Source organism: Hermetia illucens, chromosome 3 (assembly GCF_905115235.1).
Source record: "Hermetia illucens chromosome 3, iHerIll2.2.curated.20191125, whole genome shotgun sequence".
NCBI classification, from domain to species: domain Eukaryota; kingdom Metazoa; phylum Arthropoda; class Insecta; order Diptera; family Stratiomyidae; genus Hermetia; species Hermetia illucens.
Window position 1 is genome coordinate 5,680,875 of NC_051851.1, and position 60,948 is coordinate 5,741,822.

The 60,948-nt window shown below is 45.8% G+C and overlaps 1 protein-coding gene and 1 non-coding gene across 2 annotated transcripts; both read right to left on the minus strand.

Moving 5' to 3' along the window:
• Window positions 1-5,949: 5,949 nt before the first annotated feature.
• Window positions 5,950-6,021, minus strand: Trnap-agg. Its single transcript has one exon. It is a non-coding gene; the product is annotated as a tRNA-Pro (tRNA).
• Window positions 6,022-28,770: 22,749 nt separating this feature from the next.
• LOC119650765 (trypsin-1-like) lies at window positions 28,771-57,144 on the minus strand. Its single transcript, XM_038053866.1, has 7 exons — window positions 56,811-57,144; window positions 56,600-56,744; window positions 34,543-34,784; window positions 29,408-29,557; window positions 29,170-29,346; window positions 29,052-29,106; window positions 28,771-28,985 (listed from the first exon to the last, which is right to left on the minus strand). Exons 1-7 carry the CDS (start codon window positions 56,871-56,873, stop codon window positions 28,870-28,872), a joined length of 948 nt encoding a protein of 315 aa, XP_037909794.1. The 5' UTR covers window positions 56,874-57,144; the 3' UTR covers window positions 28,771-28,869.
• Window positions 57,145-60,948: the final 3,804 nt, after the last annotated feature.

The window sequence follows — 60,948 nt, forward strand, 5'->3', positions numbered from 1 at the left end:
CCTATCCCCAGTAATTACCGATTTGATAGTCTCGCACAGCTGGGGTTGCCGCAAACCCTCCAAGCGAGGTTCTGACTCACAGTCCTCCTCGCTGGAGGGAAAGAGCGTTTGCACCAGCAGCTCCAAGGTTTCGCTAGAAAATTCCGTCCAGGAGCCTTCCGACTTTTTAAGGAAGGATGGGCTCTTATGTTCCTTGGACAGAATCTTACTGAGCCTCGCGGATTCACTAGTGCTTTCAATGTTCTGACAATAGTCTAGCCATAGCACATATAGTGTATTTACGAAAACTGATTCATTCTTGGCAAATCATGAAAAAAAATTGTGCAAACACAGAAGCACCTTAGGGAACATAGGAACATCTACACACGAAGCCTTTAAACCTAAATGAATGCAGGCAATCTTAATTAATAGGAAGACCATTTCAGATGGTTGTGACAACATGCATTTCGAAAAAGAAATTAGATGAAAAAGGGCTAATGGTTGTTTCCCCAAACGCGTTACGTCCTAGACCTGTTGATATCAAGATTAAGCTACCCATGAAGTCAAAGAAGGTTATTTCATGACATAAAAGCCGAAATTCCGGAGTAGCATATACGGTTCTAAGATGATTCCAGAACAAGCAACCCATAAGGATCATCAGGATGAATGACCGAGATATACCCATGTCACTTAGGTGGCAAGCGACAGAAAAACTAATGGTTTTTTCAGATGAAATTAGGAATGGCCAACATAGTTTGCGTAGTGTTCACTGATCTCGTGGTTCACGCAGGATCTCTGCTATTCCATTGATGTACTAGGGAGACGCATAAGAAATTTATCTCATTGTGGCGGTCTAATTATGCTTCGGGTTAATATTGCATAATTCGGGAAGTCTTCACGCGACTTCCCCGCTGGAAACCGGCTTGGAACTGTTCAACTGTTTCAATTGAGACCAGACTCAGTTTCAATTAAGGCAGCCGGACTAGCCAGGGCGAATACTCCCGGACTGGAAATAAGATTTGGACTCAAACTTAATAAACGAAAAACAAACGACAATAGAAGAAGAAGAGGAATTGATTGATAGCCATCGAGGACAATATACCCGGGGAAGTCGTAACTCCGCTACGCTGTAACCAATAGCAGAGACCTTCGTAACGAAGCAGTAGCTGAACTAACAGACTAAACTATTGTAGCCGAATGTCACGTACCGAGTATCATTCATTGTACTTCATCTCCGAAATCATCGACATGGGAGAACCCCCAGCAAAAAACGGCCCCCGAAAGCCAGCGAATAATCTAAGGGTCGATGGAGTCTTACTCTAGAATCAGTAATATTTCGAGCAAGAGGAGATTATTGATGAAATAACAAACATTTGGAAAACCAGTAGAAAGAGGAACCTAACCCTAACTGTGTGGGATCGAATCATAAATTAAGAGGAGCCGAGTATACAAGGATGCAGACGCCAAGCAATTTCTGCAAACAGTGAAACAACAACGGCAGGCACCGTTCAGTGACGTGGCCAGAGTTCACTTACATTTGGCGGGTGGTAATACCGAAAGCGGGGAGGTGCGACCATCAGTTCGCTAACGACTTTCTGCCAATTAGTCTCAACTCTTTCGTGTTGAAGACCCTCAAGTGCGCCCTGGACATCTTCTTAAAGGCGTCCTCTTAGGGGCCGTCAGTGACCTTTAACGGGTTACTTACGATACGGGGTACGACGTCCTCGAGGTGCCCGAGTAAGTAGTTCTGACTCCCTAGCTGGCAGTATACCAGCATCCTAGGTAGTAGGTTTGAGAAAGCCTCTCCGTGAAGAGCGAATCGCGAATTGCCGATATACGTCGGGACACACTGGGAGTCCCCGGAGTCGTCGACATCTCTCTGTCCACATCGATAGAGTGATGTGAGCCTAGTTCTGCCAAGGTGGTAGTTGTGACATGTACGCGTTGCCCCGGGCGAGCGCTAATTTGTCTGTGAATTCCAAGATCAGCTTAAGTCAGGCCTGAGAGAACCGGGCTAGGGGCTGTGTCCCTGAGAGTACACCCGTTCCTGACTATTGCGGCCCGCTCCCTTGCCCACGATGCGTGGTAAATTTTCCAACGAGAATCAACCTAAACAAGCAAACAAAATCAGCAAAATAGCAGGAAAGGAGGAAGAGCCGAGTGCGTTTGGGCGCAGCAGAAAAATACGTCATTCACCGCAGCGATCTCCGAAAGAGGCGGCGAGTGCTGACATACTCGATTTGGCAACGGGACGCCCAAATAAAAAGGAAGCCTTACCACGTGGAGCAACTGACAGTGCAGGGACGGCGACTCAAATACCCCGTGGTGGCCCTGTTCCGAAAAAAAAACTCTAGTCAGAATCGATATTCCTAAGCAGGTGGATTCGGGCACAGACAGAGTGCAAGTGCAGTCGACCGTCCTAGTCCCACTGAGAACGCTGCTTGTCAAACGGGCCGCAGAGAGCCCATCGCAAAGAGGACGTCGTGCCTGAAGGAGACTTTATCAAAGTAGTTTCCAAGGCCGAAAAAAGGCGAAGAAGGATAAAAGGAAGCAACTAACTACGCCGCCAGAGACCCGCCTGTTCAAAGACAAAGAGGCTGCAAACCAAAAGCCCGTAACACAAAAGATGAGGAAACCAAGAAGGACTAGACCGTCGGCTCCGCTTATTAAGCCACCGGAAGACAAAACATTTGCGGAAGTCCTCAGTAAAATCCGCTACAGGATGAAACCCGGAAACAACGGAGCAGAAGGGTCTTCCATACGGTAAACGAGGGGTAACGAAGTCCTCGTCGAACTAGGTCCGAAGAAGACCAAGACTACGTTCTACGAAGCGGTTAAGGAAGCGGAAGCGGTTGGAGGAGAAGGCTCTTGTTTCTAGCCTTCAGTTTATGTGCTCTCGAAAAATCTGGGATCTTGACTGCCTCACAGAAAAGGTCGAAGTGGAGGAGGCCATAAAGCGTGAATATCCAGAGGTAGCCCATACCCGGAAAAAAACTCGGCTTGGTGGAAGTCATCGAGCAATATGCGAGGAAACTCCTTAGAAGCGGGGGAATCAAAATTGGTTGGGTAGTATGCAGGGTACGAATGCGGATAGTGCCCACCAAGTGCTACTGGTATTTGGACGATAGACACACCTCAGCAACTTGCAGGGACCGGACAGGAGGACAGTATGCCGGAGATGCGGCCAGATAGGTCATCAAGCAAAGACCTGCAATGAAGGCGAAAGTTGTGTTCTATGCAGGGATCGTGGCGCGTCTGGTGAAACGTTCACGCCCATTGCGGGCCCGGCACGGTATCCAATTTTTAGGGCGCAACTGGAAAGGACTGAGGCGCGAATGGCATGATCTCCATTTTACAAATTAACTTTGACTTCGTATTTTTGCGGAAGGCCAAGGAAATGAGTTTATCTGGATTGGGTGTTTAGGGATAACGTTTTTTAGCGTTTACCAGACGCCGAATGAGATGATACTGGACTTTCGGCTCCGACTTGATGCTCCAGAGGATGCCATTTCGGGGACCGCGGGGCAAATTCTGGTAGGTGGTGATTTTAACGCTAAGGCCCTTGAATGGGGCATGCCTCATCCAAAATCCGAAGAGAAACGGATTCTGGAAATGGAGCTCGTAGTTTTAAACACCGGATTCACACCAACGTTTCGGCGCTCAGGCTGCGAAGGAAGCATCCCTGACATTACTTTCGCGTCGGAATCAATCGTATTATCGGTGGACAGGTTGCAGAAGGCTTCTCGGCAAGTGATCACCAGTACATCGCCTTCGAAGTAGTTGACGCTACCTACCGGCGAGCAGTAACCCGACGCTTGTCCTGCCTATGGAATGTCGCGAGGGTGAATATCGGGAAGTTCGTCGAATCTCTTGTAGCAAGCAGAGCCGGGCTTGAGGGCGCTCCGAGGGGTGGTATTGTCGCAACTGACACCGTCGTAAATTCAGTGATGAACCTGATAACGACGGCATGCGAAGCTCCCATACCCCGGAGGGGACTCAGCCGCGACAATTCTTCTATGTACTAGTGGACGGCAGAAATTGTTAACCAACGGAGGGAGTGTCATAAGCTCCGGCGTTTGTCACAACCTTTACTCGCCAACGAGGAGGCATGCGTCATAGAGGCAAAGTATAGATCAGCAAAAAGGTGACCCCGCAGTGCGATAAACAAAAGCAAATCTCGCGGCTGGCAGAACCTGGTCAATGAGGTGAATGAGGATCTGTGGGGGCTTGGCTATAAGCTTGTCACTCGGAAAATTAGGGCTCTGTGAAAGCCCCGCATACTAAGTACCGATCAGATGTACCGCATTGTACGGACATTATTTCCCAGACATCCTGTACGAATTGATGTCAATAGTGTGGAAAACGTCGAGGATTGCCCCCTTTTCACAATGTGAGAGTTCGAAGAAGCGGTTCTCTCTATGAAAGACAAGAAGGCGGAAGTTTACAAACTGGTGTTCCGACAACGGCCATACCTGCTGCTTGGGGCGTTCAACGCTTGCTTGAAGGGAGGTATTTTTCCTTGTCGGTGGAAGGTGACCAGACTCGCGCTTATCAGTAAGGATAAAGGAGACCCGGAGCTTCCGTCCGAATACCGCCCGCTGTATATACTTAACATGGCCGGGAGAATGCTCGAGAAGCTCATCCCCAAGGCAGTTCGAGTTCAGAACAGGGAGATCCACAGTGGATGCTATTATGGAGGTCATAGATGTGATTCAATCAAGTCGAAAAACGCCGAGTTTCAAACAGAATAATTGACATCAGAATGGAAGTACGTTTGTTTTGCTAATCTAAATAAAATCCTTAAAACAGGGTTGACCATGATTGTAACAAAGAATTAGAAATATTGGAGCTACAACGGGAAAACAGGCACCTCAAAGCTCACAATAAAAAATACTTAGACGTCTACAAACAGCAGAACGAATTATTTCTTCGCTGAAGGGTATTCTTAAGGAACGGCAAATTCAGAAAATGGTAAATCCGAATAAAAAGTTGCGTTGGGTAGTGAGATGCTACCTGCAAATCTTAATTCATAACTTCCCTTTAGCCATGATAGTTCCAGAGATACAAGATGTTCATTAAATTTCACTACCCATTATATCGTTCCAAGAGACGGCATCAGACGTATTGACATTACCTTGTCTAGTTTGTGTCGACAGCGATTTTTTCTCAGGAACTGGCGGGCCAGTGCGCTTACAGTTGCATTTTTTAATTTGATTAACGCATTTTACTTTTGTTAATTTTAATTAATTTAAACTATAACTATAAAACTAACTTTAAAGGATCTTAAGAGAGGAATTTTTCGTTCCTCGAATTTTGACTTTTCACTCCCCGTTCAATTATTTTCAGAACTTTTTTAAAAATCAATTGAGTAGGCAAGGCCTACTTCAAATTCCTTCAAATCGGCCTCGTAGCAGGTTGCGCCCTCTTCCGATTCTTCCGGTATCGCTCCGTACACGCTCTTCACTTTATGTCAACAGGAGCTCGATTCGGAAGACAGCAATCAACCGTCGATGTTAAGCTGCAATTGTCTCATATAGAACGTTTTTACTGTCAATGCCGGTGAGAAAATCGCGACATCTTATGAGGATATACAGCCGATTTGCATTTTATTGTTCCCCCTCTGATGTATGGCAAGATGAGACAACCGTTTAATAAATCATGTATTCGCAAGGACAAAGTCGTAAGTCGTGAATTAGGTCAAAATAGATATATAGCTGTCACAAAAAACCTGTGACAAGATGTGACAAGAACCAAATATTTGTAGTTAGGGTTCACAAATACAAACTAAATCTATCACAAAGTTCTTCTAAGAAAACCAGCGTTTGAACTTACGACTGTATTTCACCAAGACCATCCGTAATTAGGTTGGATAATTCAAAATTCGGCTCATGGACGAAAATATAATGCTAAATTTTGCGTGCATAGCATTCATTCTTTTTCATAAATGCCAATAAAAAATGAACACATCTTGGGCTCGTCCGGGATTTGAACCCGGGACCTCCCGCACCCTAAGCGGAAATCATACCCCTAGACCAACGAGCCAGTTGGGAAGTTGGTTGAAAATATACTTCTTCATACCAGGGCTCCATTCTTTTCAAGAATACAAACGTATCTTAACCATAAAACTAGTCATGAGACTTTTGTAAGAAAGCAAAGATAAGGAAGTAATACAAGATAGATGCGAAATTTTAAAAATAGATTGATGTGTGTTGTGTTCTGCTTAGAGCTTTGTAGTAGTTCATGCTTGCGACTTTTGTATTTAATTTTCGAATATTGATTCATCTTCGATTTATAGGATTAACTACTTTACTTATTATACTCATTATTTTCGCTACACACATAAATTAATATTTGAGAATATTGTCTCCATGCAGTCGTAAAACCGGAAAACCACTGAGATCTTTTGAGGAACATCTAAAATTCCAAGTAAAATGAGAAATTATTTGCGGTACCATAAGGCCCATAAAACTAGAACTTGACATTGCTATGCAGGTGCCACTGTTGCTGAGCTAATGCATCATACCCCCATGCCCATAAAATAGTGTTTGTAATATGCTCAAATGTTATTAACAATAAATATGGACGAAGTTTCAATGGAAACCTTTTGTGTGATATGAAATTTGCATGACAATGGCTCTCCCATTAAAATGCAATTCCGATGCAACTATGCATCCCCATATGCAGCTAATGAGCCGATTCACTACTTCGTGTCAAACCACATTGGAATTGGATTTCAATGTTAGCGTTTGCAGAGCAATCAGATGCACTATTATTAGTTAATTGGATAAGAAGTAGGTCAGATCATAGAATCAGACTGTAGGTAAGTTGCCGGCATATGAGAAATTTTAATATGTATCTACATTGGTAGTATTAGGAGATAGTAGATAATGTAGCAGAAGGGAATAAAAGAGAGCAGAAAGGTAGAAAAGGCATCAAAATGAGTAGCATCCGCAGGATACCGCGCTGCGAGAATTCTAACAGTTGATGACATACTCGTACTTCTTGTGAAGAGGACATTGAGTTGACTTCAAGCAGTCAAGCGTTTTTAGTAGCTATCTATTACTTAGTAAGTTTCGATAAGTTCTCTGTATTGGGGTAGGTTGCCTTAGACTAATGGTATCTTTGTAATATCCGTATTAGTTGCATGAGCTTTGAAACATACTGCAGTATTTGGACCATTTCACTTTAGTTACTCTTCTACTCTGCCGCACTATACAACCTCAACTTGCCGTTTCAGCTGTGATGCTGTCAATCAATCAGCCGGTCCCGTTCCCGCTAATTTTCGTTCCTGGTCCATGGCCTTGCACTTAAAAGTCCATGCCGCCTCAGCGTCAATAGTAACGTACATTGTTGTGTTGAAGTGTGCAGCAGGTCATACTACTCATCCAATAATGTGCAATATGGACAAGTTTGTGAGAGTCAACGAACGGTTGGCCCGGTCAGTTTCGCCTTGCTCCATTGGAAAATTATGAAAAATAGAATTTGTAATTGTTTAAGTGGAATTGGACTATGAAATTTAAGGGAGAGGAACAATTTGATGGATTGTCATAAAAATAAGAAATAAGAAAAATTAATTTGTTTAAGTATTAAGAATTGTATTTAAATGAAGGATGTGATTTGTGAAGTTGAGAGAGATAATTTCGAAAACTTCTTCTAAAAATGTGAGGATAGAGGGACTATTACACATCATTGAATGCATTATTTAGTCAAATCGACCCCGAACTCCGCCATGCTATTAACATGGTATGCTGGTCCCAAGCCCAGGTAAAGGAGGAGGGTTTGAGGCAACGTACTCTGTACTATCCTCAGTAAAACAAAAATTAAATGCTGAGATCAGGGAAAGAGATAAATAGAGTATAGTTGGAGTTATTCTACTATGCTAAATCCTACCTGATCTCTCTTGGTGACAGGCCCCGCGACAGGTCGACCAAGAAAATGCATAGAATGTCGTTACAAACATGATGATCGGATTAAGGACCAGGCCTCGGAGAAATGCTAGGGTGTCCACCTCAGTCGACGCGGCAGGACGGGCCCCGGTCCTGTCGAGAAATGGGCAAGGGTTCTTGACGCATGGACGGCGTCAGGAAGTAAGCAAGTTAGTCCGCACACAACGAACAAAACAAATACGTGTCTGCACGCTAAATGTTGGTACCCTAACTGGAAAGACCGAAGAACTTGTAAGAGCCCTTTGGAAAAGGCGCATTGATATCTGCGCTCTGCAAGAAACCCGATGGTCTGGTGCCAAAAGTTGCGACATTAAACGCGAGCGTCTTAAAAATGACTATAAACTTCTCTATTTTGGTAACCCACACACTCAATATGGTGTTGGCATTGCCATCTCAGAGGGTTTCCGTGATGCCATTAAAGAAGTCGAACGATTTGATGATCGGCTGATGAAGGTCACCATTATATCAGCTGATTGCACTATTCACTTCTTCACCGCGTATGCACCACAGACAGGCCGACCAGATGCCGAGAAAGATGCCTTCTGGCAACTTCTCGATGAAAAGACTTGTCACGTGCTTGCTGACGATTACATAATCATTGCCGGCGACCTTAATGGTCATGTGGGTGAAAAGGCAGACGATAACAGGTGCCATGGGGGAAAGGGGTTCGGAGCGCGCAATGAAGGTGGCGAGCGTATAATCGATTTTGCGGACACCCATGACCTTGTACTTATGAATACATGGTTCATCAAACGATTGTCTCATCTTCCCATATTTTATAGTGGAAACAATAAAACGCAAATCGACTATATTCTCATAAGACGCCAACATTTTACCACTGTCACTGATTGCAAAGTCGATCCCTATGAGACCATCGCACCTCAACATCGGTCGTTGATTGCCGTCCTGCGAATTAAGCCACCGATAAAACAGTGTGAGGAACGCACTGGCCCGCCGCGCATTAAATGGTGGCGATTTGGTGAGAAGAAACAAGAAACGGTCTCACTCACACGATTGCCGACCATTACGAATGTGGAAGAATCATGGAACCAACTGAAAGACACGATCCACAAAGCAGCCTCTGCAACCCTCGGGGTCACCAAGCCGGGTAAGCGGTACATAAAACCGAGATACTTGGCTTTGGAATGATGATGTTGAAATGAAGGTCCGTGAAAAGAAACGCCTCTACCACAAATTTCTCGACGATAAAACGCCTGCTAATTGGCAAATTTATAAGAATGCCAACCGGGAAGCAAAGAAAGCGGTCGCTGTCACCCGAGCGAACCATTTCAAAAATCTTTACGATAAACTGGACACTCGGGATGGCGAGAGAGATCTGTTTCGACTTGCTAAAAGCCGTGATAAACGCACACAGGATATCAAACACTTCTGTTGTGTTAATGACAAGAACGGTACTTTGCTTACCAACCATCGAGCCGCAACGGATAGATGGCGAGAATACTTCGAACAGATTTCAACTGAAGAATTTGCTCATCCTCCACTTCCACAATCATTGCCGACATTTGGAGCAGTTCCACCTGTCAGCGCAACTGGTGCTCAGAGGTGGCGGCGAGGAAGATGGGGCGGCAACCCTATCGGCCAAACCAAAACCAAGTGGTTGAGGAGAACCTCCATGTGGTGGCACCGGGATACGCTGTAATTACTTTGGCTTGCCGGCCGTGATTCAGTAGGCGAATGCTCCAAAGACCTAATTAGGGCGATCAGACCCGAGTCTGCACGGGGACTCATCTGAAGTGATAAATTGGTCACGAAACCTTACCAGGGGTATACTGGTACCATGGGAACCGGGAAAGCCCCTGGACTCACATACTTCGGGTGAACTCCTGTTGTATGTGAGGACAGCTCGGTTATTTGCGGTTGGCCCCCCTAGTGGGAGTTTCATGGTGGTTGTGGTTGTGCTCAAGCGAGAAGAGACCTTCGGGTCTCGACGTGGTGTTGCGTATCAACACGGGTGCCGTACTCCATAGTTCGGTAGAGATTTAGGTAATTCTTGCATCCACCAGTATGAATTCTAAGCCATGCACTTGGTATAGACTGGTACCGTTGTGACTTGTCTCAGCGGGGCTCTGATTGTGGTCACAAAATCAATCCGTGTCTGAAGAGGACCGTAGGATTAAGTCTCACGACAGGTGCCTACGTAAAACACTATGGGCTTCACTGTCAGCGCAACTGAAGTCGAGGAGGCAATAAAACAAATGAAATCGGGGAAAGCAACAGGACCTGACGACATCGCATCTGAGCTCTGGAAAGCGAAGAGCTGGGACCCAACACTGTGGCTCAGTGAATTCTTTAACCGGGTTATTCAGGAAGGAAGAACACCATCTGACTGGCAAGAAAGTACCACTGTTCCAATATGGAAAAAGAAAGGTAGTCCAGCAGAATGTTCAAATTACCGTCCGATCCGGTTACTTTCCCATACCATGAAGATTTTTGAACGCATTCTTGACAACCGTATTCGCGAAATCGTTGAAATAACCGTGAATCAAGCCGGATTTGTCAAGAACTGCGGAACTACTGACGCAATACACGCTGCGCGGTTACTCATGGAGAAACACCGTGAGAAGCATCGCCCTCTTTACATTGCCTTTCTGGATCTAGAGAAAGCGTTTGACCGTGTACCACACGAACTCATCTGGTATGCTTTACGACAACACTTCGTGCCAGAAGAACTCGTGCGCTGGGTTCAATTGCTCTACCACGATCCGAAAAGTAAAGTTCGAAGTATGGCGGGTGTATCAAAACCGCTTCGTGTCTCTGTTGGAGTTCATCAAGGAAGTGCCCTCTCACCACTCTTTTTGTCCTTGTTATGGACACCGTCACACAGGGTATCCAACGTCCAGCGCCCTACATACTGCTTTATGCAGATGGTGTTTTCCTAGCATCTGATAGCAGTGATCTGCCCAGAACTGAGCGATTTAAATAACTCGGGTCAACGCTATCAGCCAATGGAGAGCTGCATTATGAAATTGCTTCACGCATTAACGCAACCTGGATGAAGTGGCGTTCCACAACTGGTGTCCTTTGTGATCGACGTATCAACGAACGTCTCAAATCTAAAATTTACCGCAATGTCGTCCGTCCAGTCGCTCTCTATGGTTCTGAGTGTTGGCCGACCACAAAAGACAATGAACGGCGTCTTGCGGTAATGGAAACGAAGATGCTACGTTGGACTAGTGGCGTCACACGTTTAGATCACATCCGAAATGAGGATATCCGCGATCGTTATGGGGTTGCACCGATCGTGGAAAAGTTGCGAGAGAGGCGTCTTCGATGGTATGGTCACGCAATTCGTGCAAACGAGAATTCACTTGCCAAGATTGGTCTGAACATGGAAGTCGATGGTAAACGACCAAAAGGCAGACCTAAGCAACGGTGGCTTGATACGCTGGATGGGGATTTGAAAGCCTCGAGAGTGCACCCAGATCAGGCATTCGATAGAGCCAAATGGCGAAGCCGATCACGACGAGCCGACCCCGCTTGTGAACCGGACGAAGGCTGAAGAAAAAGAAGTCAAATCGACCCCGGAAAAGGCGAATTAAATACCGCTCCTCTCGCTAAGCAGCTAAGTCGCTACAGATCTCAAAACATGTTAATAACAGCATGTTACTATATTTTAGAAATTTACCTTAAATTTTTTTTAAGGTTACAGGGAGGCCTGAGTCCGCATCCACTTGATGATGAACCGAACCACTTGGGAAGCGTGATGTCTACCAGTAAGTGAATGCGGACTCAGGGCTCCCTGCATCCTCAACAAAAAAATCCAGTTTAGGCCAGAACATACGACGGATTCCACTTTAATATAATTCGCATATCTCGCCTCCGGAAAGTATTTGCGCCGTCAGCGAATTCCACTTACCTTAGCTCGTGTGAATCCATCTTTTGAGCTACTGCTCGTGCTTTCAGTTGTTCGGTTACCGCACGTCCAGATTGTCACTTTGGCGCTTCTGTCTGATATAAAAACACCACCGTGGAAATCCTTGTAATATTTGCATATGATGGCAACTTTCCCATTGCCCTCTTTGGGAATATGCTCATAATCTCAAAATGTGTTCAAATTCCAGGTATTTGACCCACATCCTTGGTGATATCTGTACTCGTAATCGCCAGTTGACCCAGCTGACGCCAATTTTGCCAAAAACAATAGTTATTTTCGCCGCCGTCTTCCATTCAGCTCAACTTTAGTACAAGTATGCGTTTCTCTAGATGAATCAGTACACTTTCACTCGTGTTTTGCCCTTTTTGACCTTCACCCTGGGGATTTTCGAAGGCGATCCACTGCTGAGCTATCACTTTTAGTTCCGTCTGTCTCTCTGTCACACGGACTTTTCTCAAAAACGGTTGAATCGATTGACACCAAATGTGTGGGGTATCAATAAAAGGGTCTTGATTAGTACTTTAAAATGCTGGCGTCAGTTCTGACATTGAATGCAAAAAGGGGGAGTACTGGGATTAGAAATTGGTTATTCCGTTCATGGGGCCATTCTCCATCCGAACGCTTAGGCTCCAAAATACATTTCATATTGATATCCCTTCAAATAAAGTCAGTAATTGCATACTACCATAATTTTTAGCAGTTGAATGTATAACCGCCCTTAAGCTCATCACCATCATGATCATCTGGTATAAGATTTTGATTAAATCCCTTGACGAGGTCAAAACAAACGAGACGAGTTCAAACAATTTGACAGTAGTTGGGAGTGTCAATATTGGTCAATAACATTTGATTTTACTTGGCTCCTCCCCTGAGTTTAGGGACCATTATAACTTTGACCACTTTCCCTTGTCAAGGAACGTATTCTAATCTGAAAGTTGTATTGGTTGTTTGTGACAACTTGGTTATGCCCTTTTCTGAAAATTATCCCTATAATAAATGCATAACCACCTTATTAAGAAGCACATTTGTTTTAATTTCTGACCTCCGTTCATTCATTTTATAGGTAATGGTCAACTTGTATATCTAGAGGCTGGAAAATGCTACTGTTCTACTACTCTTCGCGAAGTGTCCTGCCTTACCACTCATATCCTAGTTCCTGTTTTCACGTTTAGAATGTGGGATTTCTTGTCTAGGCCTTTTTAGGTCTTTGGCAGCATTCCATATTGAGCAGCCTGTGCTGTTAGGTTTGAAACATATCTGCACGAAAGTCCTGGGTTTTAACGTGAGTACCTGCCGTGAAGGCTTAATCCCACGGTCCTCTACGGACACGGATTGATTTTAGGACTACAATCAGAGCCCCGCCATGCAAGCACAGCGGTTCTGATTTATACTGAGTGCAGGGTCAGCATTCATACCAGTGGATGCGAGGCCTATCTAATACCTCTGCCGCAACTAAGGAGTACGGCACCCGAGTTGTACAGCGCAACTCCACGCTTGAGCTCCGAGGAGCTCTGCCCGCGATATAGGCATAACCACAACCACCATGAAACTCCCACTAGGGGGCCAACCGCAAATAACCGGGCCGAGAGCACATCCTCCTGGAGCATATGCTCTCAGAGGGCCATCCTGGTTTCCATGGTACCAGATAACCTCGGGTGAGGCTTCGTGGCAGAGCCACTTCAGATGAGTTCCTTGCAGACTCGGGTCTGATCGCCCTCTTCGAGTACGTGGGGACGGAACTCCCCAACGGGTTAACTGGAATCAGCCCGAGGCGGAGAACCGCAACGGAACCTTTAACCAGCTAACTACCATTCTGCGTACAACACAACACAAAGGACATCACAAGACAACACTAACACCAAACACACAAAACTGGTGGCTGACCACCACAGCCACTAGGCCATTCGCCCATCAACTGCAAGCGAAGCGGCGTCGAGGAGCTCCCTCCTTCATCGGAAGGCAGCCCTCGCGAATGCATTAGCGCGTTTAAGCGTCCCACTGCTAGCAAGGCACTGGCTAACATCGTAGATACCGTTCAATACGTGAAAGCCCATGTCGTCTAGACTGCGGATGTCACTGTTCGCTGGACAGACACAGAGAACATGTAACCAGTCCTCCGAGCCAGCCCCACACAAAACACAGCCCTGACTGGAGGCAAGGTTGCGCTTGAAGAGGAACTCATTCAAGCTACCATGCCCAGTCAGCAGGAAGCCCGAAGTCCACAACGGAACTTCCTCTGGCAGACACATTCCTAACGTACTTATACGTGACCCGACCTTTCCCACATTCGTTCCATCTAAGCAGCCACTTAGATGTTACATTCTCGTCTAACAACTTCTTGACCGCAAGCGGTCCTAACCCCTCCACCTGATCACCAGCTACTAAATCTGTTTGCAGCAAAGGTACGCCTCTCCTGATCCTGTAGGCCGTGGCACGCCGGACTACCTCCAAATCAAGAGGAGGAACACCCAACAAGACCTGCATGGCGTCGGTCGAGTGGGTACGACATACAAGAAGACATGCTGACAAAGCCACTCGCTGACAAGAGAGAGCAGCTGCCTGCCCTTCACCGTCAGTGCCAAGTCATACAACATAGGGGACCCATATGTGGAACATGCAAGGAAGAGCTCCACATAAATGGATCTAGCAGCTCCCCTGCTTAGACCACACCTCATCACTCGTCTCATCATACACACCAATTTAGTTAAGCGTAGCCTGAGCTCGCGCAGGTGCGCGACTAAAGACATGCGTTCCGCGATCGTGACTCCCAAGTAGGTCACTTTCTGCCGAATCTTTAAGGACCCTCCGATCAACTTTACGCAAGGCGGACGATGCAGGATGCCTTTAAGCATCATCCCGACAGTCTTCTCCGTTGAGATCGCGACACCGACTTTACTGGACCACGCGTTACTGATGCGCATGTATTCGGCAGCCTGCTGCTCGAGCTCACGGCGAGTGCTCCCCTCAACAAGAATGAGGAGATCATCCGCGTAGGCAACACATTCAGCCACGAAAGAAAGGTCACCCAACAGTGCGTCCATCATCAGATTCCATGTAAATGGACCTGCGATAGATCCCTGCGGGCAGCCGCGCTCAACATTCACCCACACACGCTCATTGGCACCTTGGAGGAATACCTTTCTACCGTGAAAGTAGCTCTTCCACAGAGCCAATTCCCGGCAATCACACTCACGAATTTTGGACAACACAAAGGACCGACTTAGGTAGTCAAATGCGCCTTTGAAATCAACAAATATTCCAAGGACGTATTTGTGAGGACAACGGACAACAAAGTTCCTAACATGCATCAAGGCGTCGTCGGTGGACCTCCCAGTGCGGAAGCCATACTGCCTGTCAGACGCCAGATGGGATGATTTCACCGCCAGTCGCTGGACCATAATCCTCTCCAGGAACTTGCCAACGGCCGGGAGAAGAGATATCGCCCTATACGACCGAGGACTACTCTTATCCTTCTCTGGCGACTTCAGGAGCACAACCACCCTGGTAGTCTTCCAGAATGCAGGGAAATAGCCCTCTCGAAAACAACACTCAAACAAACACTGCACATGAGATGGGATGGCCTGCCAGATAGCTTTCCACATCTCACCTGTCATCCCATCCCAGCCAGGTGACTTCCGAGACCTGAGCCTCGCCATACTCTTCCCGATCTCACAACTCGCCAGGGAAGGAATTTCTTCCCCTCCCTGAGCGTGACCGTCCGGAGACACCGAAGGCTCGGATCTCGGAAAAAGTTCACCTAGCAGAGCACAAACACTGTCACGCCAAGTCAGCATCGGTTCTTCGTTCACCATGATGCCAGCTACGTCGTGACTACGCTTCCCTCTGCAAATCCGGTAGACCCTACCCCAAGGGTCATCAGAGTGCTCACCGACGAATCGCCTCCAGTCGTCTTCTTTCGACTCTCTTAACATCAACTTATAAGACGAGACACCTCGCCTATAGGCGAGCCCAAGCTGGTCAACATCAACAACAGAAACATCACTTAGACAACGCGCCCTTTGGAATCTATTCCTCAGGCGACGGACCTCCCTCCGTTTATTACGAAGAAACATATCTGCAGAAGGAGTCCTTTCTATATTTGTTACCTTGCTTTTCACTCGTTAGACAGGACATCTTGTTTTTTTTTTCCTTTCTTCTTTCTTCTCTCCGCCCTATACCTAAGACCTATTTTAGTGGTCAAGCTCAACTAAGTCCATGGTGGTAAATGGAATGAACTAGACCGTAGGTCCCACCCCCTAAAAAAAAAACAAACTGATACCCCATAAAGTGAAGTAATTATTTAACAAACAATAAGAATTTGCGCAGTATCTGACCCATCCATTGACGACCATGAACCCCAATGAAAACATTCATTAAGCCATTTTCCACCCACTTTTGGGATAGTTGAAACAATGCAGTGAACAGTGCCTCCATTACTAGTTTCAACTAGTTTCGCGGCTTATCGCCAAAGAAAACTATGAAATTCAAAATGAATTATTAATCGGGCGACCCATGTGAAACTGTGACGGCCGCGAGATGACTATTATTAATAACCAAGCGTAGGAAAGTTTCACGCCTTATCAAATTGTGTCAGTGCGATTTTGAGGAGACGCCGCCGCCACGCCGTTCTAATTACAAAGAGGTGCAATGTAAAGTGCGGGGAAAAGGCCTCCAGAACTGCCTTTCGAGGGGTAGCATGTGCAGTGCATTTGCATTTTAATAGTTGGCATAATTAAGCACTTTTCAGTTTTCGTTTTCATTTTCCCCGCGTTTTGCATTTCATTATCTAATGGTTTGTTGTCACTCGACATTCGTAATATTCACTTTGTTTTGTTTACATTGGAAGTGAGGCATGTTGGACGATTTCCGTACACAAATGTTGGTATGTACTCAATTTTTAGGTCCTCTGTTTACTCGCATAAATTCATCATGAAAAGTTTCTGCTTCGCAAAGTACTAATCGAAACCATTCATTTGATACTCCATATGGCTATATTCGTTCGATTATTTTGCGATTATCGAGGTTTCTGTCAATTCAGTTGTTACTTTACTGTTTTTATGTCTTTTACTGGTCGGCGGACAGGACTCGAGTGTTTTAATGAGAATGTTGACAAATGTCTCAAGTCAGTCCGTCAGCTGTTACTGCGGCGATTGAATGCGGCGGCGAATTCATACTGGTGCCTAGGTTCGCGCCTCCGATATGCCGCCACAGATTCATAAAAATTCTGAACAGAAAGGAAGATCCACGAATAGCGATATCATTCGCAAGAGTCGGAATGAGGAGTCGACTGTTCACTTCCTTGAGTGGACTATCAAAAATTTTCCGATCACTAGCACGTCCTTTCATGTTACGATATGGGGTTTTGTAATCGTTACTATTAACAGCAGATTTTACTTTACTGACCAGGGTAATCATAAATTGGCCTTTGTGACGACGAACATTGTTAAGCAGTGATGCATTGTCTTAATAAGAATCTACCCAGCTCTTTCGGGGTTTTCCTACCATAATGCACTATCATCCTTTGTAATGACTCTGTTTTTCTTGGGCGCCTGTACCCTTTTTATCATGTAATCGTTCGGCATGATCTCACATCGACGATTCGGGATTACCATCTTTTGATAATAAGAATGTATTGTCTCTGGTTGAAGGTAAGGCCATCTGGAGACGCCCAAGTCCTTCTGTGAATGCACCTGTGTGGGAAGCATGCCGGTTTTATAATTAAATTGCTTTTGCTTGCAAAGCCAATCAGACCTTGGTCGTTGTCAATTGATGTGTCAGGGAGGCTGTATCTTCTGGTCAACCCTTCATGTGACTCCTGGTTCTTCACCTTGGCTTTGGAATCCCCTGTCATTCAGAGGCAATGAGTCCTATTGTCTTTCTAGGCTACTGTTAAAATTGCTTTGCTTTGATACCAAGCGCACACAATCTTTTCTGTATGGGTTTGAAGTCGATAGCATTTGCTCTGAAGTCTCTATCCACGATGAAAGCGACTCCAAACTCATGTTTCCCTGATAACTTTCCACCTTTGAAGGTTGTGTGAGACCACACCATCTCGCAACAATTCCAATTTGCTTCCTGAACTGCTAAAATCCTGAACTTGTACTTGCTGGACTGCTGAAGTAAGTCCATAACTTGGTCTTGTAAACCCCTTTCAGGAAGTGCCCGGCAACCTTCGTTTGTTGGCAGCATTTTTCTTTTGAGTTTCTCGGTCATCACCCTTTGAAGTTCCTAATTCTCATCCCCAAATGACATGACACAGTAGCGTGTGAAACCAAATCTTATTAAAATCGATTGTCTATCTGTTTTCAGTCCTCTGGTCTGTCTGCTGGACCCCATTTATTCAGAAAGGGCTGAACCCGATCGCAATGTCGACCTGATTGTCCGTATGTTGTCTTTCAGTTGAAACCCATATGGCCTTATGAGAGGCCTTATGCCCAACCAGGCATCGCAAGCATCAGAAATGCACAAACTTTAGGCCATTTCCAAAGTGTTATCAAAGACCATCTTGGCATTTTGATGACCCACAAGGATCACAATGTCGAATCGGAATGTCGCATTAAGTATCCAATCCGAAACCGGCTCCCAGCTAATGAGACCACACCTTGAGGTTATCGTAAGCATTAGTCCGATACCGGATTCTCGAATATCAGCAGGCTTTCTGCAATAAAATAGCATAGTGCGCACAAAGGATAAGAGTCCAACCTACAATACCTCGCTTAACTACAAAATGTCCAACTTATGACGCTGAAGCTGAGACTCAAGTTAGCAAGAGAGAGCATACTGGAGACTTTCCATACTATTACTGATGACTGAAAACCAATTCGGATACCAAGTTTTGCATCTAGCAAAATATAAGGGCCATGATTCGAAGTACCAAGTTGGCGTATGGCAAGGCCCAGGATGAAAGGAGGAGGAGTGAAGGCATCGGACGAAAAAGTAAGCCAGGCAACACAGCGTCCACTGAAACCTCGGGAGAGGAGAAACCGGAGAAGAGGCTACGCGAACGGTTGATCGAGTCAACTGGCCACCAACCCCCTAAGAGAGAAAGGACTCAACTCTCAAAAAAAGCGGAACAAGTAAGGAGGACTGCTCGAACTACTGGCGAATATCATGTAGCCACAACACCGGGGAGATGACCAAAGAAGGCGTAGGAGCCTGGAAAAAGGTGGCACTTCGGAAAAAGAGAGATAGGAGGAGGATACAACAGGAGACTATCATCATCTTGAAGGGTGGCGAATATTCATACGCTACCATTCTCAAAAAGGTGTAGGCAGACGCCGAACTTACCAATTTGGGATATAATGTTAGTGGCATTAGACCAGCTCAGACAGAAGACCTTAAGCTGGAGCTCAAGAAGTCCAATGATATAACGGCGGATAAATTCTTGAGTCAGATTGAAAAGTTCTTGGGACAGGAACTCGAAATCAGAGCTAGCAGGTCGGAGATCTCTATAGTCTGCTAGGATATAGATGAAATCACCACGAAGGAGGAGGTTCGCGAGGTTTTGGAAAAAGAGTTCGACCTCATTGGACTGGAAGGGTCAGCATTAAAGACGCTACACAAAGCCTACGGTAGGATACAAACTCCCATCATCATTCTACCAACGGAGGCAGCACTGTTGACAGCGTATTATCACGTAAGTAAAAATAGGCTGGATTATATGTCGCCTTAGAGAGCAGGTGTGTCCTTTAAATGCCTTGGCTTCGGTCACATCGCGAAGGCACGTTTCAGTGCCGATGAGAGAAATTCGAAGTTATGGAGCAGACCGAAATTCCCTTTTGTACAAATGGAAAGAAGGGCTGGATCATCGGCACATTGCAGACAGCAGCAGATGCCCGGAATACAGGATAGCTGTCAACAAAAGTCCCAGATGAGGTTAATACACTGCCAGGGGGCGCAGAATCTACTCTCGCAAACCATCGGGGAAAACAATATCGACATGGTCATAAGTAGTTCGCCATATCGATGGTGGCTTTTGGGGGAAGGATCACATGGGCCAAGCAGCTTTATGAACTTGCGGAGAAATAATGGAACACACTGAAGGAAGGTGAAAGGAGTACATATATGCAGCTGCTATGCACCACCTAGCGCTACACTTGGCGAATACAAGCAAATGCTGAGCGCTTTGGTTCTCGATGCCAGTGGACTTTGGCCGACCATAATAGCAGGTGATTTTAATGCATGAGCTATTGAATGGGGCAGCCGGAGCATGAATGTGAGAGGACGAGTGGGGTCTATAGTTGACATTCGTGCGCGCCGCTTTAGTCTGAAGAGTTGCTTGGTAAGTTAGTGAGGACTACACTCACATTGACCACTAGGTAATCTATATTTAGATCAAGGGTGAATTGAGCTCAAAAAAGAGCTCCCACAGATTGCCAGGTGGGTTGCCGAATTGGATGACGAAAGCTTTGAAAGAGGACACGTTCTCTGCGGCACTTGAGTCTGATATATTTCTGATTGGTGCGGCTATAGAAAAGGCCACGGAGATCATCCAATGGGTGACGAAACCATGCGATCCCACTATGTCCAGAAGGCGGCTGTTCCTCAATAGACAGCCCAACTACTGGTGAAATGACGAAACAACAAGTTTTCGAACCGTATGTTTCCGAGCAAGGACGCTCTACCAGAGGCTCAGAGAAAAACCCGGCCAAGCCAAGAGGGAGCGGGGACACTTAGACACCCACGTGGTGTAAAAGTAAAAGGAACTGTGCCGCTTTCACACTTAAATTACGACTAACGCATCGAGGAAATTTAAATAATTTATGAATTATGAAAACTCAATTACAAAACAATGTCGTTTATATTTTTTTTTAAATTCGATTCAAAATAAACTGTGTTCATCTCTTTTTCACTGACCACCTTCTACATTTTTACTTCTTACTTCCACGATTGCTTCGCCAGCTTCGCGACTCTATACCCCCCGCTAGCCAAAGGCAAGCCATTCAGGCGGGTGACCTTCACAACGTGATAAATTGCATCATTCTCGTATGCAGCTCGGACGAATCCTCGCTAATCAGCTTGCGCCCTTCAACTACTTCAAAAAGTTGTGCGTAGATGCCGACATAAACCCTTGCGGCGGGACCTACAGGGTAGTAATGAAAAGGATACTGGGATCACCCAAGGTGATCTGTCCGCGTCTCCTGAAATAGATTGTTATCACTCTGCTTCCTCACCACCAGGACAGAGCCTGATACCTCCAGTTACCGAGTAGGAGTTCCCGGAAATATATGTTAGGGTCGGCGACAATAAGGCCCCAAGTTTGGGTGGCATCCCCAGCCGAGCTTCGAAGCTGGTAGTGAAGAGTAGGCCCGACGTTTCCGCTAACACCTTTGTCCAGTGGAAAAAGCAAAAGTTGGTGTTGCTTCCCAAACCCGGTAAGCAACTTGAAGGTCGTGCATCATATCGTCCAATTTACTCCCTAGATACAATGGTCAAGATGATGGAGAATGTTATATACAACAGACTCCTACCTATCGTTGCAGCACCAATACGGGTTTCGATGCGCCCACTCTACAGTGGATTCAATGGTGATGAGCCTGGTGAAGGACGCACTGAATGCCAGGGTTCGGTGCTGGGTCTCTTGCTGTAGAATGTCATGTATAATGGGGTAGTTGTGCTTCCCGTCCCAGAGGAAGCTGTCGTGTTTGACCTGGCTGTAGTTGTTACAGCAAAATACCCAGAGGATGTGGAAATTTACGCGATGGAGACGGTAAGAGCGGTCAAGGAGGGAGGGTGGGATAGGCTGGATTGACCCTGGCGGATGAGAAAACGGAAGTGGCCTTAATAACAAACCGTAGGAAAAAAACCGTGGAAGTGGAAGTTGGTGGGTATATGGTCGTCTCTGAGCTGGCTATCAAGTACCTGGGGGTGACAATTGACGCCAAACCGAGCTTTAGGAACCACCTGGAGTATTTATGTCACTGCAAGAATGTGTGTGGGCCGAAACAATACAGAAGATTATTTAGCTGGCGTGGTGCGGTCCATTCTACTCGCAAACTCTCAAAGACGGAAGCAGCCCAATTCGGTTGGCCGGCTGATGGCCTTGAGGGTTTGCAGTGCCTTTGGAACCATATCAGATGAGGCAGCATTGATGATGGCTCATTCCAGTCAAAATTCTGGTAAACGAAATGAGTGTGTTATACCATGCAAGGAATCCTACGCAACGCACTTGAGCAACAACATTGCCCACCTTCAAGGGGGCGGTGACATTAGGAGCGAACTGGAATTAGAGACCTCAACACAATCGTCATTGACGCGTATGAGGCCAGCGGTCCGGCTAAGACAGTCAAGTCATCAAGGAATGTACCATGGTGGAACAAGAACCTGGCCAGAACAGAACAGAGGCACGGAAACTCTTTAACCGGGCAAAACAAACCGGGGACTGGCAGAGGTATAAAAATGCACTGACTGCGTATAGCAACGCGATCAAGGAAGCAAAACAGCTTTAGGGAATTCTGTGAAGGGATCGAGCAGATCGCAGGAGCAACCAGGCTGTACAAGGCTATAGCCAAAAATGGGGGTATATCCATTGTCTGCTTAAAAATGGAAGATGGGACATTTACCGAGAATAAGGAGGACAGGGTACACCTGCTTCTCAGAGCTCATTTCCCGGGGTCCTACCCAACGGTGGTAAGCGACAACATTCTGCCTGACACCCCAACAACGAATAAAAGGGGAAGGAAAGAGAGCTGGAAACTAGCAAAAGAGGTATGCTCAGAAGCTAGGCTAAGATGGGCAGTGGGAACTTTTAAACCACTGAAATCTGCCGGAGTAGATGACATTTTCCCAGCACTTATCCAGAGAGGCCTAGGAATTATCTTAGAGTCTCTTCTGAGGGTGGTAAGGGGGAGCATAGCACTGGGATACATACCAAGGGCGTGGAGACGGGCGGAGACGAGCGGGTAAAAAGGATCCTTTTCACCCTAAATCTTTCAGACCAATTTGCCTAACATCGTTCGTACTCAAAACGGTGGAGAAGGTCATAGACAACTATATTAGAGCTAACGTTTTAAGGCGTAATCCCCTACATCACTGTCAACACGCTTACCGGGCAGGACGGTCAACTGAAACTGCTCTGTATTAGCTGACAAAGGTACTACGGGACGCCATAGAAACAAAAGAAATTGCACTGGGCACCTTTTTGGATATCGAAGGAGCACTCGACGACACATCGCACACAGAGATACAAGATGCCCTGAGCCGCAAAGGAGTGGGAAACACCCTGGCATTCTGGATGGGCAAAATGCTAGAAAGCAGGCAAATAGAGCTACCGACAAGTACATATTCTATTATCATGAACACCACTCAAGGGTGTCCACAGGGTGGGGTACTATCGCCGCTGATGTAGAGTATGGTAGAGGATGAAGTCCTGGACGTGTTAACAAATACTGGAATGCAAGTCCAGGGTTACGCGGACGACATTGTTTTAATCTGTAGGGGCAAATATGAAGATACCCTATGTGATAGAATCCAAACGGGACAAAGGGTTACTAGTGCCTGGTGCAGGAAGGTGGGACTGCGGATCAACCCAGCCAAAAACCACCATAGTACCATTCACTAGAAGGCGTAAGCTTGATCACCTAATAGTCATAACATTACATGATATGGAGGTGAAAGGAGAAACAGAGGTCAAATATTTGGGAATCACGCTAGACCAAAAATTACTCTGGAAGACATATGTCGGAAACACTTGTCGGAAAGCCACGAGGACTCTAATGATTTGAAGATCCATAGCAGGAAAAAAATGGGGTTGCAGCCCGAAGATACTACTTTGGATATGGAGCGGTAATCTGGGCAGAAAGAACCCAACTCAACACACAAGCCAGGGAATTACATAAGCTCCAAAGGCTGGCTTGCGTGTGTATCAGTGGGGCAATGAGGACATGCCCAACGGCATCCCTGGAGGTCCTTCTGGGATTATCCCCTCTCCATCTGCACATACAATACAGGCAAGGAGATCAATATTCAGGATGGCCGGTAGTATGAGTGAGGCGGGGAGCTGCCTAAATCGAAGGAAGATTGACATTCTTTCTAGGCGGTATCCCGAATTACTGATACCAAGGGATAACATGACAACGAGGTTTCACTTCGATAAGAAGTTTAAAACACGTTGGAGTAACAAGGCAAACTGAGAGAGCGTAGCTGCGACATACGACTTAAACCAGCAACTGATTACTTGGTACACTGACAGATCCCTCACAGCAGAGGGAGCGGGTGCCGATGTCATTGATCCAAGGAAAATGTACTTTGAGCCATTGGGCAGGTACACTAGCATATTCCAGGCGGAAATTTACGCCATAGACAAATGTGCCTCCTTTAATCTGCCAAGGAACTAAAGGGGGCAGAACATAGCTATTCTCACCGATAGCCACCCCACATCCAAGTACCGATCAAGGCACTTAGGTCCAACCAAGGGAAACCTAAACTGGTATGGGAATACCTTGAGAGACTGAAAACGCTCGGCTCGTCCAACAAGGTCTGGATATTCTGGATTCCAGGCCATGTTGCGTTGGAAGGCAATGAGGCAGCGGACGAACTGGCTAAGAAGGGACCATGGACTCATTTACACGGGCGGAATCGGAAAAGGATTCATGGCTATGACATTATAACATGAAGTGGAACGGTTGAGGAAACTATACTAAGCGGATCTACCAGGACACTCAGTCAAAAACCCAGATTTAATCGTAGATCGCGCTGCATGAGATGATCATTCCACTGAAAATTGAAAGCAAGCAAAGACACTTCCGACCAACGCTTAGCCGGAGCTAGACTAAGAAGTCACTTGATGTCGGGCCGGAGCTTCCTCTCTTTTCGATTATTGATAGATATTCAGCTTGAAAAAAGGCTCCGTGGACGAAAAAAAAGTGAGAGTAAGACTCGTCGGGCCGGAGTTTCGTCTCTTTTCAATTATTGGTAGATGTTCAGCCCGATCAAAGGAGTTCGTAGACCAGAAAAGTGAGAGTAAGACTCGTCAATACCTAAACAAAAAGGTTATTCCAAAAGGAGTTTCCACTTTTCCCCTTTGCTCGGGTTCCTTTTGTTGGAGACACTAGGAAGATATCATCTCCGTTGAACGATAGTGAGTGCTGAACTTGGGATTTCCTGGTCAATAGTGTCCATAACAAGAATCGAATCGGAGTGACCAGAGATTGCTTCTTTGATGAACACTCACATATCCACAGTCGGGACCTAATATACCTGCTACACTTCGAACCTGATGTTCTTTGGTACTAGAAGCTGTCGCGAAGTACACCGGATGACTTTGCACGGCTTGCTATGAAACGCCTTCTCTAGATTCAGAAATGTAGTCTACAGAGGACGATGCTTCTACCTTTCGTCGGGTTTGAACGCCAAATGGAAACTCTGCGTTGGTAGATTTGTTCTGTTTGGAATTCATGAACTTCACCCTTTAGTTCTTCCTTTTCTTCAGCGTTTGTCCCGTTCACAACGAGGTGGGCTCGGAACTTCACCTTTTAGTGCCCGGGATTCATCCCGGGATCTGCCCATGAAGCATGCGAATGATGTCTAGTGCCATCATTCAATGTCCAAGTATCCAAGATTTGACATTTTTTGACCAATACAGCTTGGTGTTTGGTGAGCCTAGGCCGACTCCCAAAACTTTGGATTACCTGTTAGAGCCACTTCAAGGCAGCCTCCAAGTGGTCAAACTCATCGCTAACACCTTGATTATCGAACCTTGGCCTCGGTTCAGGCTTCAAAATCTTTTCCCTTAGGCATTCCTGGAGGATGGTAAATAGCCGCTCTCATATTTTGTCATCTTTAGAGGATATTTTCACGGCAATGGCCAAGAATTAGGCGCATGCGTCCTATTCTTTTCCGCTTTCGCATTAGTATGCCTATGGTGGGGTTAAGCTTCGTTGAGATTTTACTGATTTGATGATCTAAAGTGATACCGGTCCTAGTCCGCTGAAGAATCTACTGCATCCGGCATAGGTTCCATCGGGGTTATCGGTTTGCCACCACCTTGCGTCAAAGATTCCGCTGCCTTGCATCCAATTTCTCTAATCATTATTACACCTGGAGGTCCAGTCCTGTACATATCCTCATTCTCAAGAAGTTTCACCTTCCACTTTGACTCTGGTGTCGCCTGCGAACCTTCTCAGTCTCACGGTGTCCCGTCAGCTTGGCTAATTATCCAAAAACCGGCATAATATTAGTTGTGTCCACATCAGGTTTTTCCCTTTATTCCGGTCTTCCTGGCGAGGATGGAGGGGAGGCTTTTGATATGCAGGATTTGGCCTGTAGCCTCTCTTCCTAGTGGCTGTCGTTTACTTCTGCTGACTCTCCCGATGAATCAAAGATGATTAGTGGAGTACGCGCGGATTTTTTTTTTGAATACACACGGTATATCCGAGTCGTATGGTCTCCCAGGTTTCGCCAGTGTATTCCAAGTGGAAAGACTTGCGATACTGGAAATCTATCGATAGCTGGAACGTGATCCGTGACCCAACCGTAACATAGCCATTCTGACCGACAGCCAAGCGACCATCGAGGTCTTGCACTCAGCGATGACATCCCCCAGGCTAGTGACGCGCTGAACAGTCTGGGCGGCACGCTCAAGGTCACCCTCTTCTGGGTTCCCGGTCATAGGCATATAGAGGAGTATGGGGGTGCTGATGGATTGGCCAGGCGGGCTCCACTCTTGGCAGGCCTTCGGCGGGTAGAGTCGGTGTCTCGCTCGAGGCTGCCAGAGGCGGAATCTACTCGCACTATTTAGCAGCCGCGGGTCTCAGATGGCGGAGGCTTACCAGCTGTACAAAGTCAAGGAGAATTTGGCCCGCTTGTAACATAGCCCAATCACGAGAACTCCTGTGCCATACGCATGGAAATGATTTTAAGATTACGGCGATCAAGGCACTTAGGTCCAACCAGGTGAACTCTAAACTGGTATGGGAATGCCTTGAGAGACTGAATACACTCGGCTCGTCCAACAAGGTCTGGATACTTTGGGTGGGAAGGCGAGGCAGCGGACGAACTAGCCAAGAAGGCAGCAGGGACGCCTTTGCACGAGCCAGAACCCTTCTGTGGAATCGGAAACCGTTTCATGGCTATGAATCTAAGAAATGAAGAAGAACGGTTGAGTGAAGTATACTGGGCGGGCCTACCAGGGATGCAGCAGTCCAGGGTGCTTATTGGAGGATACGAACCCATACGCACAAAGGATTGCTTAAACCTCACCAAAAAGAACCTCCCAATCATAGTGGGAATTCTCACTGGTCATTGTCGGCTGAACTATCACCTAGCGAAGCAAGGGATATCTACGGACACTACCTGCAGGTTTTGTGAGGAGGAGGACGAAACCTCTATACACGTCCTGGAACAGTGTCCGACACTTGTGCAAAGTAGATCGAGGCATCTGGGAGAACACTTAATACCGGATGCAAAGCTGAAAGATCTGGAAGTGAGGAACATACTAAAGTTCCTAACGGTTATAGGTCTGCTTGAGATACTATGAACAATAGGTACACTATAACCAGTAAAAAGGGGTACAATAGTTCTTCAAGGACGCGGTGCGACTTTCCCTTAACAGAATAATAATATACCATGGCGTTAGGCGGGTCACACAGAACGTAGGAATGAGCCAAAGTCAGGATCGTATGATCTTTGGTTACGCGAATGGGACGAGTCTTCGAAGAGGCGGTGGGCGCACAGGCTTATCCCTTAGCTTAGCCGGTAATGGAGGAGAGAGAGGAGGCAATCTCAAAGGACGAGAATCGCAAGTGCTAAAAGGTAAATCCACCCCACGAAGTAATACCTAAGTGGTAGTCCCGCGGTAGTGATTTTTAGGGGATGCAAATCTGAATCTTTTTTCCGTCTCAATTGCAAAGATGGATTCAATTTAAACGTGCAATAATTACTCAATATAAAACAATATAATATTATCGTCACTCGTAAACGCAATGCGTCAACTTACTTTCGCATTTGTTGCACGTGAACAGTGTCATTCTCTCAAAGTTAAGGCCACCAAAACCCAAAGTTCAACGAACATTTCTATGACTAACATCGCTCATAAATGGTGAAACCTTCGAATTTCGACTGTATTTTTTTCGCAAATTCATAATTGTTTAATGTTTGAGAATAAAATCCATTACCAGCCGGCGTCGGTACCGGCTCAACGCCCTCACAAGGTCTGTAAATATTTGGTCGCTTTCACCGACTACACATCATTGTGCTATCAATCAATGGCTGATATCGAAAACTCGGCAAAAACCTAGCATAACACCCACAACGGCATGCATTCACGCTGTTTATTTATTTATCTGAAAACACCTTGAATTCAGCAGCTTCTGATCCATGTACTTCCTCAAGGCATAGCCCCCATAAAATGGAAACTTGAAAATCAGAAAATGTGGGCCAAGTTCAGCCTTCGTTCTAATGATGATCGCTGCATTGGGAGGAGGAAACCCCAACTGTGGTTAGAGCTTTCGGAAAATTTATGGTTTTTCTTACACGTGGACCTGACTAAGGACTGCAGTTTTTCCCTGGTAGTCGCATGATAGTTCGCGGATGATGGAAAAGGTCAAGTTCCACGGATTATTGTTATTGCTTCGGTATTATTGGAAAAATGTAAATTTGGCAAATAAGGTTCGTTTCCTATTGAAAATAAATGCAAAGTTTCCACAACCTTTAATTGGAATATCGCTGACATATAAAGGTTGCGCAAAATGGAACTTTTTGAAGTAAAAGGTTAAACTGGCACGAGTGCGTCTGAGAATTATTTGTGGAAATTGCATGCTGGTTGCATCCATGTGATGACTGGTTTAATGGATTCGTGGTAAAATGCATATTTTGCTGCTGAAGGACTAAAAACTGTGTCATTCCATAAATTAAATAATAACCAGTGTTTGCTTTTTACGAACCCAACAACAACGTAAAAAGAAAACATGCAATTTAGATTGGAGTATCTTTTGTTCGGAAATATTTTAGATAAATGCATTCATTGACTTTATTTTTGCAAGGAGCAAGCAATCTTTAGTATCGTGAGACTGAAAGGACATAACACATTATTACATGGTTCGGTGGGTTCCTTTAACAATAGCAAGCGTCTGTAGTGTAGGATTTAATCCATGGCAGAAAATTGTTAACTTTGGTGTACACTCCTGGTTTGTTCGGTCTTGCGCAGCCATCACCCCATGACACCAAGCCTGAAATCGAAAAGGATAATGTAACTAACCCTGTCTTCAAAACACTTGCACAGAAAGGATGCTCACCTGCAATCTGATACTGTCCGTTGTTAACCACATGCAATGGGCCACCACTATCTCCCTGCAAAAACGTACCACAGATTCAAAATCTCTTCATCTCGAAAAAGGATCTGACTATACAAACCTGGCATGCATCCTTGAGGCCCATCTTATAACCGGCGCAAAACATATTCGAACTGATCACTTCGAATGGGAAATATCGTTTGCATTGGGCGTTATCTATGATTGGCACTAGGACTTCCTGCAGCGTGTTTGCAACCGGGCCGATTTCCGATAAGGCTCCCCATCCCATTACTATCCCCTGTTTTCGAGGTGCAAATTTAAAGATTTTTAAAAATTCCGTTTAAAGGATTCCAACTTACATTTTGTCCAATGAAAGATTCATTCGCCTCTGGCAGGCAAACAGGATGGATCAACTCGTTGAATATGATGGGGGAGCTTAGACGCAAAAGAGCAATGTCACTTTCGAAGGTCCTGGCAACGTAGCTTGGATGCTGAATCACCTTGGAAACCTAATTTCAATTAAAAATAGATAATCTGAATGCATGATTTTCAATTTAGGTATAATTTTTAATAAAATAAACTAAAAGCAGAAATAGTCATCAAACAGCCTCTCCCAAGGACGCCGGTAAAAGTCAGATGCTGTACAATTTGACACATCCAAATCAAAAAGTAAAAAAAAAAAATACAAGAAGTTACTTAAGAATTTTTGGATTCTTGTTGAACATTCCGTTTGGTCAGATTCGAAACTAACAATGTATATAGTATGACAACAGAAACAATCCTTCAGGGTCATGGACTGTCGTGGTACCATCTTTTCTTGGCCTTAGGGGATTTTCATCTAACCTTACCAGAGAAAAAAAGCACACACGAGGTTTTCTTGCAATCCGCCTAGCTCGGTAAATGAATGGTTCATTAGTCAACCAGGCTGTTACGGTTTAGTTTTTCTGCCCTGCCGTACCTACACCACATCATCTGTATTGGATGGATTATAAGATTTTCGATTCTGAGCTCCTCGAAGGCTATTCGGTGTTCAACTGTGACAGACAACGTGAGACAACTGGGAACACGACTTAATCTTAATGGCATGTCGAACCCATTTTTCTAACTCGTCTTCCCCTTACAATGGAAAGTGGAAAAGCTGCGAGAGAGGAGTCTTCGATGGTATGCTCACGTAATTCGCGCTGACAAGAATTCACTTGCCGAGATTGGTGTGAACACCAAAGTCGATGGCCAGCCAAAACAACGGTGGCTTGATACGCTGGATGGGGATTTAAAAGCCTCTATATTGTTTCCAGATCAGGCATTTGATAGGGTCAAAATACGGAACCGATAACGACGAGCCGACCCCGCTTGTGTACGGAACAAAGGCTAAAAAAAAAGAAGAAGAAAGCTACGAAAATTGCAGTGGATCGGTCACGTAGAACGGACGGACGACAAGCGAATACCTAACAGGGTATTCAAAGGCACACCCGAAGGACGCCGGGACAGCCATGCAAACGGTAGGAGGACTCAGTGGACGAGTCCAGTAAAAAGCTGATGAAATTTTGAAATCATTGCGCATATTCAACCTCCTTCGGTACATGCGCGAGAAAAATGCCGCGCATTCGCTCTGGTGTTAGTGCTGTGTGTATGATGCGGACGTGGTTGCAAGCGCATGGTTACGAGCAGGTGGCAGTATGTGTCATAATAGTTCAAGCAAGCTAGGTGTGACACATTGCACTACTATTTATGGCTTGCCACTTGGAATGGGGAAACACACACTAGAGAACCATCTTGGCGACATCGGCACAACGACACGCCAATACTAACCACAGAGGCCACAGGTCAGTTACCTACCTCGTCCCTACTCCTCGAATACGCAATGACATTCCGCGCCTTCTAGACACTGCTCCTCCTGTGTTTAGTCCTTTTGCTGGTGTCCCAAATTCCGCTCACGAATTCGATGCGCAAATCACTTTTCTCAGCTACCAGGCTCGAGAGGGGTCGGCAGGATAGAGGTATAGGTCATCAAACAAGATTGACGTTGAGATTCGCGGTGATTGTGGCCAAGTCTCCAAAATAGATTTTAAAATGTGGTTGAGGCTGGAGGTGGGACTACTGAGAGGAAGCTGAGTTGCAGAAAAGAAATTGGGTGGTCTAAAATCTGGAGACCAAAACGTGCAAGGAGATGACGTTAAGAACGGCTTATCCGCCAGCCGCAAACAGCATATCAGTGTCTTACTAAAAGGTGATGCAAACAAGGTGATTCTAGAGTACAGCAATGCACTGACGAGGATGACGGAGAAAGTGGTCCTGTACAAGGGCACAACTGAGTTGTTAATGGTTGTTTAAGGTAATTAATTGACCCTGGTAGCAGCAATGCCATCGGCTTTCCTCCGATACTAAAACCGGCCGAAATATGAGTCCCCAATAAGAAGCTGTCGCTTAAAGTCGTTGTGCAAGTAGTGATGCGTGCTGCTGGAACAAAAGAAGGTTGTGAAGAACGTGATGGCAATGGTCTAAAAAATGCGGTATCAGCGCGGTTTCACAAGAACCATCTCGCCGGGAGCATGTCATTTGAGAGGTCCCGCAAAGAGATGAAGATTTTCAGCCGCCCACTACGGTCGGATTCAGAGGTAGTCAACAATGCTGTCACTGAAGTCACACTTGCTGTGATAGACAAGCTGACATACACCGAAAGGGACAACTTGAAGTGGTTCAACTATTGGGTTAGATCGCAAGACACCCTGCATACTTTAGGTTAAGTAGTGGACGAGTGTTGTTTGCAATAAGCAACGGGTGTAGTACCCGCCTGGGGAGGATATTCCAGAGGGCGCGCTAATTCCCTTATTGATATTGACCAACTTAAGTTCGCTTACAGGCGTCTTACAAGGCTTGGTGTTGAAGGAGTCTTAAAAGATGACTGGAAACATTTTGTTGATGAGCATAGCGACGACCCTTGTTTACCAAATATACAAAGGCAAACGAGGTCATAACATTTCCGGTATTAAGATGAACGGAGAGTCAATGCTGCATGACTTGATAGTGGTTATGCCCTTGCTGGGAGAACTGTTTCCGAGGTGTGAGCCTTCGGCGTATCTTGGCTATCGCACTGGAAGAGGGAGCGGTGGAAAAAAATCCTCCTCTGCAGTATTGCGAGATCGATTAGAGTGAGGCGGTGGTGAGGTCTCGGAAGTCACCTGGCTCAGATGGAATGACTGGTGAGATACACAAAGTCGTCTGGGCGCCCCGCCATTTCATATTCAGTGTCGGTAAGATTTTTATTTACGTCAGGGCTATTCCGCTGCTTTCTAGAAGGTTACCAGGATTGTTTTGATCCCGACGTTGCCGGAGAAAGATAAGAGTAATACTCGGTGAAACAAGACCATATCTCTACTTTCGGCCTTTGACAATGATTTTCCAGCGATTGGGGGTGAAAACATCCCACTTTAGTTCGGTGTTTAAATGTGTTGCTTAAGCGGATCATTTCTTAATTTTTGTTGAAGGGAACAGCCGACTTGAATTCAATCAGCGGGGTAATGAATTAAGAGAATTTAAAACACCAGAAGGGTATACTTGGAAGTCATAATCGCGGAATGTAGGAACTTATACTCGCACCTGATCGATAAACTGTTATGAAGTGTGGATGGTGTCTAAGCGGGAGAGCTCCAAAATCTATATATGTTGCATTGGTATTTGCATAATATACCAGGAAGTCCCATCTGTTGTATTACTTAGTGATAACGAGGCAAGAGGGTAAACTGCCTTACACATGTCAACGAGTGGCGTTGACGTTTCTTCCTGCATGTTGCACGATTTCAACCAATGCCATGCAGGTATTATTGGATGTTCCTCCTCTTGATGTGGAAGTAGTCCGGTTTACTACGACCTGCTATATCAGGAAAGGCATACCTTTGCTACAAATGAATTTAGTTAGTAGAGATCTTGTGGCTGATTGGATGGAATGGAATTATTAAAGGTCGAGTCACATATGAGCACGTGAATTGTGGGCCTGCCTGACGGAGCTCAATCATGTGATTATGTCATTTTATTCACAGGACCTCTTTGGCTCAGCTACTATGTTATGCGTCTTAATGGTTTTCCGAATCTTTTTAAAAACCAAATAATACATTGTCCTTCCTCCCTGCATGATTTTTAAGAAAAATTTTGAACTATATTAGTTCCCTAGCTTATGGAAAGAGGTCCTTGTTATCTCTATATACAAAAATGGTGATCATGCACTTGCCGAGAATTGACACCCTTCTTCTCTCCTCTTCTTTCTCTGAAATATATGTGAACAGCTGATTGACCGCTCAATCTGCCAACCTGGTAATTAAAGAGCAACACGGCTTTGTGAAACGTCGATCCACTGCTTCCGATTTACTAGGCTTCACCAACTTTGTAATCAAAGGTATAAATTCTCTGCAGGTAGTTCAAGCTTCACCGTTAATCACACACCGGTCAGATGGACTGCTCCAACTCTACTGCCATTTCCATAACATGGGTTCAAATAGCGCATGTAGCCCAGATGTTTTTGGAGTTTCCACTCCCCAATTCTGATAGACTAAGCCAAACTCCCTATTTTTCTTCTTTCTGGTCGCAAGTGCTACTTCACGTTACACGCTAAATCCTGCTTTTTGGAGCTTTTTCTTATCATTGTTATTTCCATGCTCTAATTTGTTTCTGTTGTCAGCATTTCTGCTACGCTATAAGGTAACTACTTTCATTCATGAACCTCCGAAAATAGATAATAATGTGCTCGGGTCCTCGAGTGCTAGGGATGCACTAACTTTCGCTACTTTCCCTCGCGCCGTGTCCAAATGCCCCTTGATGCTTAGCCCGGAGTAAATAATCGGGTTGAGACGGCCTCCTGACCAACAACAAGAGAAAATTTGATTTTCCTTCGAATAGGAAGAAAGGACCGCTCCTCCTCAGTGCAGAGAAATTCACAGTGGAAACCAGTCTGTACCCCCTGTTAATCAAGCTTTCGAGGTGTTTTTTGATGCATCCAAGGGTTATTTTGACTACTATCGAGTCAATCTAAGGAAGAGATCTTGGATTCTTAGGCAGGCTAAGAGCTCTGCAGAAACTGGAGACGTCGTTTGACATGATAACTCTCGCGCTGTCAAACGACAGCTAGATCATATAATGGTCTGTATTGAAAATACAGGGTCGAAATTCCTCAATCCAGCGAGAAGCAACGGATACAATAGGCATGCGTGAACAAGCGACCGTCAGATGATTGTCACTTTCGAAGTGGATGTCAATATACTGCTGGTTGATCTAGTGTTACGTTCGTTGGCAATCAAATAGTGAAATACCTCCTAATGACAGGCTCTGTAGCTTATAGCGAAATAAACTGTCGAAAAAGTCTAGGAACATGAAGGATTCAATTGCCTGTCGTGAAATATATACATGTAAATCAGAAAGTTTGAAAAAAAGTTAAAAAATTATATAATCATAATAAACGGAGGAGTCAATACTCCCTTCAAATGTGTATGGATATTATTCTTACCAGTCTTTCAATTATCTCCGAATCCTTAATGTTTCGGTTATGCTGAAGGAACCGCACAGTCATTGATTCTCGTCTGAATCCATTAACACAATGGCACGCAGTTAATGCATATCGATCGTTGATTAGACTCAGTCCGCAGTAGTACCGATTCGAATGGTAAAGCATCCCCACCCATGGATACTGATTCTTTTGGGTTTCCTGTCCACCAACAATACGCCGATTTATGTTAGGTTTTCCACATGCTGCAGAAGAAAGATAAGACCTTTAATGGGAAAAATGTTGTGATAACCATTTAAGAATACGGAATAGTATAAATTGTTCAAAAATATCTTAATTGGCTTTAGCTTTCCTAATACCACGTACTTTCGAAACTTTAGATAAGCCTCGATTTAGTATTTTCCTTCATAGTTCATTCTATTTATTGAATAGAACGAGGTTCTGATTATCCTTCCAGCAAGAATTTCTTCGCAGTGTATATGCGCTTTTAGTCAACTATTATCCTTTATGTAATACTAAGAATCTCCAATTCTCTAAAATGCAATAAATTTGTACAAAACCACAACTGCCACCTCCTCGCAACCCTAAATCCTATCTAATAAATAAACGTTTTTATTAAAATAAAAACGATTATTGATTTTTTTGCATTTTATCATTGCAATGCTATGTATGTTTTGCATGCTAGCGAACAATCAGGTGCATTTTCCTTACGCTGAACGGCGCATACAGTAAAGAGATATGTATTTGCTTTACTTATCGAATACTTCAACAGCACCTGTAATTATTGCAGCAAAGGTCGATCACTGGTTTGATAGAGGAATAGCAAGTTCTTTGTTCATGCGGTCTGAATGTTTCAACAGTTGAAGAGAAGAAACAGTGAACCAAAAATGTCATCGTAATTAATTCACGAGAGTGCCAATGATGTAATTTCCTAAAGAAAATTATGTTAGTGGATGAATTCAGGACCGCCAAACACGCCTGTGACGAGTTGGTCCTAAAACGCATATAGGTAGAGCGCCACTTTGGCGACTTGTTGGACTCGAGACATTATTTTGCAAGCACAGAAATTCTTCTTTTCTGAGAAGTGCACTAGAGAACATACAGCTTCCCAAAATTAAATTAAAATTAAATTAATCCATATGTGAGTCAACGAATAATGACCAATTACCCAATCTATGGAATGAGTTAAATTTCCATCTTAATCGCTCAAGTGATATTATTTTGAATGCCAAAGTTTAGTCTCAGGTTGAGTGGTGTATACACCCAATCGGTGTCAAGCGTCCGAGACGACCGGACGTGTGCTCACGAAAGTGCCGAGTGAAAAATCCAAAGTGCGGAGTGAAAAACAAAACACAATCGCAACCGTAGTGTTTTCGATCAAACATTCAGCGACGAGGCGCTATGTCAAAGCCGCTCAACCAGCCAAATCCACCCATCAAGGGTAAGTCAGGAAAAATTCCCGCCGCTAATTATCCGCGCTGACCCCACAACCACTAAAGATATCACAAACAAAATTCTGTCCACAATCCCCAACAATATATCCCTTAAAAAAAACATCAGTACGCTCAACCCACGTCCTCGCCACCTCCCAGGCAGATTATGATTCTGCAAAAAACCTACTTAAAGAAGGAAACCACCCCTTCTTCACGTATACTCCGTCACACTTCAAACCAATCAACCTAGTCCTCCGAGGACTAGATTTTACATACTCTCCGGATGAAATCCTCAAGGAGCTACACCGCCTCGGCATCTCCTAAGCCATCAGCTTTCGTCAATACGAGACTAGCTCCTCCCGACGAAACGCGAAACCCCTCCACCTCTTCCTTGTAACGTTTTCCCCCAAATTCCAGCAGGCCACTCTCACGAAAGCCAGGGCGATGTTTCACTGCATCGTGAAGTTCGAAGCCGTCCAGCTACACGAAATCACCCAATGCCGGAACTGCCAGCGCATTGGGCTTGCAGCGTCAAATTGCAATCTGGCTTACCGTTGCGTTAAATGCAACACCCCCCACGGGCCACGACAATGCCCAAAGAACCAGGAAGAAAATCCATCCTGCATCAACTGCCGAGCCAACACTCATCCGGCTAGTTATCGCAACTGCCCGATATTCGTGCAAGCCCGCGCCCTCCAAACACAACAATCACCCCCCACAAAGCATAACCCTGCTCCACCAACCAAACCCGGTCCCCAACCAAAACCCGTTCAGGTCCCCGCCCCGTACAACCCTACGTCCCCACCACTTCCTTACGCTGCGATGGCCAGGAACGCCTCACACCCAGTCCCCACCTTTGACCTCGACTCCGAGATCCACTCCCTCTTCAACACCTCCACCACCCAACTAGCCTCCCAACTCACCACATTCCTCCCCACATATAACTCCCTTTCCTCGCCGATGGAGAAGAGACTCGCTCTCCTCTCCTTCCTCTGCCAAGTGTCCCCCAGTAATGTCCACTAAAGTGGTATTACTGAACATAAATTCGGTGGTCAGTCGACAAAAACGTCACGATCTAACTAATTTCTTGTCCGTCCACAAACCTCACCTACTCCTCCTCACTGAATCCAAACTGCACCCAAGGCATAAGCTGCACATCCCCAACTATACCACCTTCCGCTCCGACCGTGTTGACCGCCCAGGCGGAGGCACAGCCATACTAGTGGCAAATCCCGTAGACGCTCAACGGGTCTACATCCCAAACACTATTGCCCCATCCATGGAGCTAACCGTTGTCTCCATCGCCACACCTTCCTCCATCACATTCCTAGGTAGCCTCTACTGCCCCGACCAAACCCTCAATCCCGCTGACATCTCCAACCTTACACAACACCTCAAAGCCCTCCCAGTCAGCCGAAACAGGCGTTTCTCCCTTGTACTAGGGGGCGACCTAAATATAACATAACACCTGGTATAACACCACTATAAATGGCAATGGCAATAGGTTAGCCAACTGGTACTCACAACACTCCCACCCTCTACAGCTCACCCTCCTCCCCACCAACCAACCCACCTACCACAGGCAAAATACCCACTCCTTCATCGACCTCTTCCTGGTAAGCAACCACCTTCTCGTACACCCCAGCACGCCTACCTCCCCCAAAGACCTCCCCACCATCCCCGGCTTGAGCGACCATGACGGAGTGGTTCTCCACTTTAATATCACCGACCGCCTCCCCAAATCGCAGCCTAAATTCCTTCCCAACTACGCTGCCACTAACTGGCAACGCCTCAACTACAACCTAGCCGACAAACTCTCGACCATCCGCCTCCCGTCCAATCCGTCTCCTACCGAAATCGATTCAGCCGTGGAAAAGCTCACGGAATCCACACAAAAGGCTTGCAACGAAACCATCCCTCTTAGACCACTAAACTACCAGGGCCTAATCACCCTGCCACCACACATCCTAGTCCTCATCAAACAAAAATCAACCCTACGACGCCAACTCCACAGACATAGGTACGCTCCTCAATTTAACTTCCTCAAGTCACAAATCCACTCCCTCACACAAAGCATCCAATCGCAGATCCAGACGCTATACGCTGATCACTACGCGGTAAAGCATGCGAACATCTCGCTTAATCAGCAAACATGCAATAAACTCCGGGGTACCTGCCCCCGACTAGCCAAACTCCGCTCAGCCAGCGTCCTCCCACACATCACCTCACCCAAAGCCCACGCCGACCTGATTGCTAACAGCCTTCTAGCCGCCCACCACACCACCCAACATTTGTCCGACCCACCCACAGAAACAGCGGTGCGCCAGCACATACACAACCTCACTACCACGCCAGCCATCCACACCCAATTTCCGATCCCACCATCCGAACCTACAACACCCTACTGCTTACCAATACAAGCCGTCACACCCCAAACAGTTGAATCCATCATCCTCTCCCGAAATAATAAAAAATCTACCGGACCCGACCACATCCCCATCATCATCCTCAAAAAATGCGCCAAAACCCTAAGCCCCTTTCTCGCCCAACTCTTCAATCAATGCCTCCTCTCTGCACACTTTCCTACCCCATGGAAACGAGCCCACATCGTCCCAACCCTAAAAAAGGACCAGCCTTTTCTTCCCCGGGCAGCTACCGCCCCATCTCCCTTCTCAACGTGACATCGAAAATTTTCGAACACGTCATCCACGATATCATGCTCCAACACATCACCGACGACGCCATTATCCCCCCCTTCCAGTTTGCCAACAGGCGCGGCCACGGCACCTCACATGCCCTCCTAGTCCTCAAAACCGACATCCTATCCCAACTAAACAACAACATCCCCACCACAGCTTGGCTCCTCGATATCCAGAAAGCCTTTGACGCGGTCTGGCACGACGGTCTCACCTACAAACTCTCCCACACTTTCAAATTCCACCCACAATTATGCAAACTCATCCTTAACTACCCGTCTGATCGCCAATCCTTAGTCCGTATCCACGATACCCTTTCCGACCCTTACAGTCCACCCGCAGGCATCCCCCAAGGCTCAGTTCTGTCAGCAACCCTCTTCTCCCTATACACCGCCGATATCCCACTCCAGCACCCTACCAACTCCCCCCAAGCAGTCAAAACCATCCAATACGCTGACGACTTGATCCTCTACACCTCTTCCCGAAGAATACAATCCGCCCAAAACCGCATCAATACCTCAATCCAAACCCTCAACAAATTCCTCCAATCCTGGAAACTCCTACTCAACCTATGCAAATGCGAAGCCATCGTCTTCCGCGGTAGAGCCACCTTTACCCGCAAGATGCTGGCCGACACCCGCAACCTCACTATCAAGATCGGACCTTCTACCATTCCCTCCGTCCAATCCACTAAATACCTGGGAATAACCCTCAATACCCGCCTATCACCCACCCCAGGTAAATTCCATCATTTCAAAGACCATAACAGGACTAAAAACCCTATAGCCCATCCTTAAGAAAGACTCCGCCATCCTCCCCAAAGTGAAACTCTACTGCTATAAGCAGCTAATCCGTCCCTTAATTACATATGGATTCGTCGCATGGTGTGACGTCTCTTCAGCTCAAATGGAGCGCCTTCGGGTACGCGAAAGGAGGTTCTTCCGCCTCTCCCTTTGTGTGGTTCACATCCGTGGAGGAAAGTAGCTTCCCAAATAATCCGGTCCGCTTGGGACTCCCTCAAATTTAGTTTAGCCTTGGCCGGCTTTGGCCAACATTTTTATTCGACGGGTTTATCCTGAATATAATTCATACAGGTCTCAGGTTGAGGGGGTCGCACCTTAGCTGACCTTTCGGAGGCTGCTGGGAACTGTTTTGCAAACAAATGGTTTGCCGTTTCTTCACCGCTTTCTGTGTACCTCAGGCTCTGTAGACATAGGTTATACAGTTGCTTGCTACGTTGTTTGACAAGCATCTGCTTCAATTTTGATACCGCCTCAAGGGAGTTAGTCTCTTCGCAAAAGCGACCATTAATTTAGCTTCTTTCTGCACGCATTTTTTTTCTCACGAGTCACGAACTCTTTGGTTCCACCCCTATTTTTTCGTTTTTCAATTAAGCTTCGTATGCATGCTTCAAAATTTTTCATTCTGACATATCATGTTTGAGGCGAGTCAAGTTTTATTCATGATCTGAGAACGTCAGAAGGGACCACCAGATTTTCTAGCTTGGCTGACACAGAGGCATGCAAGCCTTCGTCAACAAGACACTGTAGTTAAACTGCTTTTAGGGGCTGGTGAATTTTCACGGCCAAAGAAGAAAACCAACTTCGCTCCTTGCTGAGCAGCACTATCCAGTTCAGTAGGGTTTGGAGAAATGTGCCATGAATGACAACAGTCTTCTTTTTCTTCAGCTTTTGTCCCGTTCACAGGGGGGTCGGTTCGTCGTGATCGGCTTCGCCATTTGGCTCTATCGAATGCCTGATCTGGGTGTAATCTCGAGGCTTTCAAATCCCCATCTAGCGTATCAAGCCACCGTTGTTTAGGTCTGCCTTTTGGTCGTTTACCATCGACTTCGATGTTCAGACCAATCTTGGCAAGTGAATTCTCGTTTGCACGAATTGCGTGACCATACCATCGAAGACGCCTCTCTCGCAATTTTTCCACGATCGGTGCAACCCTATAACGTTCGCGGATATCCTCATTTCGGATGTGATCTAAACGTGTGACGCCACTAGTCCAACGTAGCATTTCGTCTCCATTACCGCAAGACGCCGTTCATTGTCTTTTATAGTCAACCAACACTCAGAACCATAAAGAGAATGACAACAGTGTTGACCACAATAGGCCTGGTCTGGGTCTCCTGGTTTATAAATATACATAAGTACAAGAAAATTTAATTTCAAATAAAAAACCATGTTCATTTTATTCTAGGAATTTCCTTTTCCTGTCAATTAACTTTATCAGAGATGGGGTAGAAAAATGATACTTTGCACTCTAACTTCTGAAAACGTTATCATAACATGAAACATAAAACGCTTCCTGCTATCATAGATGGTAAGAATTTCGAGCTTCCATGGAACATGTATTTGTAATGTTTCGTGAGCACCCAGTAGTAGAGCATAAACTATCGCAATTTAAGATAAACGATATCATCACCTTTGCGCGTTGGCCCCATCATCATAGAAATTTTGCTGGCCTAAATGCTATATTAGAGTTGCTTGAATATTCCAGGAGAAAAACCATTCGGGATGACCATGATGGTAGTAAAGCCCATAGTGTTTTACGGAGGCACCTGTCGTGAGACTTAATCCTACGGTCCTCTTAAGACACGGATTGATTTTGTGACCACAATCAGAGCCCCGCTGAGACAAGCAACAACGGTCCCAGTCTATACCAAATGCATGGCTTAGCATTCATACTGGTGGATGCAAGAATTACCTAAATCTCTACCGAACTATGGAGTACGGCACCCGTGTTGATACGCAACACCACGTCGAGGCCCGAAGGTCTCTTTTCGCTTGAGCACAACCACAACCACCATGAAACTCCCACTAGGGGGGCCAACCGCAAATAACCGAGCTGTCCTCACATACAACAGCAGTTCACCCGAAGTATGTGAGTTCAGGGGCTTTCCCGGTTCCCATGGTACCAGTATACCCCTGGTAAGGTTTCGTGACCAATTTGCCACTTCAGATGAGTCCCCGTGCAGACCCGGGTCTGGTCGCCCTGTTTAGGTCTTTGGAGCATTCTCCTACTGAATCACGGCCGGCAAACCAAAGTGATTACAGCGTCTCCCGATGCCACCACTATGGAGATTCTCCTCGACCACTTGGTTTTGGTTTGGCCGATAGGCTTGCCGTTCCATCTTCCTCGCCGCCACCTCTGAGTACCACCATGATGGTAGATAGATCTTTCTAAGAACCTAAAGATAATTGACCAAGTTGACCGTTCACGTCCACCAGCATCAAAGTGTAGCTCAACTGAAGTGTGCCGTCGAAATACAGTAGCACGTATCCCTCCTAACCTCGCTTGAAAACATATGGGGATCTTTTTTTGACCCTTTAATCACCGTCATGTCATTATTAAAATTTCACGTGAAATGGGAGCGCACCAGAGTCCGACAAAATCTACATAAAGGAATATCTTGCCATATGAACCAAACCCAGAACTGGGATAAATGGGGAAAGTAACAATCCGGGATGACCATGATCGACCATGGATAATCTTTCTGGCCTAGGCACTGACATTTTCACAAATGACACTCAAAGTGGGTCATAAATATTCATTTGATTTCAACCCATTAAACCCGTGGGAGACAGCCTTTTTCGGCCCCCATCTTGGCTTTAGCGTATCTAATAGAGTTGCTTCAGATTTTTAATTTTATTCCCGGCTGGGCTCCTCATCTATTTGATTTCATTTTCCAAACTCTGTGTTAGACGCTTTGTTCCTGGAAAACTTATGCTCCTAAGCCGCACTATCATTCCACCTAGTATAGTAGTTTCCTATCTTTTGTTTTGACTGTGATTTCTTGTGTTCGCCTGGGGACTCATTTGGTCTTAGGGATCATTTCCCAGGCGATTTCTTCCCTTGGTTTGATAATAATTGAGGAGTATATATGCAAAATGGCAATTTCTTCGTTTAACTATTTAAAAAAGATTGTATATTCTCTCTTTTTCATTGAGATGACGCGACGGGCAGGGTAGGTAGGGTAGGCAGGTATCAGTGACCGCTCCGAGGAGCCCAATTAGCGCTTTGGTTCGCCGTTTTGACGCCACAAACTCCTAAGACCGTGACTGTTGTTATTGGAGCAGCGAGGCAGAGTCCGGCCAGCTCGGGTCTTCAGAGGCAGCCCGTAGCATTCACGAAAGCAAGCAGCTCTCCCACCCTGCAGTTAGAAATCTCTCTGAGGTCCCCAAAGAATGGTTTACCCAGTGTCCGCAGCCTAACTTTAGCCAGAGCTGTGCAATCGCAGAGAAAGCGCATGAGGGTTTCCCTTCCTTCTCCGCAGCTTCGGTAATGCGAATTGTAGGGTATGCCGAGCCTAGCAGCATGGTCCCCTATGGGCCAGTGCCCAATGCAGACTGCCGTCATCTTGAATGCATTTACACGCGTATGGCACAGGAGCTCTCGTGATCGAACTATGTTATAAGCGGGCTAAATTCTCCTTGACTTAGCACAGCTCGTAAGCCTTCGCCATCTTAGGCCCGCGGCTGCTAGGTAGTGCGAGTTGACTCGTCCCCCGACAGCCGCCAGCGGAACACCGACTGTATTCACCGAAGGACTGCCATGAGCAAAGCCTTGCCTGGCCAATCCGTCAGCTCGCTCATTCCCCTCTATGTTCCTATGTCCGGGAACCCAGAGGAGAGTGACCTTGAACATGCCACCCAGACGGTTACCTTTTATGCAGCTTGGTACTAAAATAGTTGAGCTGTCCGAATTCATCAAGGACAAGCACAACGTGCACCAAGCCATTAAGAACATGGTGAGAGCCATCAGGGTGCTTTATAATAGGTCACAGGAAGAAATAAGAAAGCCTAAGGAAAAGCCGGACATCCCAGCCTCAACAGTGTCACAGGCGACTCAAGTGACACCCAAGCACAAAGTCGCCGACCTTCGCTCAAGTAAAAGAGTGAGAGACAAGGAGGGGGAAGCTTTGGCGAATCAACAGGCCCCAAAAAGGAAAAAAGAGGTCTTGACCAGTCCAACAAAGGGAACTAAAAGTTCAGAAGGGCCCAAAGTACCAAAATTAGGAAAGTCGGCTAGCGAACCGAAACTGAAAGAAAATAGGAACGATGGTTGGACTAAGGTCGTGAATAGAAAAATAAATAAGAAACCAAAAGTGCGAATTCGCCCGGAGGCAATTGTAATTTCCAGCAGAGGACATCTAACATATGCGGAGATACTGAAGAAGGTGAAATCTGACCCCGACCTAAAAGACCTAGGCGGAAATATTAGCAAAATCCGGAGGACCCAGAAAAGTGATCTCATGTTTGAGCTGAAAAAATCCAGCGTGGTTAAAACTGACGACTTTCGTAACCAAGTTTTAAACTCACTTGGGGAGAATGTCGCGGTTCGTTCCCAAAAACATGAGATCTGTATTCAGTGCAAGGATCTCGATGAGGTAACATCCAGAGAAGAGATCTGCACTGCCTTGAAGGAACAATTCAAGTTGGAGGATTTCAGGGAAGAATCCATCGTGAGCCTAAGAAAGGCTTATGGCGGTACTCAAACGGCCACAATGCGACTGCCAGTGGAGTCAGCGCAGAAGTTGTTAGCCGTGGGGAAGGTTCGGATTGGATGGGTTGTTTGCCGACTAAGGGAACAGATCTCCTTAAAAAGGTGCTCCAAATGCCTAATGTTTGGACACTTCGCGAAGGCATGCACTAGCGGCATCGATCGGTCCGATCGATGTCGAAGATGTGGGGAAAAAGGACATATTGCCAAGGAGTGCAATAGAGACCCCAAATGCATTTTGTGCGAAGAAAAGGAGGGAAAGGATAACCGGCATATTGCCGGAAGTGGGAAATGCCCAGAATTTAGGAAGGCGTTAACTGCGGTGAAAAAATGAGGTTAATACAAATAAACCTTAATCATTGCAGGGTCGCACAAGATTTGCTTGCGCAGACCACTTACGAATCCGCAATGGAGATTGCTATCATTAGTAAACCATACAGAAATCTTGACGGTGCTGTATGGGTCACAGATTCGACTGGTGGAGCGGCGATATGGGCGTGGGGTCGTCAAGCCATACAATATAGCATGGGTCAGGCGACTAGAGGCTTTGTGTGGGCAAAAATAAGCGGTATATTCATATATAGCTGTTACGCCCCACCGAGCCTCACACTGCCCGAGTTTGAAGAACTGTTAGACGATCTTGTTCACGATGCAAAGGGATGGAGTCCAAAGGTGATAGCCGGTGACTTTAATGCGTGGGCTATCGAGTGGGGCAGCAAAGAGACTAACGCAAGGGGGCGGTGCTTATTAGAAGCATTCGCCCAGTTGGATGTGGTTCTGGCCAACGAAGGCGATATAAACACTTATCGGAAAGGGGGAACTGGGTCAATTGTAGATCTGACTTTTATCAGCCCTGCGTTAGCACGTGACATGTCCTGGCAAGTTAGTGAGGACTTCACGTACAGCGACCACCAGGCAATCACCTTTGAACTAAGGATGGAGCCACAAGGCAGGAGACCCGCACCCCGGAAGCCGAAATCCAGAGGAACACCAGGATGGTCTGCCAAAGCGATGGATGAGCAGACATTCATGGAGGTGTGGCTAGACTTGCCTAGGAAAGCAGGCAACTCCACGGATAGAGCTCTCCATGTCACACAGAGCATCTCTAAAGCATGTGACGCGTCGATGCCTAGGAGATGTTCATTCCCCACTAGAAGTCCCAATTATTGGTGGAATAGTGAACTTGCCAATCTTCGATCGATTTGCCACAAAGCCAGACGAACGGCTCAGAGGGCAATAGGTAGGATCGATCAGGGGCAATGCATGCCTATAGGAAAGCTCGCAAGAACCTCAAGCTCGCTATCCAGCGGAGTAAGAGGGAATGTTTTAAGGGGCTCTGTTCGGAAGCGGACATAAATCCGTGGGGTAGCGCATATAAAATCGTGACAGGACGATTCAGAGGCCGATCGTCTCCGCAGATCACGTGCCCTATGCTCTTGTTGAAAATAATCCAGGGGTTATTTCCTCAGCAAGAGGGGGGTGCTGACACCTTCCAGCGCCCCCTGAATGTGACGCCGATTCCACCAGTCACCAGGGACGAGCTGCTAGAGATCTGCAGTCGAATAGGCGACAGTAAAGCCCCGGGTCTTGACGGCATACCGAATAAGGCTCTCAAACTTGCCGCCAAAAGTAGACCGGATATGTTCGCGGAGCTGTTTGAAACGTGCATGTCGGAGGGTATTTTTCCTGCACCATGGAAGCGGCAGAAGCTGGTACTGTTGCCTAAGGCTGGCAAACCTCCAGGTGAACCGTCCTCCTATAGACCCATATGTCTTCTAGACACTATGGAGAAAATGTTGGAGCGGGCCATTTATAATAGATTACTTCCAGTCGTCGAGAGCCAAGGGGGCATTTCAGATAGGCAGTATGGATTCCGGAAAGCCAGATCAACCATCGATGCCATCAAAATGGTTACTGGCTTGGCCGAAAATGCAATTCACGGAAGGGGTTGTACCAACAAATATTGCGTGATGGTGACCCTAGATGTGAGGAATGCATTTAACTCGGCCAATTGGAACCTTATACGAAAGTCTCTGGCGACGATTGGTGTTCCCACCTACCTCGCCGCTATTATCGATAGCTACTTAAAAGAGCGGACACACGGTATGATACCGGTGACGGATCCAAAGAGTACGTTGTCTCCGCGGGTGTCCCCCAGGGCTCTGTACTGAGCCCACTACTGTGGAACATCATGTATAATGATGTGCTCAACCTTCCGGTTCCGGAGGAGGCTACGGTGGTGGGTTACGCCGATGAAATAGCACTGGTTGTGGTTGCAAAGCATCTCGAGGATGCTGAGTTGTACTCAAGCGAAGCAATCAGTGTTATTAAGGCTTGGTTAGAGAGTGCTGGACTGGCACTCGCGGAGGAAAAGACGGAAGCGGTCCTCATCACTAAGCGCCGCAAAAGAAATTACGCCTGCATTAGAATCGGGAATCGTATCATCCCTTCCAAGCCGGCCATCAAATACTTGGGGGTGATGATAGACGGAGGACTTAATTTTAAGCAGCATATAGAGCATACTTGTAAACGAGCATCCACCACGAGTATTTCTCTGGCAAGGATGATGCCGAACGTAGGAGGAACGCGGCATACTTGCAGGCTGCTCATAGCCAGGGTGGTGAGCTCTATCATGCTGTATGCAGTCCCAGTTTGGGGAAAAGCACTACAGGTTTTAGGCAATACACATAAACTGAGTGCGGTCTACAGAAGAACATCCCTAAGGGTGTGTTCTGCCTTCAGGACCGTCTCAGACGATGCAGCGTTCGTCATCTCGGGAATGATGCCGATTGACATCCTGGCAACCGAAATGATGAACATTTATAACACCAGGTCCATCTCTCCCTTATCGCAGGTGAAAAAAGCCGAAAGGGAGAGATCCATAAGCAGGTGGCAACAGCGATGGGACCAGTCAGAAAAGGGTCGTTGGACTTACAGGTTGATCCCTTCCATCGGGGAGTGGCTGGAGAGAAAGCATGGGGAGATCAATTATAATCTCACCCAGTTTCTCACCGGCCATGGAGGATACCGTCAATACCTGTATAGGTTTAAATTGGACACCTCGCCTAATTGTCCAAACTGCGGGGTCCCAGAGGACCCGGCGCACGTTTTCTTCCAGTGTCCTAGGTTCGTGGAAGAAAGGAGGAACCTGGAGGAAGCTCAAGGTGAAGTGCTATCACCGGAAAATTTTGTCCGAAGAATGGTAGCCTGTCAGGAAGACTGGGATGCGATCAATTGCATGATCGCTGTAATCCAGGAAAAACTGCGAAAAACAGAAGAAGTGAGGAAGACGCGATTACGAACCCCGCGGGTAGACGGAAGGAGACCTAGCTAAAGTAAGCTAACTCCGCCCCGTGATGTAATATCTAAAGGTGGTCCCACGGGGTAGGGGGGGAGTCGGGGGTGGTTTTAGTGGGTAAAAATCCCACACTCTGGCGTGCCCAGGCCAGAGTCTTTTGAAGATTTCCACCTCCTCAAAAAAAAAAAAAAAAAAAAAAGACGGTTAAGCGCGTCTCTGCATTGTCCCACCAGCTTGGAAAATCTCATCGCTGAATACAAGGCCTTGCGGCCGCTTGGCTGTCGATCACAATGGCTATGTTACGCTTGGGGCTCGAATCTCGCTCCAGCCATCGACAGACTTCCAATATCGCCAGTACTTCCGCCTGAAATACACTGGCGAAACCTGCGAGACCATACGACTTGGATACACCGTGTGTATTCGAGAAAACCCCCACGCCAACTTTGGAGCAGGCGACGGGCAGAGACGAAAGTTTCATGGAATACGGGGCCTATTTTGCATATATTTCGTCTTGTTTCCTTCCAACATTTTCCACAAGTGTGGGGAGAGAGTAGTTTAGAAAGGGGTCATTTAAATTAAGGGGGTCATCCCGTGTGTCGGAACCAATTTTTTTTTTTTTATTCAATTGTATCTAGATATAGTGTACAATATATGGGAATATTCGGAATATTCGGACATTAAAGTGTCAAACACGTGACATGCTAGATTTATGTCGATTGCCGTAATAAAGCGAGAATTTATCGCGTATTTATTCGGACATTCGAATGACTTCGCTAAAAGGGCAAGGATTAAAGCCAACACTGTACATGTGTTTCTTGAACGAACCTGAGGTTTATGGACTAGGAATAGCAGATGAATGGGCAATTAAGATTTTATGGCTAAAAATCACATTCTACTTTTTAAATACGTTTTTCTGGAAACTGCATATTAAAAATCTGTTGCCACCATAACCCAAATGTATCCAAAGAAATTCTTTGAAATTTTCACGACTTATTCAGAACATATTTCTACGGTCCGCAAACAAGGATAATTGCGATTAATTCAGTAGTTTTTTTATTCATTAAAATTTTGCTTTTAATATTTTTTAATAATCCTAGTTTGCTGACTGTAGCTAAGTCTGTACGTTAAAACGCCGTTTACTTTGTTCCTTAAGATGATCGCAGCGCCCTCTATAACTGTGGGGCAAATATTAGGTAAGGATAATTGTTAAGAGATGACACTAATATCGGTAACAACGTCTTGTCAAAGCCGCAAAGTAGTTTTCTGATAAAGTATTTGCATGTCTTTCTGGAATGTTCCGTGGGGTATAAAAGGGCCGAAAATCCGCGAATAAAGTCAATCTAATTTTCGAGTTAGAACAGTTATATTAAAGCTATAGAACAGGTTTTTGTTTAGTGCTACGCAATCCAGTGATACGAGCCTACGTAAAGCAAGGAACCTAATTAGTGACGAGTACGTAAATGCTAAGGACGTAACAATTGGTGACAGCGGTAAAAGTACATAAAAGCAAATTCATAAAGCGAAAAAAAAACGGCCTTCACACAGGATGATCCCTTTAAGGGGCCATTTGCCTCAAAATATCCCCATGCCCTGGCAAAAGGTATTCTTAGCGTAGAATTGAAGTTGGAATGAAAAAAGAAGGTAAAAAGGGACCTTCAATATTCACCTAGGGCACTGTCTTTCTGCCTAATTTTTACTCGGCCCAAGATTTTTCCTATTGTCTTGCAGATATTGGAGTCGAATGAAGGTCGCGCTTTTATCGCGACTATTCTACAGTTTTCTTTTATCTTGTTTTCTGAGCCATGAAATGGCAAGTGAAACGACTAATTAACGTGCTTCTTGTGTGCCTTAATTTTTCCTCACAAGACTTTTATATTATTATCCCGACATTAATATTTTTCATCCAACTCAATGATTACTGTGCCCCAGTCAATTACGTGTCTTTAAGCGCAACCATTTGTAAACATCTCAGACTATTTTTGGAAATATACTTAAGCGAATCTCGATGTTTAATTTCTGTTCCCCAATATAAGTTGCCAGTCCCGATGTAGCCATGCCCCCTTCTAAGTTTCCCCCGCCGCCCATCATCCTGCTCTCGAGTTGGATAGTCAGATCTTCCTACTCCACTTCCCTGTCGTATGCGAGCCTGCCAAATTTAACTTTGAAGGTCTGAACTCTGCCCTCAAAACAATCAACTCGGCTCGCCCTCCTTCCATTAACGTGCGACCAACCGCTAGGCATCTTCTGTGCCATTTTATCAGATCTTTTCCCTGTTACGTTTCTTATGTCCTACGTCCCTGCGCTCTTCCCGTAGTGAACCAAAGTACTACTGAAGTGCACAAAAAATTCACCAAAAACGCATTGCACGGAAGCAGTTCCTGTCCTCAGGAACCTATATTGAGTTCGTTTTTTTTTAAAATCCAACGTTCCTCGATCAAATTCTTAATACCTAAATTCATAAAGGAATATCTGGTCAGTGCAGAAGGGCGGAAACCTCAAACCTTTCTGGTCCCACATCTATCAGCACAGCTATCTCTTCCTTCCATTAAATTCTCTGGATCTTCAGCTAACTTCCGTGATTTACTCTGCCGCTACTTTTCCTCAATCTATTTTCACGCTCCTCCTGCCTCTTCTCCCCCGCTAGTAGATGTAGCTTGTCCCACATTTCCTATTATTCCCCTTCTTACATCTTCCCTTGTCGAGTACCTCATTGGCAAGCTTGGCGCCAACGTTGGCTCTGGTTATAACAGTCCTCCGAGCCTCTTTTGCTTGAAACTAGTCAGTCCATCTCACTTTACTATCCATTATTTTCAGCAAAAGCCTAGAAAAGAAACATTCTCCTGGCCTATGGAAAGTAGTTCACATGATCCCCATTCACAAAAGTGGCAATCGCACCCTTGCCGCGAATTACCACCCCATTTTGCTCCTCTTCTCCTGTTCCAAAATCTTGGAAAGGGTATGTTAGCAACTGGTTGTCTCCCACTTTGGCGCCCTCATAGTGAATGAGCAACATGGCTTTGTTAAGCTTAGGTCCACTGAATCCAATCTGTTCGATTTCACTAGCTTTCACTACCACTTCAATCACAAGACACTTCTGTACAAATTTTCGTCCCTAAGCGTTCCCATACCACTTGTTCCATGGCTTGCCTTTTCATTTTCTAACCGATTCTGCGTGTTTCTTTTAATGGCTTCTCCCCGCCTTTGGCATCTCACAGGGATCTATTCTGGGCCTATTATTATTTTTATTTTTTATCAACGACATTTCCCCCCCCCCCTAATTTGTCCCTGTTTGCTCAATATCAACGACCTTAATATATTTTCCGTGTGTCTCCCTTCAAACCTAGACACCTCGGTTTGCTGGTGCTCTACTAATGGTTCAGAGCTAAACGTCGGGAAGTGGCACTAAGTGCTACTCGCTTAAATCCTCTCCCACTTACTCTTCCTACTCTCTAAACGGGATTGTCAGTTATCGTATAAGCACTCTACTCAGGATATCGGAGTGAATTTCGACAATATGCTCCGCTTCCACACTACTATTAATCGAAGTCATCAATCGAACAGCAAAATTGTCGGGCTTTCAATTCGCTCCTCCTCTGATTTCAATTCCTTCCAACCCTCTTTAACTCGCTTCAATTCCCTCGTGAGAAGTAGCCTCAAGTATTACTCTGGTCTCTGGTCCCACACCCGTTCGTTCTTCTTTAAGAAAAGCTCATGTGGACTGCCCGTCCCGCCTCCGGTTTTTGAATCTTCTCTTCATACAACAGCGTAGAACCTCTCTGGATTTATATACAGTTTTTAAACTTTCCTTGGGTGTGTCTCAAACCTGCCGTCCTGCGTCATATAATACACGCAACTTAAGCATTTTCAGAGTGCCCTTCGCGGAACTTGAACTCTATTTCCCGATTTCTAGACTCTTCCTCCTGAGCTCAACTGGAGTTAACTCTGTTTATTGTTTGTTACTTGCATTCAGTTTTTCCTCCTAATATTTGTGTATAAGGGGGTGGGGCTTCACCCTCATTCTGAACTGAGACTCCACAGACAATATCCTGTCTGAAACCAAATCTCTAGTCATGATGAGTGAAGATCAATTCCACGCCATGGGAATCCTTCGACGGTAGCTCCTTCCAGTCACTTCTCAGATAAGCAAAGGAGAGTTTCAATGCGGTATCTATGAGAGGTTTTGGGTCCAATTCATTGAGCGCAAATTACACATTTCTAGCAGGATTAGGGGCGATCACGTTACAACACTGTTGAAGTTTATACAAGCTTTATGAGACCGAAAAGAATGGCGTTTAAGCTCGTAAATTAAGAGTATTCCTTTTCGTCCTAGTACACAATATGCACTTATTCTAAGTGAAGTGTTTCCCATAAAATATTCGTTGTTTAGCAAAAAAGCCAACATAGCGATGTATAAGCACATATACTGGATACTTCAGTGAAACTACAAACAGGTGGTGATGGACTTCCAAAACAGTTGTACGCCACTTCGTTCCTAGGATCTCTCCTAATAGGTAAGAATGAATTTTGACTATCACTTAATGGCGGACCGGATCAGCTGGCAAGTTACCTATGTATAATATTTTCACGGTTGTCATCGACCGACTCCGCAGTCTTGGGCAAGCATCCAAGATGCAGAAATAAGACTTGTGGTTTCATCCAGGGCAAGGGAAGGGGGGGGGGGGGGGGGGAGCGCAGTCAGTGGTTCACAACCGTGGAAGAAAGTAGCTTCCCAACTTGCGGTACTTCCAAGTAAGGCTTTTCTCAGAGAAATCAATCACGAGGGGATCGAGTCTCTGGCGGTACGGTGTGGGGGAAACCCCGTCATACGCGGACTGCCGCATACGCTTCTAACTGTTTTCCATAAGACAATAGACTAAGTTTATGTCGAAAAACATAAAGATTGGTCAAATCAACCTGCAGCATGCCAAAGCTCCCTCCTACCTGTTGGCAGCGAGAATGACAAAGCTGCAGGATTTCCCCTATATCTTTCTGGTGCAAGAACCGTGGGTTCGATTTAACAGAATCTGTGGCATTGGATCAGTAAAGGGGGCTAGGATCTTCTACGACGAAAGATCCATAAGACCGAGAGCTTGCGTCCTGATGTCAAGACGGTTAGAGGCAACTATGCTGAGACAATATTGTTCCCAGGACTTAGCTACGGTCATCATACAATACCAGATAAATGGCGAGAGGAAAAACATCATAGTTGCCTCTGCTTATTTACCCTATGATTCTTTGTATCCTCCACCGACGCAAGAACTTAGGGATCTGGTGGCGTATGCAGAATCAAGTGGTCTCGAACTCTTAATAGGTTGCGATGCGAATGCTCAACATATTTGTTGGGGCAGTAGCAAATGCAATCCAAGAGGAGAGAAGCTATTTGATTTCATCACTTCAGCTGGTCTTATGACTGCAAACGTAGGGTGCGCCCCTACGTTCGTGGGACCGAGAAGAAGCGAAGTAATTGACCTAACAATCTGTACCCCAAAATTGTTAGAGTTGATTACACATTGGCGAGTGCTAGACGAGGTCTCACTGTCATATCACCGATATCTAGAATTCAATCTGACTATTGCGGGCGAACAGTCTGCAGTACAAAGACGGAACCCTAGGAAAACGGATTGGGCAAAGTTTAATGAACTTCTTGGTAATAAAGTACAGTTCCCTAGGCGACTAAGGACTCCTTTGGTGCTGGAAGATGAATTGAAAACTCTGAACTGCACACTTTTAGAGTGCTATGAAGAGGCTTGTCCTATTTACCGAGGCCAAAGCGGTAAAACGGTTCCTTGGTGGAATCGAGAACTGCAAAAACTCAGGAAATCAACCAGGCGACTTCTAAATCGTGCTTGCAAAAGTAACAAGAACGAAGACTGGTTAAATTTCAGGAACTCACAACGTGAATATAAGGGGCTCGTGAGGTGCTCGAAACGAGACTCCTTTAGAGCGTACTGTGAGGAACTGGAAGGCGAAAGGGAGACGTCAAGGCTGTGCAGAGTCCTCAAAAAGGATGAGTCGGCCAAGTTGGATTCTCTTAGAAAACCCGACGGTACTTTCACGAGCTCCAGACTGGACTCAGTACAGGCCCTCCTGGAAGTACACCACCCGGGAGAACGGGTGAGAGAAGTGGTAGGGGGAGAGTTGACGGTTCTTGCAACCCCTTCAACACGCAAGTGTTGCAAGGGGAACTGGAACACTGCGAAAGCGGTTGTTACCCATGAAAAGGTGAGAGCTGCCATACTGTCCTTTGAACATTTCAAAGCACCTGGCATGGATGGCATCTATCCGGCAATGCTAAAGGAGGGTATGGAGCATTTAGAGCGACCTCTAAGAAATATTTTTCGAGGATGTCTTGCTCTGGGCTACGTGCCTTCTTCTTGGCAACAGGTTAGGGTAGTTTTCATACCGAAACCTGGGAAAGATGACTATTCTAATCCAAAGAACTTCAGACAGATCAGCTTGACTTCATTCTCGCTGAAAGGTTTGGAGAGATTGGTGGAGCGTCACATTCGTGGAAACGCACTTAGGTCACACCCACTTAGTGAAAACCAACATGCTTACCAACGTGGAAAGTCCTGTGAGTCTGCTCTTCATTCTTTGGTCACAAAGATAGAGGATGCTACTCTGAATGGTGAGTACGCGATGGGGGCGTTCGTGGACATTGAAGAGGTTTTTGACTGTGCGCCTTTTCAAAAACTTTGTGATGCCGCCAGAGCGCATGGTGTTGATGATGCTTTAATTAAGTGGATCCATGCTATGCTAACGCAAAGATTGCTGTACGCTGAGGTAGGGGTCGATCGCTACCTGACTACGGAAGCAACGAAGGGCTGCCCCCAAGGAGGTGTGCTTTCGCCGCTTCTATGGAGTATGCTGATCGACTCACTGCTATGCGAACTGCAAAACTTGCCAATACACGCTCAAGCTTATGCTGATGACGTGGCTGTACTTGCTGTTGATCGGGATCTTGGAAAGGTGTGTAGGAATATACAGCGTGCCGTTGATGTGATAGACAGCTGGTGCCTTAAACATGGTTTGTCAGTTAATCCAAATAAAACCACAATGGTTTTATTCACAAAAAGGAGAAAACTGGATGGACTTTGTCTCCCTGAGATGAGGGGTATTACCCTTCAACTCTCCGAAGAAGTGAAATATCTGGGGGTCACTCTAGATAAAAAACTTCTTTGGAACAAACATGTAAAGGTAAAGATGAAACGAGCTCTCACAGCTTATGGGCTGTGCAGACGGACCTTTGCCTCGACATGGGGACTCAGGCCTCATGTGGTAATGTGGATATACGTTGCCATTATTAGGCCGATGTTCATATATGCATCCGTAGTGTGGTGGGTTAAGGTGAGACAAAAAGGTTTTCACCGTAAACTAGCCGCACTGCAAAGAACTGCTTGTCTGGGTATCACTGGTGCCATGAGCACGACATCCGGCGCAGCTCTGAATGCACTACTCAATTTGCAGCCACTGGATATATTTATTCAAAGCACTGCAATGAGAGCAGCTCATAGGCTAATTCGATTAGATCTATGGGAAAACAGCGGATGTGGGAGGCACAGAGCATTGGACGAGTTACTGGGAGGACTGAATCCAGTTCTTACAATGCCTTCCGATTCTCGTGTCCCCATACATCTGTTTGGTAGAAGATATGTAGTTACCTTGAAGCGTAGAGAGGACTGGGAAGACCCAGAGGAATGCGTGGCGGGATATACGGAAGTCTTCTACACCGATGGCTCAAAAACAGAAGAGGGTTCTGGAGCCGAAGTCTACCTCTCGAATAGAAACGAGAAGTGGGCTTTTCCTTTGGGACAATATGCAACGGTTTTTCAAGCCGAAGTTTATGCGATCCTAAGGGTGGCAAACTGGGTGATTGGCGAGCGGTTGAAGGGCAGGCTCATCGCAATCTGCAGTGACAGTCAAGCTGCACTGAGGGCACTGAGCAGTCCTTTGATCACCTCGAAAATCGTTCAGGAATGCAGAAACCGTTTGAACTTTATGTCTAGATTCGATACGGTGGAACTACTCTGGGTACCTGGTCACTGTGGCATAGAGGGAAATGAAATCTCGGACGCTTTAGCGAAAGAGGGGTCAATCTCCCCTATGCCGGGATCGGAGCCAGCAATTGGAGTATCAGTGGCATTGGCTGAATCTGTTTTCATAAACTGGGAACAAGCTTCCCATAATGACAGGTGGCAGAGCCTAAATGCTGCTCGACACACCAAACTTTTCCTGCCAGAACCCAACTTACGTACCGCAAAGTTTATCCTGTCGAAAAGCAGGAGGACTTGCAGGTGTATTGTGGGCATTCTGACGGGCCATAATTCACTAGCTGGGCATATGTTCAGAATAGGAATTACCGAAGATGATACGTGTCCCTCCTGTAATGAGGAAGCGGAATCCACGGAGCATTTCCTATGTGAATGCCCCGCCTATGGACGCATCAGGCATCAGATCTTTGGTGCCAATGATCTCCAATTGCGACGGGTAGCATCACATCCACTAACGGAAATCCTGCGATACGTGAACGCATCCGGAATATTCCATTAGACAGGGGAGGCGAGTACAATGGGCCAACACGGCCTGAGTGCTCAGAAGCTGTAGCTTCTCCCCCACCATACACACACACACACACACAGCTTCCCAACTGATCGGGTCCGCCGTTAAGCCAGTGGCAAACTTGGGACTCCCTCAAATTTAGTTTAGCCTGGGCGGCTTTGGCCAACATTTTTATTCGGCGGGTTTATCCTGAATATTATTCATACACATGTCGAGTTTTTCAATTTATATAAAGGAACAAACATTACCTTATAAGCACTTAGGTCACGCAGCTCCCAGGGCATAAGTGAGGCAGCATCTGATGAGTTGCATCCGCCCTGGACGAAACCGCAAGTCTAAGATAAGAATAGTTGACGATTTATAGAGAGACCCTCACCTAACTTCACGAACGTCCGATCAAATAGCGAAAGAGGATCCTAAAAACGCGCACGTCATCTACAATAACCCGAATGAACGTCGGCTCTTCAGTTACCAACTACAAATATGTATGTGATTCCAACAAATCGTCCTCAGTAAAAAAAAGTAACTTTCAAAAATGGTCTCCTTCATGTCTAGGTACTTACTGCAAGCAGGGCATGATTTGACACTAGTGTAAGGCTTCGGGGTTGTCCTCCGGTTCAAAAGATTCCACCACTTCAAAAAAGGATTACTTTGCACACGTAGATTTGTATCGAAGTTTGGTATTGAAATGAAAAATATTCCATCAACCTGAGAAAGTGTTATCCAAATACGAGGTCAGTCGTTTAGTCCTAGCAGCATCATTTTGTGACATACCGATTCAAAGGATACGACGCAGAAGAGAACCACTACTCCAAGGAAGCACGGTATTATATTCATATTACAGAAGAGGTGAATTTGGTACCCTTTAAAGTACGTTAGAACGTTTTGATGGTTAAGTATGCACGCGAAGGGTTACTCGATTTTTTAGGCTTAATGGAATTTTGTACGATAAATTACGTAGTTTGTTCCCGACAAATGCTGGAGGAAGCGAAGTAGAAAAGTGAAGCTCCCACGATATCCCGAACCGCTAATGGTCTTCACTTCTAAAGCTCGTCAATCACGACTGGGTAGCGTTCCATATTTTCTTAACTGATATAGACGCAAAATTGACAAAGTATTTATTGCTTCGAACAAGCCTTGAACATTAGTGACGCTACGGTATTTTCTCTCCTTTTGTTAAAAAAAAATGGCAACTGCTATTGTTATACAAATCACTTCTAAGTGCTCTAGAACATGCACTGGAAATAGCTGAAAATTGCTTACATGACATTACCGTCGCCTAATGAGAACTTCCATACAAGCGAACCATTGATACTGACGTTCTGCTGGAATGATAATGGCCCATTCCCCGCGTAATCAGGAGAAAATGAAGTGGTTTTACCAATTTTCAATACATTCATAGATTCCGAACCAGAGGAAAGAGAACAAATGTTCAGATTTGTGCTGGAATCACAATCAGACAATTACCAAATGATGTTCCTTAGATATTATGTGTTCAAAATGGATTTTTTTATCTACCGTAGTTCTTCCGTTTTCGACGTAGGTTGTCTACCTCGTTATCACCTTGTAAGAGGCTAATCAGAAACAATAAGAATAATGGAAGCAGAGACTGTCGGAAAACTGAGTAAGAAGTTATCAGAATGTTCAAGTAACGATGGAAAGCCCGAATTAGGAGAATCAAACAATGTTTATCTGTTGTTTATAGATGAAAGCTACAAGTGGAATTACCACAGTAACATTGGGAAGATAATGAAAAGAGAGGGGTTTAACCTTCAATTTGCTGCGCAATTAGGTTTTGAGTTTCTAGATTTTACCAATACGTTAAGCATTGGGGGTGAAAAAAGAGCATCCCTTCCGGGTCCGAAAGTTTCTCGGGGGCTCGTTATATAGCTTAGTCTTCAAACTGTTCCACACCATTGGGAGCAGTCCGCTACTAGCAAAGGTGGTCCGCATCAACTTGACCTCAAAACCGTCTAATTTTCACCCCTTCCACCACTTCCACGCCAGACCTGAATTTTCTCTTTACGGACCTACCTCATTGGAGATTATCTTGAGTGAAACTAATCTCTGATACCTCATACAAGAACCGTGAGTTGTTGGTGGGGCAGTCAGGGGCCTAAACTTCCAACATGCTGACCTATTGTATGCCAATGGGAGCGATCGACCCCGCACCTGCATGGTAGTCTCCAAAGACTTCCAGGCTAACCTGGTTAACGACCTATGTGATGGCGACACCACATCGGCTAAGCTAAACATAACAAGTCAACAGGGAGATAAAGAGATACTATGGTGCTCTGCATATTTCCCCTACGACGCAGAAGACGTTCCCAGCGGAACATTCATCAGAGCTATCCAATATGCCAAAAGTAGAGGCATGGGGGTAATAGCAGGATGTGATGTCAACGCTCACTACATATGCTGGGGAAGTTCGAACATCAATGCAAGAGGATCGAGACTACTGAAGTATCTAGTAGGAACCGATTTGCAGATCCTAAATGTGGGTAGTGAACCCACTTTCTTCAACGTGGTCAGGCGAGAGGTCATCGACATCACGGTGGCATCTCCTGACATCGCGGCTCTGATCGGAGAGTGAAGAGTATGAAACGATATCACACTCTCGGATCACAGACGCATTGATTTCGTTATGGGCATGGATCCACCTCCACCCACTCCATTTCGGAATCCGAGGAAGATAGATTGGGTAATGTATCAAACAGAATTGAGCGCCTGAGTCACGATCCCTGGGAAGCGCATCAAATCCTTTGCGAGAATTGAGAAGACAACCCAGATGATCACAACTAGCATGAGAGAAGCTTTCGAAGAAAGCTGTCCACTCAAGATGCCAAAGAAGGGTGAAACACCATGGTGGAACTCGGATTTGGCAAAACAGAGGAGAACGACAAGGATGCTCCTTAATCGTGCTCTGAAGGGTGAATCAAGCACTAGCTGGAATCGCTATAAAGAGGGACAGAATGCTCTAAATAAGAGCATAAGATCGGCTAAACGATCATCTTGGAGACGCTTTTGCGAAGAGACTAACTCTCTTGAGGCAACCTCAAAGCTGAAGCGGATTCTAGTCAAAGAAGGTAGCCAGAAACTGGGTTATTTACGTTTACAGAATGGGAAATACACAGAAAGCGATGAAGAAACGGCAAATCATTTGCTTGAAGTGCACTTCCCAGGCAGCATCCAAAATCTAATCTCGGGGCCAACAGGTGCATACAGCCCTCAACCGAGAGACTGGAATCTGGCATGCAAGGTAGTATCGCTGGAGCCAGTGAAATGGGCATTTAACTCGTTCCATAGATACAAGTCTGCAGGTTCGGATGGCATCATCCCTGCGCTAGTAATAGAAGGAATGGATGCCCTGGGTCTGCACATTCGGAATATATATCGTGCATGCCTAGCACACGCTTATATTCCAATTAAATGGCGGGATGTGAAGGTGTTGTTCATTCCCAAACCAGGAAAACCCACCTACACAGACGCAAAAAGCTTTCGACCGATCAGCCTAACTTCCTTTCTGCTAAAAGGACTAGAATGACTAGTAGATCGGTTCATAAGGGATACACACATTCCTAAATGGCCACTTCACCATAGAAAACACGCCTACCAGAAAGGCAAATCCACGGAGACAGCACTCCATGAACTTACGGCAAAAATTGAAAAGGCGATGTCCGAAAAAGAATACGCTTTAGGCGCATTCATGGACATCGAAGGTGCCTTCAATTATGCCTCATTTGCGGCAATTTGTGATGCGGCAAGACAGCATGGAATCGAACCGCTGCTAATCAGTTGGATCCTTCACATGCTAGAGTGGAGAAAAATCCACACATCGGTCGGCCAGAAGTCTATTGAAGCAGGATGTCTCAGGGGCTATCCACAGGGAGGGGTTCTCTCTCCACTGTTATGGCTCTTGGTGATGGATACCCTGCTGTGGCTTCTGGAGGACAAAAAAGTCTTCGCGCAAGCATTTGCGGACGACCTAGCCGTAATAATTACCGGCAAGTTTACGGACACAGTATGTGACCGCTTGAATGTAACTCTGCATGTAATCCACAGCTGGTGCCTCCGCAATGGACTCACGGTGAACGCTAGGAAGACTGGACTAGTTATATTCACTAGGAACGTCAGGTGGGGCAGTTGTACGCTACCCACTTTAGCAGGGGCGGAAATCCAGCTGGCACAAACAGTCAAGTACTTAGGAGTACATTTCGACTCCAAGTTAACGTGGAAGCATCATATCCAGGAACAATATCAGAAATCCTGCAGATTGCTCTGGTGCTGTAGGAATGCGATAGGTAAGACCTGGGGACTTTCACCTGAACGGATATATTAGATGTATACATCCATAATAAAACCCATTCTGATGTATGCATGCATCGTCTGGTGGCCAAGACTGAACACAACAGGAGGAAGCTGCTAACGCAGATTCAGAGACTTGGTTGCCTAAGTATTACCGGAGCAATGAGTACTACGCCGGCTGCGGCACTTGAAGCTATTCTAAATTTACCCCCCATTCACTTGGAGGTGAAACGGAAAGCCGCCAACGACGCATATAGGCTCGATACGATTGGGCGTGGAAAGGCGGCCAATCCAACGGGCATGCGTCTATCTGGAAATTCCTTGAAAAACATCCGGTAGCCCTGATGCCGACCGATCATATGGTTTCCAGATTCGTCTTTGAAAAGACATACACTGTCGTAATCACCGAAAGAGAAGAATGGTCGACAAGTGACCATGAGTCTTTTCAGATTACAGACCTAATAATCTTCACCGACGAGTCAGTCACGGAAGATGGATCGGGTGCAGGTGTGTTCTCGGAGAATCCGATTATAGAACTGGCCCGACCCCTCGGCAAAATGACGACCATATTCCAGGCGGAGATATATGCCATTTCATTGACAGCAGA

Bases quoted from the DNA above. Each gene is read 5' to 3' on its own strand.
- LOC119650765 (XM_038053866.1), bottom strand. From the start codon at position 56,873: ATGAATATAATACCGTGCTTCCTTGGAGTAGTGGTTCTCTTCTGCGTC. The intron at 29,558-34,542 runs GTAAGAATAATA...AATTGAAATTAG, and splicing joins CGGAGATAATTGAAAGACTG to GTTTCCAAGGTGATTCAGCA. The intron at 29,347-29,407 runs GTAAGTTGGAAT...CCTCGAAAACAG, and splicing joins AATCTTTCATTGGACAAAAT to GGGATAGTAATGGGATGGGG.